Below are 72,089 nucleotides of genomic sequence, written 5' to 3'. Positions count from 1 at the left end.
ATACATATCCTGAAATTTACTGATTGTTTTGGCACACACTATTTCATTCAGTAGTGCATTCCACTGATCATTTGCCCAATTTGGAAAATTGAATTTCCTTTCGTTTTTATCACCTCTCTTTTTATGTATTTTTTTGCGGTGTCCTCTCGCTGATGGTTCCCCTTAGGTATACTCATGTCTATTTTCTGTATCCCTGAGATTTATTTATATAGCATACTCATATCTCCTTTTTTCCTTCTCTCCTGTAGTGTTGTTAGATTAAGTTTTTCCAGTCTTTCTTCGTAACTTAGATCCCCTAAGGTTGGTATCCATCTTGTGGCGGCCCTTTGTGCTTTTTCAATCTTAACTATGTGTTTTTTGAGATGTGGATTCCAGACTGCTGATGCATACTCCAGGATTGGTCTGATGAATGATGTTATTATTTTTCTCAGCATGTCTTCGTTTATATATGTGAATGCATTCTCATGTTAACAAGCATTGTATACATGTTCCGTACCTTCTCAATGGTGTGGTCAGCCGGAGATGGTCTGTTATTGATCGTCACTCTTAGGTCCTTCTCATTTTCTAATATGTCTAGGGTTGAACTTCCTAACGTATAATCCCAGTCTGTTTTTTTTTTCCTTCACTTTTACCATACTTAATTGCATAACACTTGTCCACAGTGAATTCCATTTGCCATTTATTGCTCCACTCATGAAGTTACTTTTTTCTTCTTGTAGCTTTCTGCAAGAATCTGTTAGTAATTATCCTTTGTATTTTTGCATTATCAGCAAACATATTTAGATAGCTTCCATTTCCAATGTTACTGCCCATGTCATATATATATACTAAAAACAGTTGGTGCCAGCACTGAGCCCTGTGGAACTCCACTCGTCACTTCCCTCCATGATGAGTAATTTCCCCTTACTACTGTTCTCATTTCCCTTTTTCTGAGAAAATCCTGCATCCAACAGTACAGGTTGTCTTGGATTGCTCCTAGATGGCAGTTTCCATAAAAGTCTTTGGTGTGGTACTCTGTCAAATGCTTTCTTGAAATCTAGATAGATACTGCCCACCCATCCTTCTATGTTCTGCAAACTTTTTTCAGTTCTATCATAGTGGCTGAATAGATTAATAAAACATGTTTTTTCTCTTCTAGAATCGAACTGCCTTTCTGTTACTTACAATACTGGTCAGTGATTCTTCTAGATGGTTTACCCAAACTTTTCTGATCAGATTTTGTAGTATATTACTTACAACACTGGTCAGTGATACTGGTCGGCAGCTGAGTGGATTCTGTCTATTCCGTTTCTTGAATAGGGGAACAATGTTTGCTTTCTTCCGAATATCAGGTAGTTTACCTTGAACTAAGGATTCCTTGAATATTAAATATTTTGGTCTGCTTAGCTCTTTTGTACATTCATGTAGCACCCAACCTGAAATTTTGTCAGGACCATTTGCTTTTCCTTTGTCTAATTTACTTAACTCTTCCTGTATTTCTTTTTCTGATATTTGCATATCTGATAATATGTGTGGGTATGCATGTTCCATATCATCTCTCTCAAAATTATTTTCTTTTGTAAAAAATAATTGGAAATATTTTTTAGTACTTTACAAATATCTTTTTCTTGTGTATAGATGATCCCCTCGTTCGTAATGGTCTGTATTTTATCTTTAACTTTGGTTTTGCTCTGGATGTAGCTGTAAAGTAGCTTCGGTTGATCACTACTTTTATTTATAATGCTTTTCTCAAATTGTCTTTGAGCTTCTCTCCTTATCCTTGTATAATCGTTTAATGCTTGTTTATAGTTGTTATATGCAACCTCACCATTGTGTCTTCTGTATCTATTCCAGAGGAAGCCTTTTTTCATTTGATTTTATACATTCTGTATTTTTTACATTCTGTACTGGTATGTTGGGGAGCCCATCATCCACCCACGTAGTGGTGCTCTGTTTTTTAGGGTAGCTCTACACTGAGTGGCAAGCCAAATGATTTCCTGTAAACCAGGAAAGCATTTACAATGCTGGGTGGTAACCTTATAACCAACCAACACGTGTTCCCTATGTGACAACAAGGGGGTTGGCGAAGGGTTAGTGCCCCTCCCCGGAGAACAACTAACTAATAATACGAACAAGAAACCTCGGACCAGGACTGAGCAAAAGGTGACGACTAAGGACTGAACAAAGGACGTGGTACGGATAGCTACGTGGAATGTAATGGGTGCAAATCATGAGGTGAAAGAGAAAGAGATTGTCCAGATGCTTGAGAGTGCAAAAGTGGATGTATGTGGATTAACTGAAACTAAATGGCGTGGTGTGAGTGTAAGAGAATGGGAGTATGGATGGGGTATATGAGGAAGAGTAGTTGAGAATAAGAGGGAAAAAGGAATATGTATTGTTGTGAGTAATGGATGGAAGGAGAATATAAAAGAGTATGGTTCAGTTGGCTCAAAGATTGTGTGGGTAAGAGTGAAAGTCGGACTACAAATGTGGGCAATTGTGTGCGTGTATGCGCCAACACAAGACCGTGCAAGCAGAGTGAGAGAAGAGTTCGGAACAATTGTGGAAGCATGCAAGGAAAAGTTTGAAAGAAATGAGAGAGTGTTTTTGACTGGAGATATGAATGGAAAAGTAGGGAATGTGATGGTGGATGGAGTACTTGGCAAGTGGGATGTGCCTGCAGAGATGGATGAGAATGGGAGTGCTTTAATGGACATTTATGCCAGGAGGGGATTAGTGATAGCTGATACCTTCTTCAGGCATAAAAAGATCCATAGATGTACGTGGCAAGTGATGAGAAAGATGGATGGTGAACTGAATGAACGGAAGGCAATGGTTGATTATGTGTGTGTGGATGAAAGGATGAGAAGGTGTGTAATGGATGCAAGAGTATATAGAGGTTGGAGGAGTGGACTCTCTGACCACCACTTGGTGGTGGTCAGAATCAAAGTCCAGATGAAATAGAGAAATAGAAGAAGGGAGGGACAGGAGGAAGTAGTTCATTCAAGAAGGGTGGAAAAGTTGCAAGAGGATGGAAAAAAGGCAGAATACAAGAGGGAAGTGGAGAAACGATTGGGTAAATGTGGATTGGAACAGATGGGGGACGTGGAAGGTGTGTGCAAGATAGAAATCTGTGCAGCATGTGAGGTGGTGTGTGGGGTGAAGAGAAGACGAAAGGGGGTGCAGGGCAGACCATGGTGGAATGAAGAGGTGATAGAGGTTGTGGCACACAAGAAGAAACAGGCAGGTGGAAGAAGTCGAGAGACAGAAGAGAGAGTTATACGTAGAGTGGAAGAGAGAGGTGAAAAGATTAGTAAGAGAGAGTAGGAAGAGAGGATGAGGAATTTGGAAGGAACCTGAGTGTAAAGTGCTTGAAAGGGTAGAGCAGGGAAGAATGGTTGTTGGTTCCTTGAAAGCATTGATAAGAAACAGGGAAGCGAGCATAGAAGTGAAAAAGCTACTACATGATACTATTGTGATACCAACTCTAATGTATGGAAGTGAAGCTTGAACCTTGCTGGAGGGACAGAATTCAAGAGTGAGAGCAATGAAAATGAGTTATTTGAGAGGAGCATGTGGAGTCACATGGAGAGACAGACTGACGAATGAGGAAGTGAAGGAGCGTTGTGGTGTGGATGTGGACGTGATAGGCAGCGTTAGGAGAAACACACTGAGGTTGTTTGGCCATGTGGAGAGGATGGAGAGTGAGAGACTGACGAGGAGAGTGTATGTCAGTGAGGTGGTGAGGGGGAAAGGGAGGGGGAGGCCAAGGATGAGATGGAGGGATAGAGTGGAGAGGTATATGAGAGAGAGGGTGTGAGCTGGGAACAGGGCAATGAAATAGTGGGGGACAAGACGACATGAAGGCGATTTGTTTGTGGCCACTCCTTATGGGATTGAGGCGTCTGACAACAAATGGATAGATAGATTTAATTTCATTCCTGTTTCTTTGTGCTGAGGGATGTAATTTTGGACACCTATTCAATAAAATTTACAGAATTTTCCATACATAACATTTAAATCTAGATTGTTGATGTAGAGGAGAGAGAAAATGAGGAGATGGAAGGAGCACTTTGAGGATTTGTTGAATGTAGCGAGTGAGAGTAGTGCGAGTATAAGTGGTTGGGGAATGGCTGGGAGAAGGAGATGAGAGGAGGGAGGAAGAGATCAGTGGGGGAGAAGTAGTTGAAGCAATGAAGAAGCTCAAGATGGGAAAGGCGCCAGGAACTGATTGAGTGGGTGGTGAAATACTGAAGTATGGGAGTGAGATTGTTGTGGAGTGGATATGGGAGTTGTGTAGATTGGCTTGGGAAGAGGGAAGGGTTCCAGAGCACTGAAAATCAGGTATAATTGTTCCTTTATACAAAGCAAACGGGGAGAGAGAAGTATGTGGTAACCATAAGGGTATTTGTCTTCTTAGTGTGATTAGAAAAATATATGGTAGAATACTTATTGATAGGGTTTGGCATATAACAGAGGAGCTAGCTGAAGAAGAACAAAGGGGATTTAGGAAGGGAAAAGGGTGTGTAGATCAGATATTTGTTCTAAGATGTTTAGTGGAGAAGTATCTAGAAAAGGAAAAGAAAGTGTATGCTGCCTTCATGGACTTGGAGAAAGCATATGACAGAGTACGTAGACAAGGTTTGTGGAAGTGTTTAAGAATATATGGAATGGATGCGAAATTGTTGAGTGCTGTGAGGGGTATGTACGAGGGAGTTAAGGCTACGGAGCAGGTGGATGGTGACCTGAGTGAGTTATTTGATCTAAATGTGGGACTGAAACAGGGATGTGTGATGTCTCCATGGCTGTTTAACATATTCATGGATGGGGTTGTAAAGGAGGTGCACGGTAGGGCAGTGGATGTGGGGGTGGCTCTAATGAATGAGGGTGAGGTGTGGAAGATTCCTGTGTTGCTGTTTGCTGATGATACAGTATTGTTGAGTGAAGATGAATGGGAGTTGCAAGGTTTGGTGAATGAATTTGGGACAGTGTGTAAGAAGAAGAATCTGAAAGTTAATGTAAACAAGAGTAGAGTTATGGTGTTTGAGAGGAATGAAGTCACAGAATGCACAGTGAGGTTGGATGGTGAGGATATGGAGACTGTGAGTGCCTTCAGGTACTTGGATAGTGTGACGAATAAGGACAGAAGTTTTGGGGATGATGTACTTGAAAGGGTACAACAGGGAAGGAAGGTTGTTGGTTCACTGAAAGCTGTGATGAGAAACAGGGAGGTGAGTATGGAAATTAAGAAGTCACTCTGCATGATGGTAGTGAGATCCCTACCCTGACATATGGAAGCGAGGCGTGGACCATGCGAGAGGGGAACAAGTCAAGAGTGAGAGCAGTTGAAATGAGTTACCTGAAAGGAGCATGTAGAGTGACATGGAGGAACAGATTGACGAATGAAGAAGTGAAAGAACGTTGTGGGGTGGATGTGAATGTGATTGATAGAATTAGGAGATATACACTGAGGTGGTTTGGACACGTGGAGAGAATGGAGAATGAAAGACCAAGAGGGTGTATGTAAGTGAAGTGGAGGGAGGAAGAGGGAAGGGGAGACCGAGGATGAGATGGAAGGATGGAGTTGAAAGGTATATGAGGGAGGGGGGAGTGAGTTGGGGGAAGGGCAGTCAAATGGTGGGTGACAGAGCGACTTGTAGGCGTTTTGTCTGTGGCCACTCTTTGCGGGATTAGGGCGTCGGGTTATAAATAGATAGATAGAAATCTTTCCCTGTAAGCTCCTTTTCCCTATCCATTTCTAAGATCCACTTCTTTAGCTAGTGGTAGTTAACCTTTTTGTAGTTTAGGCTCTTTTTATAACTCTCATTACACTTAACTATGTCATATGCAATCCTGAAGTTGTATTTTAATACTGCATGGTTGCTTTTGTCAAATGGAGGGTAATACATTATACTGTCAATATCATTTTCTTGCTTATTAAACATAAGATGTAGTACTAATGGATCATTAGGTCCTCTTTTTCTAGTGTTTTCCTTTACATGTTGTGTTAGGAAATCCTCTTGCACAAGATCCAGGAGCTTTTGATTCTAGCAGCTTTCATGGCTTCTTACATCTAGAATATTCCAATTTATATTTGTTTTGAATTCTCATTCAGAAATCTGTTAAAAAAAAATGCACTTAAAGTCTGAACTGTACTCTCTGCTGGGTCCTCATATTCGCCTCTTTCCCAGGTGTTTGTTTTGGGTGGCATGTATAAATTTGCCACAATTACTTTCCCATAAGATGTGTTAATCTCTACTGCAATCAGTTCTACTTGTGAGGATATATCTAGTTCTATTTCTTTGACCTGTAGATTTTTCTTTGTTGACATCATAATTCCTCCCCTTTTTTTTTTTTTTTTTTTTTTTTTTTTTTTAATTCCTATATTTTCTCCATGTACAGGGTACTGTATTCCTCTAAATTTAGGGTATAGTTTGATATCTTTGGGGTTAATTTTGTTTCAGCTAGGCAAATAATATGTGGCTTCTTTTTTCTTGTATAGTATTTCATCTTTAATAATTTAGATACCATTCCATCTACATTTGAGTACATCAGCTTAATCATCCTATTTACATACTTGCCATAGCATTGAGTCTAATATCTTCCGTCTTTTTATTCCCTGCTCGTCATGTACCACTTTCTTACCTGCAGTCCAATTACTTTGTAAAAAAAAAAAAAATACTCTTCCTCTGGTTATTCCTCGTTTTTTTTTTTTTTCTTACTACCTCCCTTTTCTCCTTTAGTATTCCCAATTCTTCTTGAGTTAGGCATCTTTCTATCCATACTTTTTTATTTTTATTCCTCTTTTGCATGAGTTTGTTGGCATTTTTTAATATTTCCTCTAGCACTCTGGAAGGTTGCTTTCAAGGGCCTTCTAGCCATTTATGTTCTATATCTTTATCACAGATATCCTCTGAGATTTGTTTCAATGTGTTCATTATATTTTCCATCTCCTTTTTGTCCCTTCAGATTTTTTTTTTTTTAATTTCTTCTTCACCTATGTCACGGATTACTATATATTTGTTAATCTCTACAGCTTCCCTGACTGTTTGTTGGATTGTTTTTTTATGATTTGTTTCACATCCTTTCTTATGCTTTTTTCTTCTACCTTTGTATCTAAATCATTCTTTGCTTTACCATAGTTTGTAAAGTCAAGAAAAAGTATCGATACCCCAGGAATGTTCGATGCGAAACAAGCGTTAGCTGGGCTATGTGGGCGGGTCCTTGCTGTTCGCCCCTCCCCTACCTAATGTTGCCATATCACAATCCCATGACAAGAGTTGGAATAATGAGCAAGAATGAGTCATATGGTGGGGAAATATATAGGATGTGTTTGAGTTACCCTGAGCGCCCCGTCGGGGATTAATAATCAAACTCGGCAGGTTTATTATTTTCCAACTACTCAGCACTTATTATCTATGGAATACAACAAATAAATTATCTTGGAGGGTATTAAGTCTATAGGCATCGATTGTATTTTTTTTTTAATCATAATCTAGCAGAGGTGCACGAGTTCATTTGTTTGCTTTGCATGGATGGTTAAATGCTTCAGACGTCTAGAGGCTGCTTTGGAAGCAGGGGGTGGGTATACAGTTATGCAGGGTGTTTTTAGTTAGACCTCTCGTCCTAAAAACGCCCACGACTGAGCAGGGTCCTCTTTCCGGACTGGAAGTAAAGTACCCACAGAGAAACAGGGCATAAAAACTCGGCAGTACACCTTAACACATCTATTGTCTTAACACACCTTACAATATAAGAACAAAGAGACACTGGATATGGAATGGATAGGGTGACAGAGTTGGCTTTCCAATAAAAGATGTACACAAACACACAAGGATGTCAAGGGCAGAGTATAATGATATTCATATACACAGATATTGATAGTCACTAGAGCGCGACATAGGTATTATAGTTAGGGCATAACTGTCATTTAATTTTCTGAACTGGATGCACTATGTCTTGATGGAATAAAGGGTCAGGTTGGTTAATATTACTATACACTTGTTATGGCACGAGTCGCAACACACGAAATTGTCACATAGCCGCGGTGACACTATTTCACTGGTTTTGTTTCCTTTTGAGGCGTCACTGGTATAGACACAATGTTTCCTTACATCCGGTCGCCTTATTGTCCGTGCTCACTGACCCTTACTTTCTGCCCTGGTGTTCATGTATACTGTTTTTCACTTTATTTTATGCCCCCACTGTTTCACTGTCACTTTCACTTCTGTCTCTGTGGTTTAGACTTAGGCACGATGTAGGAAATGCTTTAAAGTCGCCACTATGCCCTTGGTTCTTGGGCTAACCGAGGTGGTGCGCGGGCGTGGGAGGGGGCCCTACTGGACAGCCCTTCTGCAGGAGGCAATGGACCACCCGCAGGGGCGGCGTCGCCCGAGCCTGCTTTGGCAGGGGGGTGCAGGGAGGCCCTCCCATCAGGGGGCCTCGACCTGATAGGTGGCCTTCGTGCTGGGGCCTTATTGGTGGGGTGCAGAGAGGCCCTCCTGTCTGGGGGCCTTGACCTGGTAGGTGGCCCTCGGGGCTGGGGCCAAACAACTTCAGGAGACAGGCCTGCTGCCTCTTACTCCGGGCAGAGGGCCGTGGGAGAGTGGGGCCCAGGCGGCCCTGCTCTGGGGCCAGTTGACTGGCCCTGGGGGTGTGGGTGCTGCGATTGCCTACAGAGCGGGGCGCCGTCAGGAGTGAACTGCGGCACCTTTTCTGCCGGGCATCCGTCAGGGGCCGGTGTTGTCCGGGGGTCGGTTGCAGGACAGGGACAGGACCTCACCACCACTCTTGGAATGGCAGCACCTCCAGGGAGGGAGAGAGAGAAGGGAGTCCCATGCAGCCGAGAGGTGGTGAGCCGGCCGTGCAAGGGACCTTCTCCTCTGGGAGAACCCTAGGAACTATGGATGAAGGGCGTACTGTGGCCGCTCCTTCCCCCACACGTACGGTGGGCGTTGTGGCGATTCCGCAGTTCCTAAGGGTAGCAGCTGAAGGGCGTACTGTGGCCGCTCCTTCCCCCACACGTACGATGGCCGTTGTGGCGGTGCTGCTCCTGAAGGAGGAAGAGGCAGATGAGGAGCGTACTGTGGCCGCTCCCTCCCCGGTACGTACGATGGCCATTACCGTGGCTCTGCCTGCCCAATGGGAAGTAACTGAAGGGCATATGGTGACCGCTCCTTCCCCGGTACGTACGGTGGCCGTTACCGCGGTGTTACTCCCGTAGGAGGAGGAGGAAGTGGATGAGGGGAGTACAGTGGCTGCTCCTTCCCTGACACATACAGTGGCCATTGTCGTGGCTCCATTTCTCCTTCCTTTGCCAGTCGGTGCGCGCTCAATAGCTGACGCTCCGATGCTGTCTCCAGATGTGGCTGTAGCTGAAGGGCGTACTGTGGCCGCTCCTTCCTCCACACATACAGTGGCCGTTGTGATGGAGCTACAGGGGGAAACAACTGAGGGGCGTACTGTGGCTGCTCCCTCCCTGGCACGTATGGTAGCCGTTACCGCAGTGTTGTTTGGGACTGTACCTGGAACAGTCCCACCCCGAACCTGGTGAAGGCTGCTCCACTCACAGGGTCATCTCTTCTTCCTGCGTGGTTGTTGTTGGGTCAGTTTAGCGGAAGAGGGACTCAAGGTAGGGGCGCCCTGGCGGCCTTCTCGCTCTGGGTCAGTCTCACTCTGACTTTGCCTGCCGTGGTGTCCTCCTGGGGCAGTGGTGGGGCTGCAGCTCGGCAGTGGGGTGGGGGGTTGCGGGGTTGTCATTCTGGCAGCAGCGGAAGTGTGTATTTTACCACCTTCCACGGTCAAGAAGTCACGGCCCCGTGACTGGAGGTCTTTTGTGCTGGTGGTGGACGTCTGGTGGGCCGGTTTGATGTGCTGGAGGAGGGTGGTCCAGTGGTAGGTTGTGGTATTTGGTTCCTGGTGGGGGCTGAGTGTGAGCTGGAACGACGAAGGTTGTGTGGTGTGGCATAGGATATGGAGGAGCTGGTGGGTTCCCCGTAGTCTGACGGCCTGGCAGTCATGGGGGCGCCATAGTATTCAGTCGATACTCATCTCTGGTGGTGATGCTTGGTGCAGAGGTAGAGGCTGTATGCTGGCGAGGGATGAGGTCCTGGGCTTTTTATGAGGGAGGATTTGGTGGGAGGAGCATTGTTCTTTGGGGAATTGGGAATTGGGAACTTTCCACCTTGCTTGATGGAGGGGGAGCGTGATGGGGTGGTGTTGGGGGTACGGGTGATATATATTGGGGAATGTGGGGCAGTAGGGGGGATAGGGGTTGGTGTAGGGGTGTATCTAGATGGTGGGCGGGAGATTTGCCCTGATCTGGGGGTAGTGGTGGTGAGGGTGGGTGTTGGTGGTGAAGGTGGGGAGGCACGTGGTGATGTGGGCGTTCTACCGTGGTTGAGGGCAGTTGTGGGTGGTGGTGCAGGGTGTCATGTGTAGTGAGAATGGTCGGTGGGTAAGGGGTGACCAGGAGTGGATGCATGGGTGGTGCAGGTAGCAGGTGGAGTGGGTGCACATGGTGGGTCAGTGGGTGGTGTGGTGAGTGGGGTGGTGTGTGGAGGAGTGTGGGGGTGCTTGTGGTGGTGTGGCAGTGTTGGGTGTGGTTTCCGTCAGGTGATGGGGTTTGGGGTAGTTGGTGGGCGCCGCGGGTGGTGATTGAGAGTGGTGTGGTGGAGACGATGGGGTGGGGATAGGAGAGTCATGGAGGGTTGGAGGTGTGAGGGGTCAGGATTGGAGAGAGTCGGTGGTGGGTCAAGTGTGGGCATAGGGGGCGGGGGTGTGATGGTGGGTGAGGTAGAGGGGGGGTGAGAAGGAGTAGGCGTATGAATCGGGAGGGTGATTCTCGGAAGACGCTGAGGTGGGTAGTGCATGGCGGGAGGTGTGCGGCGCACGGTTGAGTGTGGGGTCATTGTTGGTGGATTGGAAGAGATGCACATGTCTGTTGCAGTATGCGCGTGTCTGTCCCTGGTGATCGATAATGACCTGGTAGGGGTTAGGGACTTTGATGATACTGAAGGGACCATCGAATCTAGGGGAAGTTTTGCTGGGGGTTGGCAGATGTGCCACGACGGCGGAATCTCCTGGTTTGTAGGGGTTGGAGGGGACTGTGTCGGGTTGTAGGTCTTGTTGTGATTGGAGGTGGTGGAGATGCCTTTTGAGGTGGTGTAGGGGGTTGGTGGAGGAGGATTGGGTGGGGGGTTAGAGGTGTTGACGGAGGGGCAGGAGGAGCAGGGCTTCCCCGAAGACTCACTCTTGGGGGGTTATGCCGTCATCTCTGTGGCATGTGTTTAGGCCCCACTGCACAATTTTGACATGGGCCGGCCAAGCATCGTTGCCCGTTTGTACAATTCGGGTTCTTACCTGGTTTAGGAGTGATCAATTACTCCTTTCTCAGACACTATTTTCCTGTGGCCAGTATGGAGAGGAGTGGGAAATATGGTAACCAAAGATTGTTGTGAGTTCCTCCCAGAACTTGCCCGTGAATTCTGGGGTGATATCTGAATGTAGGGCTTGGGGAATCCCAAAGTAGGGAAAGACGTGGCGGACTAAGGCATCGGCAACTGTGACGGCTTTGCGGTCTTTAGTGGGGCAGGAGATGATGAATTTTGAATAAACATCAGCGAAGGTGATGATGTATCTGTATCCCACTTTAGGTGTGAGAGAGTCTACAACATCAACCAAGAGTAGCTGCCATGGTTTTTGTGCAGACAGTTTCTCCGATGGTCCAGGTGTGCGTGTGATATTCTTGCCTAAGGAACAGGCTCGGCACGCTTGAATGATGTTTTTGGTGATGGTGGAGGGGTTTGGTGTCCAATATATGTCACTGAAGACTTGTAGAAGCTTCTTTGTGCCGAGGTGGATGCCATTGTCGACGTGAAGGTGTAGCATGGAAACGTGTGCAGTGCCAGGGTTGAGGATGATGTGGCCGTCTGGGTTGAATAGATGATCACCATGCTGGTGTAATTTGGCGAAGGTGTGTGGTGGAATCCAGGTGGGGCATTGCTTATTCCACCACATTTGAATTAGGTCAGGCTCAGGGCGAATAGCACTGATGGGGAGGCAGGAAAGGGCATCGACATTGGTGTGTAATTTTCCAGGCTGGTAGGATATTTCGAAATTGAGTTCTCCCAAAGCCTCTCACCATCGAATGAGTTGGTTGTTGGTGGTGTTGGATTGACGTAGCCATTGGAGTGATTGGTGATCTGTAATGATGGCCAATTGGGTGCCAGTGATGTACGAACAGAAATAGTCCAACGCCCAGATGATTTCAAGGCACTCGCACTTGGTGGCAGTGTAATTTCTTTCAGCTTGATTGAGGATGCGGCTGGCACAGGTGATGATGTGTTCGCCCCCATCCTGCACCTGAGCAAGTACAGCCCCTATGGCAATGAGGGAGATGTCGGTGTAAAGACGGAAGGGGAGGTTGTAGTCTGGGAAGGCTACAATGGGGGCTGAAATGAGCTTCGATTTGAGGGTGTCGAATGCTGCTTTTCTTGCATCTGTCCACATGAAAGATTCACCCTTCTTTGTTAGGTCGTGTAGTGGTTTAGCTATGTCGGCGAAGCCTTTGACGAAACGCCAGTAGTATGAGGTTAGGCCCAGGAAGGCTCGCATTTCGTGGACATCCTTAGGTAGAGGGAGGTCGGCTATGGTGCAGAGTTTGTCGGGATCGGGGGAGATGCTCTCAGTTCTGATCACGTGTCCTAGGAAGGAGACGGATCTCTCAGCTAGGACGCATTTGGAGGGTTTCAGTTTAAGTCCGGCTTGGCGTATATGTATGAAGACTTGTTTGAGGCGGTGGAGGTGGTCGGCCCAGGTACGGCTGAATACTATGACATCATCGAGATATGCCAGGCAGATCTCCCAGGTGAGGCCGCTCAGGACCGACTCCATGAGATAGGAGAATGTAGCTGCGGCATTGCAGAGTCTGAAGGGGAGGACGTTGAACTCATAGTGCTTGCCATTGGAGGTTGAAAAGGCAGTTTTTTATTTGTCTTTTGGGTGGACGGGGACTTGCCAGTACCCCAAGTGTAGGTCGAGGGTAGAAAACCATGCTGAGCCGTGTAGTGAGTCGAGGGAATCGCCGATTCTGGGTAGGGGCGTGGCGTCCTTGATGGTAACATCATTGAGTTTGCGGTAATCCACACAGAATCGCATGGTGCCATCCTTTTTTCTAACCAGCATGACGGGGGAGGACCACAGGCTGGTGGAGTTAGAAATAATGCCTGCATTGAGCATGTCCTGGACCTGGCGGTCTTCCTCTGTGCGCCGTTTAGGGTTTTTGCGGTGTGAGGGTTGATGGATGGGTGGGCCATTGGTGTGGATTTCGTGGTTGAGGTAGGTAGTGTGGGCAATGTCTGCTGGGCCTGATGAGAAAAGGTCTTGGAAGTCCAGGAGTAACTGTTGGAGGCTGTTAGTTTTGGAGGTGGAGAGGTGGGAAGGTAGAGCAGGTAGAGTGGGATGGCTGGAGGGAGGTGTTCCACAGGGCTCGGCCTCCTCCATGTTGCCTACGATCAACCCTCGTGGCAGGGTAAGTGGTGAGGCGGTGAGGTTTGTGATTCGGACCGCAAGGAAGTGGGGAGGGAGGAAGGTTGGGGAAACTGAACATGACAAAAGGGGCCCGATTGGTAGGGCTGGGGAGAAGAGGACAGAGGCTCTGTTTTGCTGTAACTAAGCCTCGCGGTGGGGTGGAATGGTGATAGCGGAAGCGATGGTGGCGGGAAAAGTTGGAAGGGAAGGTGGTATAGGTGAGGGAAAGTGTGAGGGGTATGGGTGAGGAGATGAGGTGTTGGGTGATGGGATTGGTGGGCTGCATGTGCAGAGTGGTTGGGGGAGATGACTGGTGGGTGGTGATGGTGTGTATGTGTTGCATGAAGGGTTATGTTTTTTCTGGGGGGGGTGTTGGGGGCTGGACAGAAGTGGAGGCAGCATTGGTAACAGTTGATGGTGGTGTGCAGCTTTTGCAGGAGGTCCAGCCCCAGATACCCGTCATATGCACGGCAGGTGGAGTCAAACACTATGAAGGGATGTCTCGTGGAAGCTTGCTGGTGGGTTTCAGTCCGCAGGGCCCGTGTTCTCCATGGATAGGCAGGGGACCATCCCCTGCATCTATGAGGTTGGCTGAGGTGGAGAGAAGGGGGCGAAAGGCGGAACTGTGGCGGGAGTAAAAATGTGAGTACAGACATGACCTGGCAGCTCCCGTGTCCACCAGAAGCCTTGCCTTGACCCCGTTCAGGCGCATTTGGTCGTAGACTGGGGGTCTGTACTTATGTGAAGTGGCCCTCGCCACCGTGGGGAGGTGGGGGGGGGCGGGCCTAAAAATCCATCTGCTGAGCGTGGTCTTCCTCGTCGGGCTCCTCGTCGCCTGGCACTGGGTATATTATGGGTGAGGCGTCACCTTGTGGGGCATCGTCTTCCAGGGAGGAAATCTTTCGGCACCCTTGTGTGAAGGTCCTGCGTCGATTAGCTTTGAGCTGCTCCCAGATGTCGTTCAGGGGGCAGGTGCGACTACAGGCCGTAAATTCCCAGGGGTTGATGGAAATGAGGTTGAGGTTTTCCCTGGGGTTAGGGCGTATCTTCTGGGGGTGGGCCCTGGGGACGGTGGTTGATGGCTCCATAGTAGGTTGGGTGGGCTGAGGCCCCGGCTTGGGCGACAGGGCCTTGGTTGTTGGGAATTTGCTCACAGCGTGGATAGGCTGGGGTGTGGGGCAGGCAGCAAGGAGGCGTCGTACAAGTTGCAAATCATGGTCCATATCACCAGAGGGATCATAGATAGTGAAATGCTCCCTGACATTGTGCTTGGGAAAATTCTCAGCAGGGTGTTAAAGGTATGTTGATCCCGAGTGGCTGTGGTTGCCTCGGGATAGGCGACAGTGACGAGTCGCCGTGCCTGGACAAAAGTGTCGTCTAGGCTGCCGTCGTAGGTGAGGGCGTCGAGTTGTGAAAGGGTGACAACTCTGCCCAGTGAAGGAGTGACAACCTGTTTCACAATGTGTGAGAATTGGTCCCATGTTAATTCAGGGACGATTTTTGTGGCTGCAGTAGTGATTATTTTGCCCAGGTTGGGTAGTGTGATTGCTATTTTCTCTCTGTTGGTGTCAAACCCAATATCTAAGAGAGGTTTAACCATATCCAAGTAGATGTCAATGTCATATTGTTCAGGGTTGAACGTTGGCAATTGGATGTGAGGTTTGGCTGCCATTGTATAACTTTCCCTTATTGTGTTCCTTCGTGCTTTAATCGGATCCAGAACCACCACTTGCCACCAATGTTATGTGGGGTGTTTTTAGTTCAACCTCTCGTCCTAAAAACGCCCGCAACTGAGCGGTGTCCTCTTTCCAGACTGGAAGTAAAGCACACACAAAGGAACAGGGCATAAAAACTCGGCAGTACACCTTAACACATCTATTGTCTTAACACACCTTACAATATAAGAACAGAGACACTGGATGTGGAATGGACAGGGTGACAGAGTTGGCTTTCTAATACAAGATGTACACAGACACACAAGGATGTTAAGGGCAGAGTATAGTGATATTCATATACACAGATACTGATAGTCACTAGAGCACAACATATGTATTATAGTTAGGGCATAACTGTCATTTAATGTTCTGGACTGGATGCACTATGTCTTGATGGAATAAAGGGTCAGGTTGGTTAATATTACTAGACACTTGTTATAGCACAAGTCGCAACACACGGAATTGTCGCATAGCCACGGCGACACTATTTCACTGGTTTTGTTTCCTTTTGAGGCGCCACTGGTATAGACACAATGTTTCCTTACATCCGGTCGCCTTATTGTCCGTGATCACTGACCCTTACTTTCTGCCCAGGTGTTCACGTACTCTGTTTGTCACTTTATACTATGCCCTCACTGTTTCACTGTCACTTTCACTTCTGTCTCTGTGGTTTAGACTTAGGCGCGATGTAGGAGATGCGTTAAAGTTGCCACTATGCCCTTGGTTCTTGGGCTAACAGAGGTGGCGCCTGGGCGTGGGAAGGGGCCCTACTGGAGAGCCCTCCTGCAGGAGGCAATGGACCACCCGCAGGGGCGTCGTCGCCCGAGCCTGCTTCGTCAGGGGGGTGCAGGGAGGCCCTCCCGTCTGGGGGCCTCGACCTGATAGGTGGCCCTCGTGCTGGGGCCTCATCGGTGGGGTGCAGGGAGGCCCTCCTGTCTGGGGGCCTCGACCTGGTAGGTGGCCCTCGGGGCTGGGGCCAAACAACTTCAGGAGACAGGCCTGCTGCCTCTTACTCCGGGCGGAGGGCCGTGGGAGAGTGGGGCCCAGGTGGACCTGCTCTGGGGCCTGTTGACTGGCCCTGGGGGTGCGGGTGCTGCGGTCGCCTACAGAGCGGGGCCCCGTCAAGAGTGAACTGCGGCACCTCTTCTGCCGGGCGTCCGTCAGGGTCTGGTGTCGTCCAGGGGTCGGCTGCAGGACCGGGACAGGACCTCGCCACCACTGTTGGAATGGCAGCACCTCCGGGGAACCACACCTGAAGGGAGAGAGAGAAAAGCGTCCCACGCAGCCAAGAGGTGGTGAGCCGGCCGTGCAAGGGACCTTCTCCTCCAGGAGAACCCTAGGAACTACAGATGAAGGGCGTACTGTGGCCGCTCCTTCCCCCACACGTACGATGGCCGTTGTGGTGGTGCTGCTCTCGAAGGAGGAATAGGCAGATGAGGGGCGTACTGTGGCCACTCCCTCCCCGGTACATACAATGGCCATTACCGCGGCTCTGCCTGCCCAACGGGAAGTAACTGAAGGGCGTACGGTTGCCGCTCCTTCCCCGGTACATACGGTGGCCGTTACCGCAGTGTTACTCCCGTAGGAGGAGGAGGAGGTGGATGAGGGGTGTACGGTGGCCGCTCCCTCCCCGACACGTATGGTGGCCATTATCACGGCTCCACTTCTCCTTCCTTTGCCAGTCGGTGCACGCTCAATAGCTGATGCTCCGAGGCTGTCTCCAGATGTGGCTGTAGCTGAAGGGTGTACTGTGGCCGCTCCTTCCCCCACACGTACGGTGGCCGTTGTGGCGGAGCTACAGGGGGAAACAACTGAGGGGCGTACTGTGGCCGCTCCCTCCCCGGCACGTATGGTAGCCGTTACAGCAGTGTTGTTTGGAACTGTACCTGGAACAGTCTCACCTCGAACCTGTTGAAGGCTGCTCCGCTCGCAGGCTGGTCTCTTCCTGCATGGTTGTTGTTGGGTCGGTTGAGCGGAAGAAGGACTCAAGGTAGGGGCGTCCCGGCGCCCTTCTCGCTCTGGGTTCGTCTCACTCTGACCTGGCTTGCCGTGGTGTCCTCCTGGGGTGGTGGTGGGGCTGCGGCTCAGCAGTGGGGTAGGGGGTGGTGGGGTGGTCGGTCCGGCGGTGGCGGAGGTGTGTATTTTATATACTAAATATTAAAACAATGAGACTGAATATGTATTATTATTTTCCTTCTATTCAACATTAATTTTATGTAGAAAGCAATACATATCATTATTACACTGAAATATACTAACTTGGCTTGTATCGGCTGAAGTACCATCATACGTCTGGCATGGGTGCACATACTCATTGCCCGTCTGCATGTGTGCTGCCGACTTCAGACCATTCGGTTATATTTTTATTTAATGAATTCGGTGCCGGATAAGAAAGTGTATTGTCTCTATGCACAGAGGTCAAACGATCTAATTAGTTTTTATTGCCTCTAGCACAAATTCTAATAACTGTGTCTCACATAACCGACACTGACGGGTTTGAGGCAGGGTTGCCAGGTCGTGCCATAAATGGCAATTTTTTGCCAGAAATCTCGTATTTCCCGAAAAACTGCCATTTTTTTGTGGCACAAAATAATTTATGCCATAAATATGCCATAATTTGTAGCCGGTTTGCCATTTTGTGCCACAAATTGCCAGAGATATCCAAATTTATCTTGGGAGAATTAAAAATTAAAATTAAAACTTAAAAACTCTCCACTGCCATTATTTACGTTTTTTTGATAATGTTGGTAAGTACTTGCCACTGAGACAGAGCGGCGACTATTGGTGGAGCGTGTGACACGTCTGGCTGTACTGTAGATGCGAGGCTCAGCATATGTTATCGTGTCCAGCTGCATGCTCGCTCACTCAGTGACGGTGCCTCAGCCTCTCTCTGAGCGGTCAAACACAAGAATTCGTCAGACTCAGTCACCGTCTCTCGTTTACTTGAGAGTCTGAGCTGCAGTAAAACATGTGAAATGTATGGTTCAGCTCTATTTTAATTTTTGTAAATATCAAAAACTGCCATTTTATTTTATTTTCTTGAATAATGTATATCAAATATGTGGTTCATTTTCAGTTTTTTATTATAATTTTGTAATTGTCATAAAGATTGCCATTTTTCAAAACTAGTTTGCCAGAAAATTCCATAAATCACACTCATAGATGCCACATGAGTACTGGAACACCTGGCAACCCTGGTTTGAGGTACAAACTTTCCTGTCCCGTCATTCCACAACACGTCGTCGTTGTGTCATAGTGCATAGCTATGAAGGGTAACGATAGTTATTCTTATGACTGTACCCAGTGCCGGTCCTAGCTTTTCTGAGGCCCTACGCTGGATCTCATTTGGAGGCCCCCCCCCACCAATTTTTATTTACATTTCTCCCCCTACCTTATATATTCACCCCTCAAGTTATACCCCTATCCTGAGCAATGTAGAGTAAAGGCGACATCGCACTAGGACAAAAGTGGCTAACATGCGAGCCAGTTTTGCAAGCTGCTAGCCAAACTGACTCACGGTGAGCGATATTTCTTCTTGTGAGGCGAAATGGATATTGGTGGGATTAGAACTCATGTGAGCCTGTGTTAATTTTGTAATTGGTGAGAAAATATTCAGTTACTCACAGAAGGAAACTTTAACTAAGATTGTCAAGTAAATACAGTTTAATTCTTGTGTTATTTATTCATTTTTATTTTTTTTCTTGTAACATGAAATAAATATTTGGACACTCGGGTGACCAGCCTCGGAGGCCGTCTGTCTCCAAACAACAAGTAGAAATCAGATTTGGATATGGACCCTGCTGCAAGGAAAACTCTGGTAAACTACTTTGTGGCTCTGGAGTTGCTAAAGTACGTGAGGCACTTACGGAAACTGAGGAAAAGAGAATGGGTACTCCGTTGTGGTTTATTTACGAATGACCACGAGATACCAAGGCAGACGACACTGTTAGCTGTTTCGGTTCGCAAAAAAACACGAGTATGACGGACACTCGTCTCTGCCAGCCGTTTTGCCCCACAAAAGCCGTTCGCATGTTAGCCACTTTTGGTCTAGTGTGATGCCGCCTTAAAAAACTTACACTGCTTAATCTTTTATTCTTTGAATAATAATAAAATAATGATACCTTGTGTGAAACTATAATTTACAAATAATTATTAATCAGATATATAAAAACAGAAATGGTCATTGCCATATAACTCCATAGTGACAAAAAGACTACAACATTATATATTTTGTAAGATTGTGAATTACTACTATTTAGAAAAGGAAAAATTTAGAGCTAAAATGCCTAATAGTGGCATATAGGTTGCAATAAAAATACTGAAACAAAAACATGTAACATCAGTAAAAATACCATTATAATCGGTAATAATTCTGAAATCTACACCAAAACGCTGTAGGCGCTCATATATAAGTAATCATAATCCACAGAAAGATTGAAGATTCTAATGTTATACTATAAGTAGCGATAATGAATATTATTATTATTACACAAGGAAGTTTAGCAATTAATTTAGACTTTCACCCTCCTGCATCTTTTTGAGGCGAAGTCGTCTCTTACATCATCATAGCTGAGATGCTTCTCAAGCTCTCTGTTGATACTAATGACAGCAAGTAAAATGAAAAAGTTACCATTCAGCTAAATGTTACTCCCTATGGCTGTCACCCGGGGCGGGCCGCCCCCCTGCCCCCCCTTAGTACGCTACTGTATCTGATTATTAAGGGGTTTAGTCTTTGCGGTAGTATGTAGGACCAATTAACCAAAATCAAGGAGACTTGATTTTGTTGGAATAGACCAGTGTTTACACTTGACACCACCACTGACACTTGCATCTTTCTTAGAAGCCATAACCAGGGTTAAGTAGAAGTGGAATGAGGTAAGAAGAAGACAAAATACTCGGAACACACCAAGACATGCAGTGTAAGTAATCCAAGTCATCACGCCGTCACTCAACATTATCTGTGGCCTTCCGGTAACCTATTCTCATTTTCACCGTGTCTGGCACCATCAGTGATGTCGTCAACGCCTGTACTGTTGATGTAAATCCTCTGCATTAGGTGAGCCTCTTTTATATTACCTTGAGAACCTATATAAAGGCAATACAAAAAGGTATATCCAGTGCTGAGGACCTTTATGAATGCTATAGGTGTTGCGGACATCACTAACGGTGCCAGACTCGGTGAAATGGAGTATAGCAGCAGAATGCAGTCCATAGACCTTAAATAGATAATTCATAGAAATATTCTTACTCTTGCATATAATAACTCGGTAAGACCATTAAAGAAAAATATTTTCAGTGATCACCATTACATTAGCCTTTAAGATCCTCATCTGTCAAACTGTACCAACTGTGCATGATTAGCTCTCCGTGCAAGCATATCTTTAGAGTAAGTAAATTTGACACATGACCCTCGTGAATTTTTTAGGCTTTCTGATGAAAGAAGACCTCAATTTACAATTTTGGTTTTTAGCCTATTTCTTAGCTTGGTTTTGAGAAGATTAACTTTGCTGAATACTTTTTCACATTCAGCATTAGAATGTGTGGCCACAAAATTTACTGCCATGCTAGCTTTCAACCCAAAATTATCGTACAAACCGTACGATAATAGAAAATGGTATCGTACATCGTTCCAGAGGCAATGTTACGTACACATACGATAATTATCGTACGTGTGGCAACACTGTCAGCAACTCGGCTGATCTCCTGTAGTGGAGCACTCAGTATAGCCATCAGAATTTAATGTTAAATCCCACTAAGCAAATTTCTAAATACCAATGCTTTTTGTTACTCTAAAAGACCAATATAATTTTTGCTTGCAATGATTCAGTTATTATTGCTTATACAACGTTCATGCACGTGGAACCAGTTAATCAATATAAGCACCATTTTCGATGTACTTCATTTTTTTAATTTTTATTTATTGGTCGGAGGCCCTACGCACTGAGCGTAGTGAGCGTATAGGAAGGACCGGCCCTGACTGTACCTCATCATTGCAATTTCTCATCATTTCATTTACATGTGTTATTTTCTCTTCAGTACTACTACTTTGGTCTGTCACACTGCTTGCTTGCCTGATTTTCTCCGTGTCATTTCTGAAGTCATTCATAGTTCTCTCGAGGTTGACAACTGTACATTCCATTTCACTAACCATCGTTCTCAATGAATTTACCTCAGCTGATAGTTCATCTATTGTTGTAGCTTTTCTGTTTATTTCCTTAATCAATTCTTCATTTTTCCCTTCTGTTTGCGTAACTCATTCTTAATTTCATCGATTTCCATTTGCAAATTCTCTCGTCTATTTACTTTTACAACTAACTAGCCGTAAGTTTCCGTTTCAACCAGTTCTGAGTAGAAGTCTTCATCCTGTTTTTTTACCTTTATCTCTTCTCTTAGCATCTTCTAAAGGCATCTTTCTCATATATGAAGCCATCTTAGAGAAAAGATAATCTCTGCTTACAGTTGTTGCATCACTACCGTCCGCTCGTTTTGGTGTTGTCGAGCTGACATAAGGAAACTGAGCACATTCCTGGACACAGATTTATAGATGTTTACTTACTTGAGGCTACATTTTTTTGCTGTTATTTGTCTCACTGTTGGACCATCAACATTAAATTAGCCTAAAAGAGATTGACCCATAAATAGATACGACTAAGGTATGATGAATGTGTATATTTAAATAAAAACTACGAAAATTTGGTATCAATATTTGTGTCAGATGAATCTACATCCAGCAGGCCACAGGGCATGTATGAGACGGGGCTTAATGACGCCAGAGTGTCTTACCTATAGAAGTTGGTAGACGACTCGGTAATAGCAGTCATGAAGAAATTAAGTTTAAATTTATTAGGGATGTATGTTCTGCCAAAAACCACCCTACTGTTCCTAATTTTTGTTTAGATTTTGGTGGATTAAGTGCATATTTCAGAACCATTATCCATGGGCAGCCTGTTTACTTTAGGGATAGTCAGTTCACCGGGGAAGCTCGTCGTAGGTGAGGGACAGGAAATAGGCGGTAATGTACGTCAGACCACTGGGGAAGCACAGGTCATAGGTGAGGGACAGGATATAGGTGAGACTGTAGTTTCTGTGGCGGAGATTAACTCACGTTCGGTGTCATGCAGCCGTTCGGTCAGTGAGAAACATGATGAGATAATAAATGACTAACACTATTAGCAAATCTGCTGATGACACCACAAATATAGGGAGTATCATTGACTCAGCTGACCACAGCGTTAACCTGAAAAAGGATCTTGATATATTGTACAAATTATAATAGGGTTGCCATACCTGAACTGTCAAAATACCGGACACCTCCGCTGAAACCCATGTTCCCCCCGCCCCCCAACACACACTTTGGGCCTTTGACGTTATGAAACCTTTATATATATATATATATATATATATATATATATATATATATATATATATATATATATATATACACACACACACACACACACACACACCAGTATTGCTGTACTGTATCACAATCTTTAATCATTCTACAATATAACGAAAAACATGCAAAGTACAGAATTGGCTAGATTATGACTGAAAAATGCTAAAGCGCCTTAGATGCAGGATAGGATCATAAGAATAACAAATGCTACAGTGTAAAAATGAAAACTAAGCCAATAATTGTGTGCACTTATCATGTATTTTAAGGCTATAACAGCACTATGGAAGGAACAAAAAAAAAAGCTCGTGCCTGAACAACACGAAAAGGCAGGACATTTTATCTAGCTGCGAGCACTAAAGCAGCCAAGTTGGCAACACTTAACAGCTAACGAAAACAGTGAAGCCCCCCCCCCCTCTCTCTCGTCATTAGAGTGTAATAGTATATTAATTTTTTTCGAGAAAAAGTGGTGGAAGCTGAAATTCCGGACTTTTGAAGAATTTTGTAAATTCTTCCCGGACGAAGATTTTGACACCTAAATGCAGGACATGTCCGGGAAAATCTGGACTTATGGCAACCCTATACAAATATTGTACAAATGGTCTACTACCTCCGCCAAGGATGTTATGTTTTTGCCGGCGTTGGTTTGTTTGTTTGTTCGTTTGTCTGTTGGCAAGATTACTTAAATAGTTTTTAACGGATTTTGCTGAAAAATTTTGGACGGGAAGGGTATGGCAGAGGGAACAATCCATTAGATTTTGGTGGTGATCCGGATCATCATCCGGATTGAGGAATTTTTAAAGGCTTCTTTACCATTGTGGAATAGTGGATATTTCAACGTTTTTGCTTCTAACTCGATAAATAATACCTACAATGCTTGCACTTCAGCCTCGGCGGAGGTTAACAATCTCGGATTGCTCTTGTTGGGAAATGGAATTCAACGTGGAAAAATGTAAAGTACGGTACTTGACATGAGCAAGACCATCGGTTCACATCGTTGTAGTTAGGCCTGGGCATCGGAGGCTATAGACCCAAATGTTTTACGAATAGTCCCGAACTCAAATAGCTTAAAAAAAAAAAAAAAAAGCCCCGGCCGGGTCCAACACAAAACTTTAATTCTTGTTGTTGGTACTAGGACTGATAGATCTCGTAGGGAAAACATTCGGTTTGATCCCGTCCGGTTCACGTTCGTTCCTATCACGTATTCACGGCCACTCGCCCATCAGTCACGCAGTGGTGCCAGCCCACGCACGCTTGTGAGAGAGAGAGAGAGAGAGAGAGAGAGAGAGAGAGCACATTTTACAGGGCTTGTTGACATCTGGTGGTTGCTAGCAGGACCTGAGACTATGGATGTAAGAAGCTTTTTCAAAAAGAAAGGAGACCAAGGCAATGAGGTGCAGAGAGCAAGGCTAGAGGAGGAAGAGTTACTTCCCGCTGTTGCTGTACAGCATATGAGTAAGGACGGGTGATTGCCGCTGCCTTTACATTGTCTACAACCTCAGGTTGGTGAAGCAGGGAGCTCGTTAGCCAGCTAGCAGGTAGCCAGTCTAGCTCAGTGTTCTCAAACGTTTTTGTCACACAAGGCACACCAAGTATTTAAGGTATACTTTTGATTATAGCTATGTAAATCAATCATCAAATAAGAATAGATACAAGGCACGCCTGTTTCAGAACCACTAGCCTAGCTAGCCTGTACTCACTATGATTTTGTAATCCTCGTATTAATAATATTTACAAAGTAAATTGCTCCATCTCCCTACTGGAAAAAACAAAGTCTACTCAGTCTGTGCCACCTTTAATTACTTAGAAGAAAAAAAAATCGACCCATTATTTGAGCGTGTTTTGTATGATTTCCCCATACACATTACTGTGCCAACAGTGCCATCCAAAGATGACTAATTAGTTAGTTAATGTGTGTGTGTGTGTGTGTGTGTGTGTGTGTGTGTGTGTGTGTGTGTGTGTTTAGCTAGCCTGCACTCACTGTGATATTGTAATATTAATATTATTTTAGAAATTAAATTGCTCCATCTTCTTAAAGGAGAAAAAGTCTACTCAGTCAGTGCCACTTTCAGTTATTTAGAAGAAAAAATCAACTCATTATTTGTATGCTTTGTATGATTTCCCCATACACATTAGTGTGCCATTCAAAGATGACTAGTTAGTTAATGTGTGTGTGTGTGTGTGTGTGTGTGTGTGTGTGTGTGTGTGTGTGTGTGTGTGTGTGTGTTCTACCAAAAGGCTCGAGTCAGGTGCTTAGGCTACCTTTCGCAACATGAAATAAAAATGAGTACAATCTGAATAGTGACAAAACTGTTAACTCTGTCTCTTGTCAATCTGATACTCTCCTCTTCACCTCTCCATAAGGTCTTTTGGCGTCTCATCTGTCTGTCGCACTCCTTATCTCTTCTGCTTTCTCCTCCTGTTATCTCCTCCTCTCTCCTGTCCTGCTCATAAAAAGGATCCAATCAGCATATGCCAAGCAACATCTAACCAAATCTCTCATTTTTTGATGTGATGATTAGATCATAAACACATGTTGTCAGTTCATTTTATACAAAGACTTAACATATTTATTCTGGGGAGGAAGGCTCATGGTGTGGCGTCTTGATTTTAGTTGGGCGAATGTGTCAATCACGTTGTCATAATCAAGGCTTCCTACCAACTCTCTCTTGACTGACAGCTCTGCCAGATCATTGAGCCTCTCCTGGCCCATGGTACGCCTAAGCCAAGTATGTAGTCGACGAAGAGCACTAAATGATCGCTCACAACTGCAGCTACTGACCGGGATGGTAAGGGCCATCAGTAAGATCGTCTTCAGTGATGGGAACACGATGGGATCAAGGAGCTTGAACACACTCAGAATGTCTAGGATGGCTTCTTGCCTCTTCCTGCTCAAAAAGCTTTTCGCCACCATGACCACTTCTGGGACTCGTTGAATGTCGTAATGCGAAGTTAGTTTCTCTAGGGACTGCATGCACAGGAAGGTTTCGGAGGCTGGGTGACATGCTTGGATGCCAATCATGACTTCTCTCTCAGCACTAGAAAAACGATTCTTTAGCTCACTGGTCATTCGAATGATGCAAGGGTAGGAAAGTCTCTGCTTGAGATGTTCTAAATCATTAAGGTCTGATCTGGAACCACAGGACACCTCCACAACAAAGTCATCCATATTCTTCTGTTTCCTTCTCGGACCGAGAGATGACTCCTGGATGTTCTTCTCACATGCTGCCTTTGTCATGGGATAGATCTCTTCAGCCACCTGTGCAGTTCGCTGGCTAACTAGGGTGTCGTGGACTTCACTTTTGTAGTGCTCTGCCAGTGCCAAGCCGACGGTTTCTTTCTGAAGAACCTTGTGAAACCCTTCAGTGATGCCAAGCAACTTTCTGAACACAATCAACAGGTAGACCACAGGCAGTTTGGATAATTTTGAATGCAGACCTAGTGCTGTTGGTGTTCTGATCATCTGGAAAGATTTCATGACAGCAGGAAAATACCTCAGGAGTGCATTAACAGAGGACAACTGACATGGCCATTGGGTGTTTGACATTTGTACAAGCCCTCTGCTCAATGTGGAGCTCTTTCTGAACGGCAGCAAACTGGTCATGGGTTATGTAGACACAATGAAAAATGAGTGGAGGTTTTCAAGCAGATAAAAAAAATCACTGGCTTCAGGACTGGCCTTACAGATGTGACAAGGGACCAGGTTTAGGTCATGCGCATAGCAGTGCACATAGACAGCCTCCGGATGTTTCTCCCGGAAACGAGCTTGCACCTCTCTAACAGATCCACTCATCACTGCTGCACCGTCATATGTTTGGGCGACCACTTTCAGGTCAGCCATGATGTTGGACACAAGAACCTGCTCGACTGCATTTGTGATCGTATTTGTACCATAGCCATCCAGTTTCTTCAAGTATGGGAAACTTTCCTTGATGTTACCCTCTGGTGGAACATAACGCACACATACAGTGAGGTGTGGCGTTTGACCATCCTTGGCTTCGTCGGCCATTACTGCCAACATCTTTGATTCCTTTACTTCTTGAATAATCTGTGCCGTGACCTCTGTGGAGCAACATCCGATTAATTAATCTTGAGAATAAGACGAGAGGTTTGTACAGTACAACTGGCAGGAGCTTTTTAACTCTGCAGAAAAGGGTCGAACTTTTGCAGCAGCTGCATACATTCAAGGAAGTTCCCTTGGTTGGGGCTGTCATCCGATTCACTGTGGCCATGAAAAGAAATGCCCTGTGTGGCTAGAAAGACAATAACCGAAATAATTCGGCATAAATACTCCCTTCTTTCACTGATCTCAGCTACATTAGCAGTTTGTAGCTGCTCAGCCACATCACCATGAACTTTGCTTGCTTCATAGCTCATTCATGCCACCATGGAGGACTTGTGTAATGAAGTATTCTCATGGTCTCTAAACGAATCCAGAGCCCTCTTCCATTTGCTGCAGCCAGTAGAGGCTAGACCATCTTTCTTTTGCCTACATTGCTGCTTGCTGAATACTCCGCAGCAGAAGCAGAAAAGGCAGAATTTTGGCTGATTGAGTACCCTAGCCAATTATAAGAGTCGTACCAGCTCCTCTGAAAGGACCTCTTCTGAAGTCCAAATTGTTTGGAAGGAAACTGGATATATTTTACATGCTTTGGACCTGTGTCTGGGCTTCCTAAATCTGTCCCATTAGAGCCCTCTTCTTTTTTCCCTTCGTCTCTCCTCCCTGGCTTATCTGTGAAGCCGCAGTAAACGACAGGTTTTAGGCCTTTACTTTTATCTACCAACAATAGAACTCACAACTCTATCAACTGTTTCATTTGCTCTATGATTTACCTAGCTAAAATTTTTCCCTTTTACATATTTTAAAAATAACTCTCCTTTACACTGCATTTTTGTTTTATTGTCCTATTGTCTACATTTGATTTATTTCACACCTGTTATGCCATGTGTCTAATTTCAACATCACCTTGTCTCTTATGCCTTTCATTTACATCTCTTTAATTCTCCTACATGAAATGTTTTGAGCTACATTTCAGTTATTAAATGTGATGCGCTATACAAATAAATGCATTGTTATTAATTGCTTACTGCGCGCGCGCGCGCACACACACACACACACACACACACACACACACACACACACACATTAACTAACTAATCATCTTTGAATGGCACACTAATGTGTATGGGGAAATCATACAAAGCATATAAATAATGGGTAGACTTTTTCTTTCAAATAACTGAAAGTGGCACTGACTGAGTAGACTTTTTCTCCATTAAGAAGATGGAGCAATTTAATTTCTAAAATAATATTAATATTACAATATCACAGTGAGTGCAGGCTAGCTAAACACACACACACACACACACACACACACACACACACACACACACACACACACACACACACACACATTAACTAACTAATTAGTCATCTTTGGATGGCACTGTTGGCACAGTAATGTGTATGGGGAAATCATACAAAACACGCTTAAAAAATGGGTCGATTTTTTTTTTCTCATTAATAATTAAATGGTGGCACTGACTGAGTGGACTTTTTTTCCCAATAGGGAGATGGAGCAATTTACATTGTAAACAGTAATAATATTACAATATCACAGTGAGTACAGGCTTTAGGCCAATGATTCTGAAACAGGTGTGCCTTGGAATTATTTTTATTTGACGATTGATTTACATAGCTATAATCAAAAGTATACCTTAAATACTTGGTGTGCCTTGTGTGACAAAAACGTTTGAGAACACTGAGCTAGACTGGCTACCTGCTAGCTGGCTAACGAGCCCCCTGCTTCACCAACCTGAGGTTGTAGACACTGTAAAGGCAGCGGCAATCACCCGTCCTTACTCATATGCTGTACAGCAACAGCGGGAAGTAACTCTTCCTCTTCCTCCTCTAGCCTTGCTCTCTGCACCTCATTGCCTTGGTCTCCTTTCTTTTTGAAAAAGCTTCTTATATCCATAGTCTCAGGTCTTGCTAGCAACCACCAGATGTCAACAAGCCCTGTAAAATGTGCTCTCTCTCTCTCTCTCTCTCTCTCTCTCTCTCTCTCTCTCTCTCTCTCTCTCTCTCTCACATGCATGCGGGGGCTGGCACCACTGCGTGACTGTTGGGCAAGTGGCCGTGAATACGTGATAGGAACGAACGTGAACCGGATCAAACTGAACGTTTTCCGTACGAGATTAATCAGTTGTAGTACCAACAACAAGAATTAAAATTTTGTGTTGGCCCCGGCCAGGGCTATTCTTATTTTTGTTAACAAAATAAACAAAAGGTATTTGAGATTCGGGGCTATTCATAAAACATTTGGGACTATAGCCCCCAGTGCACAGGCCTACCTACGCCACTTATTCAAACGTTTCTTGGCTCCAGCCATCAGAGCTGAGTGAACAGGGTATACTTGTCACACTTGAGTTATCCCTTTACTTCTTGTTTTGTCTCTATGGAAGACCTTGTGACGTCAGCATCCTGCACGTGGGATGTTAGACTGTGATCTATTCCGCGTTGTGTTCCTTCTGTGTTATTCCTGCCGGTTTTTGTTGGAGGGTTTGCTGCGAGAGGGAGAGACTTCGTCTTTGCTATCCTTGTCTTATTCTTGTAGTTTAATCACTATTGGAGAAGCTGTCTGGCATGGGCCAACTGGTCTACTGTAGTTGTCCTATCTCCTTATGTTCTTTTATGTACAGGATGCCATGCTTATTTGAGCTGGTTAAATTATTGTCCCGATTTCTTTCTTACGAACCTGCTTCCAGCCCATGATGCCGAATAATAATACATTTGGTAAATATGCTAGGGGGATAAAATTATTATTCGAAATGCTAAGTAACTCTGATATATACATGTGTGCAGAAGTGTGTAACTAAACTGAACACTGGTAAGACTACTTTCCATTGACATTAAACTGATTTCATTGTTAAACGCCTGGAAATTACTACCTGTAGAGTGTTACCTTACGGTGGTGAGCGGGCTTGAGTACCTAGTAGAGGCAGACGAGATGGGTGGAACCATACTAGAAGGGCCTATTAACAGCAACCAGACTAAAAGAATTTTTTCCCTCCCCGCCTGAATCATAAGTCGACCAGGTTGTATTTATTGGATGTTCTCCCACTTCCACCCGACGTCTTCCAATACCTTCTTGAATTCAGAGTTCCAGCAAGAGAAGGTGGTGGCCCTTCAAGGGTTGGGATGAGGAAGACCCAGAGGAGGAGGATAAGGCCACTTCATCTTCGCCCTCCCCCCCCCCTCCTTCTCCCGAGATCCTTTTAAGCCACAGTCCCAGCTAGAAAATGGGTGGGGGTCTCTTTGGGGATGTAGACGAGCCTGCTCGTGGAATGCTACCTAACGGTGGTGAGCAGACTTAAGTACTGCTTCGACAGAGTGAGGACAAACTAGCAGAGCCTGTTAGCAGCAGGCAGACTAAATGCAGCCCCCTCCCAACCACTCGAGGAGTCAAGACAGCCCAACTCGGTGCTGGTCCCAAGACCAGATAAATGGTAAGGGTTAGCGTCAGGTATGGCATCCGGCTGTAACACGCAAAAATCAAAATGGGAAATTAAACCAGGACAGCCTCGGAAACTGCTGGGGCGTAGTTCGAAAGCAACATGCTAACTGCATGGCGAAAATTGGTCAGACACATCCACTCCATTTAGAAGTGGGAAAAGATAGAAAATAAAGCTGAAGTTAAACACGCTGAGACTCTAAGATACAAAATCAGACTAAACCAGAGTCCCAATTATTTTGATGTCTCCCTTTTTGTGCTGCCATATGGTGAAACGCATCCCTCAAAGATTGATTGAAGTGAAAGTAAGAAGGAGACATTTTTGTCACTAGTCGTAAGATATTGTGATCTGTTTATTAGCTTCTTGAAGTCTCATACTCTCATGATTCACTCAGCTTAACAACACTGTCTGCTGTTACCTAGAATACAATACTAGAGTTGTCTCGACCATGAGAGGGTTCATGCTACCGGTATTTATACTGGCTCCAATGACTAGCTCTCAACTGAATAAAATTGTCAGTCCTTGGCTAAAATAGAATGCTCGAGTTGTCCCGGCAGTCAGAACTACCCCTTTAAGTTGATGACGTATTTTTAAAATTAATATTGATATCTCTAGGAGAGTTTATCTATCTTTCGAAGGACCTTAATTAGCAAAGTGAGTTTAACAAGGGTAGATCTAAGCCCTTTAGTTCGACAAGTCTCCCCCACGCCAAACATAACCGTCTGGAAATAGCATGAGAGTCTGGAAAATACGACATTCGATCTGCAGTTTGTGTGAGACAGTAAAGAAAAAGGGAAGAAAAAAAGAAACGTTCCTGCATGGCTCCTACATAGTCTTAAGAAAATTACTGTTTTTGTAAACAGTAATATATATATATATATATATATATATATATATATATATATATATATATATATATATATATATATATATATATATATATATATATATATATATATTTACGTGACTTCCCTTAGTGGGTAGAAATCTGGAAACTGCCGGCCTAGGGTCATAATTTGCAGTTTCAGTGCGGTTCCAACTATAATTAGTCTTCTATTTACGGAAGGCTTCGACAGTGACGATCACAGGTCTGATTTCAAGAGAGTGTGATGCTCCAAAGCTCGTCCTGTAATCATGCTCTGAGGACATGAGGCAAGAAAACACTGCACGAGTGTGTAGAGCACTGATCCCCTCCTAGACTTCCGGAGCAGCTAGAACAGATTGGCAGTGACGGAATCACTTGCTCGACGTTGTCGCGCTCCACGTTGCAGAAAAAGAACACCATGTCTTCTGCGTATTCTTGTACGCGTCCTTCCCCTAAAATTTCAGCCACCAAGTTTCGACCTAAAATTGGAATGATGCATGTAGGCTACATTTAATTACACGCGTACGTGTAGCAACAGAATTTTTGTACCTGCATTTATAGTTACAGATAGATATTTAATATGGTTATTATTTATGGGTAGGTTTTTGTGGATAATAGTGATACAGTGAATACATGCTGTGGATATTTATGTATAAACATGGAATGAAGCCCGTACAATCAGTTACACGTTAGGATGGGATATAAGTACCTGTAATTATAAACTCTTTTGTGTTGGTTGCATTAGCGACATTGAGCATGTCCTGTACATTCTTACCTTGTCCATCATAAAGACGCTTTTCTATGAAACTATCAGCATGGAGAATGACTTCACTGCAAATCACCCTAAATTCCCGGACAGATATTGTAACCAAACTGTGTTGCGTTTTCCTGGTGGTGTTGATGTCATCTACAGGCTGATCTAATTCTGAGCACACATAAGAAGCTTCTTTACCGCCAGGAAACGGTTTCTTCTTCATCATATTCAGCAAGCCATTGCTTGTTTCCGTTTGACCAACAACCCAGGCAGAGTGATCAAACTACGCTGGGCTTCCTTGTATGTAGCCTCAAACTGCCGAAGAATGTCTACTGAAAGAGCCGTCATTATCTGGTTCAGAGTTTTTTTTTTTTTATTATCATTACAATAACAGAACAGAGAAAGGAAAAACAAAAGAATAAAAAAAAAATCATCCATACACCTGACTACAGGTGTCCTCCATTCATGTAACAGTTGGAATAGAACAGCCGTAGGTTAAAGTTTGGGGGGAAACTACTCTCCGGAAGCGAGTTCCAAAGAGATGCATTTCGGGGATTAAAAGAATTCTGATCGGCCGAAACTCTGCAATATGGCAGTGTGACAGTCCTGCTATGAGTACAAGCAGATGCCCATGTAGCTCGAGGGAAGGAGTGGAGAGGTGGCACAGTGGATGCAACTTCGTCTGAGCATTTATCATAAAAGTATCTGTAAAATAATGCAAGATAGGCAACATTCCTTCTTACCTGTGGGGAAGGTAGTTCATTTGTAATTGGAGAGTTTATTAATAATGCTAATACTTTTGTTCTGAATTCTGTCCAGTTGTTTTAATGCAACCTCACAAAATCTATTCCACAAGGGTGAGCAATATTCCAACTAAGAGCGCACATGACTTGTAAATTATAGCTAACTGCTCGTCAGTGAAGATGTTACGAACTTTGTATAATAATCCAAGTATCTCTGAGACGGTTTTAGCAATTAATCTAACATGAGAGGTTCAGCTGAGAGCATTGTTCAGTGAACCACCGAGAATTTCAATACTTTTGGAGATAGGAATATTAGTAGCAATGATGGTAATATAGGAATCAGGCAATATCTGTCTCTTAGTAAACTGCATATATTTGGTTTTCCTAGCATGACATGATACAACGTTATTATGTCCCCATTCCGTGTTGTTAGATAAGTCTTGATTTATGGAGCTTGCTGTACTGAGTTGTGAGTTAGAGATAGTACCTTGGTGAATGGGTGTTTAAGCGTGAATGAACTGTGAAGTGTTGAGTCATCTCTATATGAGTGAATGGGATTATGGGTGACACAAGAGATCATTAATATGAATTGGGAATAGGGTTGGAGCCAAGACTGATCCTTGTGGCACACCGGCATTAATCGAGTGAAAATTGGAATATACATCATCTACTTGTACCCTTATTTTTCTGTCGCTAAGTTATGAGGAAATCAGAGGAACAAAAGGTGATAGGCCATAGCAAGGGAGTTTGGATGGCAGGGAACGGTGCCATACTTTGTCAAAAGCTTTAGAAATACCAGGGGCTACTGTATAAGTGTCTCCATTTTGATCAATTAACTGATGGATAATATGAGTCAGGAGACTGAGTATATCAACAGTGGATCTTTCGTGGCGAAAACCTTACTGTCTATCCCTAATTACCTCCGACAACGAGGCTGGAGGAGGTTATGTATTCACCGATGTTTGTCTATCTATCTGTCCATCTGTCTAGACAGTATCTCGAAAAGTACTCAATGAATTTCATTAATTTTTTGTGGAAGGGTGGGCCATGAGCCAAAGAAGAGGTGCTTAAATTTGGGGGCGGATCCGGATCCGGATCCGGATCCTACCACAAAATATCTCCAAAAGTTCCCAGTCAATTTCAATGAATTTTTGTGGAAGGGTGGGCCATGAGCCAAGAAGATAACTGAACAAATCTTAAGGAAGATCTGGATCCAGATCCATTTTAATGGCAATGGCATTGGCAAAGGTATGCGCTCTGTGAGTGCTTTCTAGTTAAGTTGTTGGATTCAAGATGTTTAACTAACGTGCTTATTAATTAAAATCTCAAATACTTTACCAAGAGAAAATGAGATAGCTATTGGTCTGTAATCAGAGGGATCAGAGGAACTTCTTTTCTTTGGAACTGAGTGGCTATTGTCTTCTTTCCAAGAATTAGGAAATGAAGAAGTACGCATGCATAGTCTGAATACTTTAGCTAGAACAGCAACGAGTTCTGGTGAAAACTTTATCAAAACAATTGGAGGAATTCCACCTGGACCTGAAGCTTTGTTGGTTGGTAAATTATCTAGAATGGATTTTACGTATCTATTCTCCGTCTTTAGTGATGCAATTTCTGGAGAGTCAAGTTCTAGTACAGGGACGTTCTTGCTGACTTCCTCTAAGGTAGAGTTTCTGGTAAATGTACTGGCAAGAGTGTTCGCTTTACCACGCAGGTCATTTACAGTGTTATCATTAGAGGATTTTAGTGGGGGAATGGGTGTGGACTTGGTAGAATTATTATTGAAGAAAGTGAGAGTTGACCTGAATATTCTATTGTCATTAGGGTTGTTTAATACTTTGGGTGCTTGGTTACGAAGACAGTTTGATTTAGCGATATTAATTACTGCTTTTGCACGGTTTCTAGCAGTTTTAAATTGGCTGAGTGATTCAGATGATTTTGATTTCAAGTAAATGTTATATGCGAAAGTGTTTTGGGTCGTCGTTTTGGCACAATTGCTGTCAAACCATTTTGGGAAGTCCGATCTTTTAGTGAATTGTTGACTGGGTATGAACAGTTCGATACCAGCTTGTATTAGTAAATCATTAATGTTCATCCCCGTGCCTTAAGAAAACCCCGAGCCTGTTTTTTTTCGATTCCTTCGATGCCAGGTTTGTCAATAACATCTTGCCAGTGCTGATGCATGAAGGGATGATTGCTCAGAAAAACTTTCACCTGGTTCAGAAGGTGCTCTGCAAAGCGGATTTCGTGGTGACTTGGCAGCCTGTTCGCAGTCTGGTCGGTTAACTTAGTGGCCTGATCGAGACTCTCTTCTTGGTAATGAGAGGAACGACAGTATCGTGCCAGTCCTGTAATATCAGCCTTCCAATGCCTGAACTCAGCAACATTTTCCATTTCTTCAAAGGTCAGTCACTTTGCTGTGCTACATACATGCCAAAGTGTAAGAAAGCCTCGTGCCAGGTGATTTCTCAGCTTCTTACATAACCCAGCTTTGAAACCAGTGTTTGCTGTCTCACCGTCAGTGGTCAGACCAATGAGTTTTTCTTGGAGCACTTGCAACAAATCATGTGATTTGATGATGTCTGCCATAGCTTGTAACATACATTCAGAGCCACGGAGGTCACTGTAAGCTTCTCGAAGAAATGCGACTTTCATTCCGCACTTGCTGTCAAAGTAAAGAGCAGTAATGAACAAGCTTTCTACGTTGTACTTCTCCACAGTCTTGTCCACTTGTAGAGGAGAGCAATTGGCTTGCGTCAGAAACAGTACGAGTTATTACAATTCAAGAGATGATGCGACTTCTTTCATCTTGGAATATACCACAGGATTTTTGTAGCACAGACCTTCTTCGGTTGGTGTAGTTGGTACAAATGAGCAGTTAAGGCCATGATCGGCGTACTGTGACACCTGGTCCTGTGCGTATTTTTGAGATAGCAAGCTACTTGGCCGTGACCATGCTGGTAGAGTTTTAATCATACAGTCATTAAACACGCCAACTGCCTTTCTGATGAAAGTAGAAACAAAGTGAGTGTCATGTTTCTTCATCGCTGACACCCAAGGAGCTGTACAGTCAGACAAGGAGCTGTACAGTTTCTCGGCCTCGTCGACGATAACCACTGCAGAGTGCACGCGGCCTAGCAAGTGATCGAGAACACGTTCCACGTCCCTGACCTTGTCATACCTGACACCATCCGCAACCGGAAGTTGTCCATTTCTGGTTGTTTTTCGTGCTCCAGAGATGTTGCTTAAGCAGATAACACATATCTAACTTTTCCTTTTGCCAAATCTGATGGATTCAAGAGCTGGATAGCACTCTTTGAGCCACGTGACATCAGATTTGCATCCCCCGTACAGTACCATGATGGGCCTGGCTGGTGACTTCTAGAAGGATCGGTGGTGACTACTGCTGGGTCTGATTGCTGACAAGTGGTAGAAAAGGTGGTGACTGATACTAGGCCTGGTTGCTGACTAATGGTAGAAAGAGTGGTGACTGCGGCTGGGCCTGGTTGCTGACTAATGGTAGAAAGAGTGGTACTTGCAGCTGGGCCTGGTTGCTGACTATTGATAGAAAAGGTGGTGACTGCGGCTGGGCCTGGTTACTGACTAATGGTAGAAAACATGGTGACTGCTGCTTGGCTTTAATGTTGATTAATGGAAGAAAAGGTGGTGACTGCTGTTGGGCCTGGCTGGTGACTAATGGTAGAAAACATGGTGACTGATGCTGGGCCTGGCAGTTGATGACTGGTAGAAAAGGTGGTGACTGCTACTGAGCCTGGCTGGTGACAACTAGTGGCCATTCGTCGTTTCGTAAAATAGATACCTATGGTCGTTTGTTGAGACCGTTTTTGAATGTTCTGAAATTTTGAAGAGCAGTAGAAGTGTTGATCACAGTAGGTGATTGCCATGAGACACATACGTTTATCTTCATGTTTATACTCTGCATTGGATTTTGTTTTTAATATGACTTCTTAGCATAAATTTTCATCTACACAGCCCATATACGTCCTGAAACCAAAGTTATCCTTGTCAAAGACCATCTAGATATGAGATTTATACATAATGCTCTTATACATGACGCTTTCTTCCTATCTTTCCATGTTATACCCAGCATTTTTCTCCCCATTCCTTTCTGAGCACACTTGAGCTTCCCCTCTAGACTTTTGGTTAGACTCCCCAAGTTTCTGATCCATACGTTAGAACTGGTAAAATACACCGATTTTTACCTTTATCCCTGAGGAGAATGGAAAATAGCTTATCATTATACAAATATGATTATGAAAATCACTTCATCTCACACCTGTCCTAATGAATTTTCTTATAAAATAGTTTGTTTTGTTAACCTTAAATAGGTATAGGGTACTCCTGCACGGTATTCTCTAGTTTTCTTATCAATATTGATTTGTTGTCCAAGTTTTTGATTATTCATTATGATCTTCGTTTTCTTCATATTCATTTCAAGACCTGCTTTCACTCTATGCAGTTCTTCAATCATTATTTTGTACGTCATATGCCTAAATCGCTTAGTAAGTCTTGTCATAAGCAAATCCTAGACGTCATCTATCCTGATTCCCAAGTTAGGACACTCCAATTTCTTACATACTTATAGACAAGCTGTAAATAATTTCATAGTTTGTGTCACCTTGCCTTGCATCCTTCTTAATTAGCGCAAATATAGCTTCTCTCTCTCTCTCTCTCTCTCTCTCTCTCTCTCTCTCTCTCTCTCTCTCTCTCTCTCTCTCTCTCTCTCTCTCTCTCTCTCTATATATATATATATAAATATATATATATATATATATATATATATATATATATAGTATAATTATCATCTTCATCATCAGCCTTAACAAGTCCCTTGCCTCCCCAACCTTTTCCACGAATTCCTTGCAGGCCCATAATTTTCAACAGAATTTTGGAGGGGCTAGACCAAATGTATATATATCTGTACTATAAACTTAAAATTAAATCGAAGCGCTTAAGTTTGCAGATCATCTGATATTTTTCAGTTTGATTCTACCTAAAAGTTAATGTTTAAAAAGACATGTATGTTTAGTGTTGGATTTCGGTGTTTAAATGAATGGTTTCACTTTCTGTCAGTCTGAGCTTTCAGCTGAAGCTGTGACAAAGTTTAATAATTTGGACATTTAACATAATTGTTGTCTATGCTGCACCCTTACAAAGATTGTTCTTACACGCCTGCAGTAGGATTCAGGTTGAAATATACCGCTCTGCCTTTATTCTTTTGGAAATGACAAAATAATCAAAATCTAAATACAGCACTGTATTATTATGATTTAGTTCGATCAGCCTGGATCACATTTAGAAATATTCGATCAAACACACGTAGAATTGTTTGAATTTTCAACGAAACTACTCCAAGTTTTTCTTCTTTTTTATTTTCAAGGCCAACCTTATAAGCCCTCAATCTTTGTTTAAGTTTTGACAATGTAATATACAAAAAACATTGAGGGGGCTATAGCCCCCCCTAGCCCCTCCAGAAATTACGGCCCTGCCTTGACTGAGTCAATTTCTACTACGTTTTCTCTGCAAATTTATATATCTCATTTCTCCACCTCTTGTTTGGCCTTTTTCTACAACGTTGACAATCTCTTGATGTCTTGTCAGTCAGCCTCTTGCTCCCTCAGTTGTCGCTTATCCTTGCTACGTGACTCGCCCATCTCCATTTCTGTTGTTTTACAATTTCTATAATGTCTTTGACTTCAGTCTGCTTTGTCACCCAAGTTGATCTTTTCCTGCCTCTTAATGATATTTCCAACACCGACCTTTCCATTGCTCTCTGAGAACGGATTAGTTTATTTTTCATCGATTTCCATAGTTTCCAGGTCTCAAAACCGTACTTCATAGCTGGGATTATATATTCGTTATACTCTTTTCTTTTCATACATATAGGCAAGCTAATTTTCATAATGTCTCTAAATCAGCCAAAAGGTTTTCATCCAATTGTAATAGGTCTCTTTATTTTGCTATCATGGTCTTTCGTTAATTTTAGTTTTTTCCCCAAGTAATTTTACTCTTTCTTTCAAGAATTTCTTCGCTTATTCTGATGACGCTCTTTGGTGTATGTGGTTTAATCATTTTTTCAATTTTGCGCTTGTTCATCTTCAGCCCTGCTTTGAGACTTTCTCTGCTCCGGCCGTTTAACATTTTTTGCAATGTCACTACTGTTCTGAGTTTAGGACAATGTCATATGCAAATCTTAAATTGTTTAGCTTTTCTTCATCTATGTGTACATCTTTCTTCTCCCAGTCCAGCTTTCTGAAAATACTTTCTAGGTATTTTGTAAATAGTTTTGGTGACATTGTATCTCCCTGACGCACACCCATCTCAATATTAATTTTTCTGAGTCTTAATGTAGCATAACTGTTGCAGTTCCCTCTGTTTCGAGCAGTTTTACAATGTTGTCATTTACTTCTTTTTCTCGCAATGAATTCCTAATTGCTATGTGCTCCACGAGTCAAAAGCCTTTTCGTAATCAACAGAACCAAAGCCCAGTGATTTATTATATTCTGTAGTTTTCTCACGTAGCTGATTCAGGGTGTGTAGATGATCAGTAGTCGAGTACTCGCTTCGGAATCCTGCCTGTTCACGAGTTTTTTTTTTTTTTTTTTTTTTTCCAGGTTTGTTATTATTCTGTTCGTAAGTACTTTAGTGATGAGTTTGTTAATGATTGATAATAAGCTAATGGGTCGATCGTTACTAAGATCATTCGAGTCGCCTTTTCTGTAAAGTGAAATGACTATCGCATTACACCATGTTTTGGGAATTTTTTCTTTTTTATACATTGAGTTAATAAGTGGGCGAACTTTTGTACTTCTATTCCCTCATTCAAAAGTAAATTTGCTGCTATTCCATCTTCTCCCGGAGCCTTCCCTCTTTTCATATTTATAAGAAATGTTTACTTCGTCTGGTGTTACCGCGTGTATTTCACTTGTGTCAACTGAAAACTTAGCTATTGGTGCTGCTGTCTTTGATGCATACAGTTCTTTGTAAAATTCTTCAAATCTCTTCAGCATCTTATCTCTGCATTTAATGACTTCACTGTGTTTGTCTTTCAGTGATAAACTTTGTTTTCCTAGTGACATTTTACTTTGGACCTTTTTCAGACTTTTTCCTTTTTTTTATGGTTTCTTTGATCTGATCCATGTTTCTCTTTCTATTTTCTTCTTTTGTCATTTCTTGATAAGCTTATGTAATTCCGCTCGTTCTAGTTCATCTTTCTTTTGTTTTTACTTTCATTTCCTCTTTTCATGAGCCCGAATATCTTTTCCGAATACTTCCGGGCTTTGGTTGTATTTGGTTTCCCTGTTACCTCCGCTGATTCTCTTAGCACTTTTGTTAGTCGTTCGTTCAACTGATCAGAGTCACATTCAGCGTTACTTAGAGCTTGAAATCTGTTCGTTATTTCCAAAAAAAAGAAAAAAAAAAAAAGGCTGCTTTGTCTTCGCTTACTTTTTTTTTTTTTTTTTTTAACATATCTTTATATCTTAATTTTAACCATCTTCTTTCTGTCACTTCTGAAATTGGATCTGGCTGTGTATCCCACCATTCTGTGGTCACTTCCTATATTTACTTTTTTGATAACTGACATTTGTGATCGTGTAATTCTTTTCTGCTATAATGAAGTCGATTTCATTCCTTGTTTCTCCATTTGAACTTCTCCAGGTCCTTTTTCTCCCCGTTCCTTTGTTAAAGAATGTGCTCATTATTCTCATGTTAATCATTTCAGCAAAATTTTCCACCATTTCTCCTCTTTCATTCCTTTCTCCAACTCCTAATTTTCCCATACACGCTTCTCCATCACTTGATCTGCCAATTTTTGCATTGAAGTCTCCCATGAGTATAGTACATGTGGTCTTTTCTTCTTCCATTACCTCGTCGTCATAGAATGTTTCTGTTTCTTCATCTGAGCTTTGAAAAGTCGATGCATATACTGGTATTACTTTCCAGGTGGATTTTTTGCCCAGTCTAATTACAATTCGTGCAGTTCTGTCAGATACACATCAATGCGAAAAATAGCGCGACCAAGAGAACACCATCGACTGCAGGTATGTAAATCCATTCCACATTACAACCCTGCACTCATCACCTGCTGACTGTCAGTCGAGGCACAAAATAATATGGGGGACATCAATATATGAAAGAGTACCAGAGGAATCAGGCACTATTCCATATACGTCACCTGTCGATCCTGGTTAGGATAACTTATACAAGATGATGGAAAGCATTTACATATGTACAAAGTGTGAAGTATTCCAACCAACAGACCACCATCGATTGAAAATGTCCAGTACCTTTCTATATTGCACACTTGCACTCATCAGCTCGTATCTGTAAGGCGAGGGACGTGGTTTTATGTAAGGGACATCAATATTAGAAACAGATCTGTCGGAAGCAGGAACTATTTCAAATACGTCAATTCTCAGCCCTAATTAATAATACTATATATATATATATATATATATATATATATATATATATATATATATATATATATATATATATATATATATATATATATATATATATATATTTACAGTCGATAAAAACCATAACCATACAGTAAAAAAGTCACATCACCCTGACCAAGCCAGTCTCTTTCAAGAAAGCCATCAATTTATCAGTCACAACAGTATCCCTATCGATGACCGAGGATGCTGGAAAGGGTGAAGGGGACATCTGATGCGCCGCAGTAATATATAAGTGAAACACGTTCACGAATAAATCGTCGACAGTGAGGATGATATGACTGATTGATAACATCACATCACAGATGTAACATTATTGTGGAAATCGTCATTCAATATATGGTTTCATATGAGTTATTATGGCAGAATTGAGCCGCAGACACCCAACACTTTTTCTTTCAGGCGATTGGCAGTTATCACACTCTCCAAGGTACGGCTTGTATGTTGGAATATTTAGTCTGGTCCACTAACCGTGCCACAGAAGATTTATTGACTTCTTTCCGAGTGAAAGACTCGACCGTAGATCGCGAAGAACATCTCAAGTCTCCTTGAGCTCTACAGCCGACTTTGCAAGTACGTCAGCCTACTCATTTTAAAGCCAAAGGTGGCTGTTGTGTATATGTATGCAACGACTTACTTTGCTCTTGTGTTCCTGAACTTGATTCTTCCGAATTCTCTACTCTCTGGCTTCGGCTCTCCTGCCATTCTCTGGCTAAATATATCTGCGATGTTTACCTAACCCCTAATTCTACTGACTATCAAAAATTCTTTGACTATCTTACTTCTACGATGGAACACATTCTATCCATTTCTCCTTTCTCTGAAATCTCCATGCTAGGAGATTGCAATGTTCACCGCCACGTTTGGCTCTCCTCTCCTTTCACTGATCCACCTGGTGAACAAGCCTACATCTTTTCTATCCTTAATGACCTAGAGCAGCTTGTACAGCACCCTACCCGTATCGCTGACCGTCTTGGAGAGAGCTCCAACATACTTGACCTCTTCCTTACAACTAATCCTTCTGCTAATGCTGTTAATCTTTCCTCTCCGTTGGGCTCCTCTGATCACAACCTTATTACATTAACCTGTCCTATCGCTCTGGTACGGCCTGTGGACCCTCCAAAGAAACATCGACTGTGGCACTTTGGAGCTGCGGATTGGGAGGCCCTCAAGCAGTACTTCTTTGATTTTCCCTGGCATGGGCGGGATCCATCTGAGTGTGGCTTGCGCATTACGGAGGTTATTCTCTCACCCATGGAAGCAGTCATTCCTTTCTCACATCCTTTGACTAATGCAAGAAAGCCTTGGTTTAATCACGCTTCTTCTAATGCTATCCACAACAAGGAGAGGGCCTGTAAAAGGTACAGTACCAGAGCCAACCCACCCCTGGATCACATCTTTTTTATGTTTCTGCCTGGAATCATGTTAAGTCTGGTCTTCGCGCTGCTAAAAATAATTTCATCCGTACTAAATGCTCTCAACTCTCCAATTCGAATTCTTCCTGCTCCTTCTGGCTCCTTGCCAGAAACCTTTCTAACAACTTTATCTCATCATCCTTCCCTCCTCTTTTCTATTCCGATGGCTCTGTAGCTATTTCTTCTACTGATAGATCAGATCTCTTCGCTCAGACTTTCTTCTCCAATTCCACCTTAGACGATTCCGGTGTTGTTCCTCCATCACTTCCTCCCTCTGACTTCCTCATGGCTAACATTCAAATTACTTCAGGTGATGTATTTTCTGCCATCACTGGCCTCAATACTAACAAGGCATATGGGCCTGATTGGGTTCCTCCTGTTGTCCTCAAGAACTCTGCTTTTGTGCTTACGCCCTGCCTAGGTAAACTCTTTCGCCTTTGTCTATCACCTTGTACCTTTCCTTCTTGCTGAAAGTTTGCTTTCATTCAGCCAGTCCCAAAGAAGGGTGACCATTCCCTCTGACTATAGTCCAACTGCTTTAACATCCTCTGTCTCAAAAGTTTTTGAATCTATTCTTAACAGAAAAATTTTAAAGCATCTTCCCTATCACAACCTTCTTTCTGATCATTAGTATGGGTTCCGTCAGGGACGTCCCACTGGCGATCTTCTCGCCGACCATTCAGACTCCTGGTCATCCTCCTTTCGGGACTTTGGCGAAAGCTTTGCTATCGCACTTGACATCTCAAAGGCTTTCGATCGAGTCTGGAAAAATCTCTAATTTCCAAGCTGCCCTCTTACGGTTTCTATCCTTCTATCTGTGCCTTCATCTACAGCTTCCTTTCTGGCCGTTCTGTAGCCGCTGTTGTAGACGGCCATCATTCTTCTCCTAGATCTATCAACAGTGGTGTTCCTCAGGGCTTTGTCCTATCACCAACTCTCTTTAAGCTGTACAAAGACAAAAGCCGTGTCGCAGTTTTGTCCGAAGATTAAGTGCAACACTTGAAACATTATGAAAGCTCTACCACAGTTACATGTTCGTGGTTGGCTAGCCTGAGTTCGTCAAGCTTCATATCTGCTGCTGATGGGATGACGGTATGACTGAACCCATGAAATTCCGAAGCCTTAACATCGACTCGCAAAAGTTGCTGAGCCCGAACTTCATATGAGAGACGAAATGCCAACGGTTAGGCTATGATCACCTGACATTTCATCTTACATCTTGCCACAAACCGTCAAGAAGAACTACTATACCATTGTATGGAGAGCTCAAGCAACATGAATCCAACTAACAGAAATATGAAAGGTGGCATGATCTTCCTTTATTTACGGGAAACGAATCCTGAACAGATAGCTCAAACATATGGTATATGCATAACCACAGAAAGGTGGATTAGGATTTCAGGAGGAAGGCACAATGGAGAACCGATATCGTTCAGGTCGTCCTCGTTTTACCACAACGCTATTGGACCAGGAAATAATCACAACGATGGAAGCAGCACCCGCAAGCAGTGCTTACGCCATAAGAAACGAAATACACCTAGAATGAAGCACACGAATAGTTGTATGTAGACTTCGGTCGTCTGGTTTATGTGTTGGAACTCGTCTGTGGGATTCAGTTTGCCAGCCACTCTAAAAGAAAAAAAAAACAAGTATCATAATAGAATAACTCTCTTCTCGTGTGTTGAATACTTAAATAATGTCCCAGGTCATAATTATCAATTGATTAGCTAATTTACAGTTAATAAAGATGGAGAACTGACTTCCGAACACCTATTGAGTTAACTGAATTGTAACGTTGTTAAAGTTGACATAAAAATAAAAGATGAGAAACGCTTCATCAATACTAAACAAAAACAGCAGTCAGAAAGATTTAATAGTTATGTAGATTAGTTTCGGTAAGTCACAAAAAAAGTATATGCTGGCATCCACAGGCTGGTCATCTGGAGCAAATGGCAACTCAAGTCAGTGCTACCAACCGATCGTTCGACACAAAGCAGACTGCCCCAAAACTATAGTCTTTCAGCAGATATTTTCACCAAATTTCACGACACGACTTTTGTCTTTGATTGTACATGTAACCCTATCCACTCGTACGCTGATGATTCCACCCTTCACCCTTCCATTTGATTCCTGCAACTTCCATCCCAGAAGTTACTTCAACAAACAAGGGATGAGGCTATGGCACACCTAATGTCTGACTTGGTTCGTATCTCTGACTGGGGTAAAAATAATCTTACTGTTTTTAATGCATCAGAGACTGAGTTTTTACACCTATCAACCCAGCAAAATCTTCCACAGGAGTGTCCATTAGTGTTTAATAATATCCAGCTCAACCCTGCATCATCCTTGAACATGCTAGGGGTTTCATTCAATAGGGATTTAACATGGAAAGCTCATATTACATCTCTTGTAAAATCTGCTTCCAAGAGATTAGGTGTGCTAAGCGACTCTGTACCATCTTTACCCCTGCACGGTTGTTGACTTTATACACAGGTTTTATTCCCCCCTGTGTAGAGTACAACTCTCATGTGTGGGGAGGCTGCCCACATACAGCTCTTCTCAATAGGGTGGAGTCAAAGGCTTTTCATCTCAACTCTCCTTCTCTTACTGGCTACCTTCAACCTCTGTCTCTTTGCTGCACTGTTGCCTCTTTATCTCTTTTCTATCGCTCCTTCCATGGGCACTGCTCCTCTGAACTGTCTGCTTGTATCCCTCCACCTCTACAATGAATGCATAGCACCCATCTAGCAACAAACTCTCATCCCTTTTCTGTCCAAATTTCTAATGCAAGAGTTAACTGTTGCTCCCAGTCCTTCACTGATGCAACAGGTCAACTCTGGAACTGTCTCCCTCTGTCTGTATTTTCTACTGTACTTCCTATGATCTCCAGTCTTTCAAACGCAGTGTCCAGGCATCTCAGAATGAACAGATCTTGAATTTGGCTCATTTTTGTATTGTTTTTGTTTTTTTCCTTGAAAGGAATTGTTGCAGGCTTCTAGCCTTTGGTTCCTTCTTACTCACATAAAAAGAAAAAAATCACTATAGATACGAAAATGACCAGGCACCCAGATCAGCATGAAGGACTTGTTGCATGCATGCAATTTGTTAACAATGTAGCCCTGGATCTTGTGCGATTCTGTAGTACAAGATGCAATCGCCTGAAAGGCTGATTTTGAATATAAAAATATGACAAACGAGTCGTGCCTAGATTTAGAGCATAGTCTATGGCTTTATCAATAGCAAAAAGTTCGGGGGTAAACACAGATATATGAGTCGGCAACCGATACCTGTGGGAACAAGTCGACCATACACTAGCACCCACGCATTCACTGAACTTGGAGCCATTGGTGTACAAATGGTGGGACCCCAAGTAATCCACAATGATGTTACGAAACTAGTGGTGGACCTCCACCTCCGGCGCCTTGGTCTTTGATTCTGGGAACAATGATACATTAACAGTAAAGCCAGGCGGCTCCCAAGGGGCTATATTTTTAATCACCAACTTGTCACAGTTGCTGAAGTCCAAACCAAGCTTCTGAGTCAGTAAGTGAAGGCCAATGGCAAGTGACAGAATCATCCCCCACGAAGATGGTGTTATTGATGCAGGGGGGGAGGTACAGGCCACATTGCCAATATTACTTTTCCTAAACGTTCTAAATCCATAGGACAAGGCCAGGTGGTTGTGGTGAATTCAGAGGTGAGGCATATTCGCCTCCACTTCCATTCGAGCTACACGGGTACACCGGACGGCTCCAAGACACATTTGCAAACATTTATTTTGCAACACATTCAACCTTTTCAATGTGGCATCAGATGCTGAGCCATACAGCTGTGCGCCGTAGTCTAGGTTGGATCGAATAAGGGACTTATACACCATTTATACACCGTTAATAAAGATTTTCCATTGGCATCCCAAGTAGTACCCGCTAGGTACTTGAGGACATTTAGTGATTTATCATGGCGAGCAAGCAAATTATTAATGTGAAGTTCAAAATTCAATCTGTGATCAAAGTGGAAGGCCAAAAACTTTACAGAATTTGGAGAAGGTACCGCCTGATTATCCAAAGTTAAATGCAAGTTGGGGACGTTGTGATTAGTGAAAACTACCGCAGCACACTCAGGGATCTTAAGTTCCCACAGCAAGGCCTATTGGTGGATGGAGCCAAGAGCTGCTTGAGTCTGCCTAGCCAAAAATTGTGCATTATGGGAATAGTGTCATATTTCACAATCGTCAGCACAGACTGGGTTTGTAACATATCTTGGGATGGGAACTGATGACAGAATGTCATTGATCATAATACTAAATAAAGTTGGACTAAGCACACTTCCCTGTGGCACTCCGTTTTTCTGGATAAATATATCCAGTGTTACATTATGGAGCATTTTGACAGAGGAAGTTCTGTCCTTTAAGAAACTGGAAATAAATATAGGCACATTACCTCTTAAACCATCAGCATAGAGCTTCATTAGTATACCGAGTCACCATGTCATAGGGCTTATCGATGTCAAAGAACACCCCTATCAGAAATTCTTTATTGGCAAATGCCTCTGAAATACAATGCTCCAAATGCATTAAATGATCTCGTAAATTCCTGTATTTACGGAAGCCACATTGTTGATCATTTAACAATTTCTTTGACTCTACAGAAAAAGAAGACTATTGTTAACCATTCGTTCCATGACCTTACATAGACAAGAAGTCAATGCAAAAGGACGAAATGAAGTGGGATTCATAAGACGACCAGCCTCTTTGGGTATCGGTATGACTTGTGCAAAGTGCCATGAGTCTGGGAATGTTCGGGATGTCCAAAGCTCATTGTACAGTGCTAACAGCTTAATCAGTTTGACCTGATTACGATGCTGGATCATACCATAAGTGATGGTGTTTAGTCCAGGACTGGTGTCTTTACAGGATGTAAGGGCAAGAAGTTCATCAAACGTAAACTGTTGGTTGTATGGGGAGTCTATGTCTTCTGTGGCAAAGTCTAACACCTGTAGCTCAGCCATGCATTTATGAAAACGCGGGTCATAACTGGCTGAGCTACTTACCCGAGAATAATTCCTTGCGAGGATGGTGACAACGTCCACGGGATCATCAAAGATGGTGTTGTTGTTCACCTGCAAGGTGGTCACAGGGATGTTAGGGCATTTATTGTTTAATATATTAATGGTGGACCAGACTTTACTGAGCGGAGAAGAACGATTCACCGTAAACACAAAAGACCTCCAGGAGTCACGTTTTGCTCTTCTTATTATTCTCCTTGCCTCAGCCCATGCCTATTTGCATGCAATAAAATTGTCCTTTCTGGGCTATCAAATAATCCTGTATTTCCTATTGCGTTTCCTTAATGCTTGTCGGCAATCCGGCATCCACCAATGAGCTCTATGCTTCGCTGGAACTGTAGAAGTCTTGGGAATAGCAGCATTAGCCATGTGTATTATTGAATTGGTTAAATTTTCAACCTTAACATCTATGGTCTCCCCATATATATATCTAAATCGGCGATTCTTGAGAAAGCTCCCCAGTCTGCTTTCTTATAGTTAAACTTTGGAAGTAGAGGGTCCGAAACAATGTCGTGTGTATAAGAAAAACAGATGGGTAAATGATCACTTCCCAAGGAGTCGTCATAAGTGTCCCATGAGAAATCTTGATTTATACCTGGGTAAGCAAGAGATAAGACACCAGTGCTATCATCTACACGAGTCACTCTACCATCGTTCAGAAGACAGAGGTTGGACTGTAGTATTAGGTCGGCTACTTGCTCCCCACGACCATTCAACCTCAAGCTACCCCATTGATTGTGATGGGCGTTAAAGTCACCCAACATTAACTTACTCCCCGGAAGATGTTCAGATAGTGAATTCAAAGCAACACTATCAATGGGACCATGTGGTGGACAGTAGAAAGAGCAAAATGTTATTAAATTCTACTCTGCATGCGACAGCTTCCAGACTAGAATTTAGAACTACTTACTGTACGTTTGTGGGTGTGATTTGTGTGTGTATATGGCAACTCCGTGACCATCATATCTTCTGTACGAATGGTAGTGTTTGAAATGGGATCAGGATGATCCACCAAGCGTGTCTCCTGTAAACAAATGTCTGGCCTGTGTATAGAAAGCAAGATTGCTATATTATGTAATTTATTCCCAAGAGTCCTACAATTCCATTGTAACACAGGGAATGTGGCGGTTTAAGATTTACGAGGATGTCCAGTGTTCTTATTTTGTTTATGCCACCTGCCAACAGGCGAGCAACTACTGGGGGACCTATCCCGGTGCTTGCTGACAGAAACCTCCATTTTGTCATCAACAGTGAGGCTCCCAGAGTCCCCCAGGGAAGAGTTTACCCTTCTCTCCCTCGCTGAAATAGGAGCAGGAAGAACATGTTAAGATGTGCCAGCTTGCTGAGAGTAGTCAAATTAACTATTTTCAAACTTGTCAGACTTTGGTTCTAGCTGCACTGACTGTGAAGGAGCAGCAGCAGCCTGAAAGTAGGAAGAAGAAAAAGAGATGTCTGTAAGAGAGTTGGAGCGTACAGGAGGGTGAGACTGAGAGGTAGGGTGCATGGCATGAGGAGCAAACGAAAGGTCAGTCTGTGTCTCCATGATGCACATGACGGGACGGGACACAACCGCCGATGCATGGGAGACATCAGGCTTGGGAGCGCATGCAGCTCCTTCATCTTCCTAGCATCGTAATAAGAAATGCCCTCAAATGCCTTCACTGTGCAGATCTCTTTCTCCTCCTTCCACTTGGGACAAACCCTTGAGGAAGTGGAGTGAGCACCCTTGCAGTGAGAGCAACACTCAGTCTCGGCTGTACAGTGATCAGCAGAATGACGTACGACCGCATGCTTGCCAAACACCAAGTTAGAAGCCCCACAAGTCTTTTCATGATGCCCATAAATCTGGCATTTTGAGCAACGAAGGAGGTTGGGGATGTAGGGTCTTACGTTGACAATTTCGTAACCAGTTTTAACGCTGGAAGGTAAAGAAACTTTGCCTAAAGTCAAGGTAACATTTGAGATCATCGTCCTCCTGCGCAACGAGAATTTGGTAATGAATCAAGCATCTATAAAATCTTGCTAAGCTTGTTCCTGAACAATGTCATCTCCCTCCATAACCACTAGATCCTTGCAGGTGATAACACCCATGCAGTAATCATGGATTGCGGGGTCTTGGTCTCAACATCATAACAATGGAACTTGCTCAGTTTAAGGAGATCCTTGACCTGGTATGAATTGACATTCCTTACAAGATGGTCCTCACTAGCAAGATTTTTCAGTTGCACTACCTCACCAGCACAGCCATCAATCACTTTATTGATGATGAAGGGAATGAGGCTGGACAGGGGAGTAGAACAAACCGCATGAATCAGGACAAACGACGCGTTATGAACATTTATATTCAGCATGGAGCGTCAGTGGCTGTTCGGTCTGGGGGCAGTCTGTCCGTGAAACAGTCGGGGGTAGGTCACGACAATCTCCATCGCCCCCCTGAAGGGGGGAGGGGAAGGCAGTAGGGGCATCCGCCATAGGAACCACTTCCCCCTCACGGGGGAACAAGGAAGAAGGAGAAAACCGAACAAGGGACAAAGTACCCGGGGAAGAAACACGTAGCCTAAGGTTACCCTCTCAAACCACTCTCGGAAGGACGTGCCTGTGTAAACTCACACCACAGAACGATCAGTGGGGGTACACTCCAGAGGTGAATAAGCAAAGGCAATCTCAATACACAGATATAGAAATATTATAATAATAGAACTAGCTAACATAACTTTATTCACACTAAGTGCAAGATGAGGCAGCCTTACAAGCTAGAGGAGAACTCAGAACGTACGTCTGCTCTTTACACGACCATGCATAAAAGTGAAATCGTGACATTCTTTTTTCCTATCGACCATTGGGGCCGATGTCCCTGGTCATTAAGGCAATATATATAATGTATATGTATACACACACACACACACACACACACACATATATATATATATATATATATATATATATATATATATATATATATATATATACTGTTTATATATATATATATATATATATATATATATATATATATATATATATATATATATATATATATATATATATATATATATATATATATATATATATATATATATATATATATATATATATATATATATATATATATATATATATATATATATACAGTATATATATATATATATATATATATATATATATATATATATACCTAGGTTGCTTCCCCCATGGAAGGGGAGGTAGCCGAGACAGGACGACACACTCCCCATTTACTCATCCATTCAGTCAATCGCATCTTAGCCCCAAAGAGGAGGAGGGACAGATCCTCACTGCACCACACCACACATGGGTCAACTGCGCAGTGCAATCAGTGACATCCGCAGCAGGGTCCGACAGCAGAGCTGGTTTACCCCTGCCACATCGTAATAGACCTATCCCCTTACTCGCACCTGACCTGACTAGCTAATGAGACCAAATGCGGGAGAATATCCCCTCAGGGCTGTGTCATCATTTATTCATTCACAATTTCTCTCCATTTGTTTCTGTCATGCACAGCCACTCTTCCTTGCTCAACAGACATCCCTCTCACATCCAGCGCTCTCTTCACACTGTCCATCCATCCTATTCGTGGTCTCCCTCTCAGCCTTACACCTCTCACATCAGATCTAGTTATCCTTTTTACCAATCGCTCATTATCCATTCTCTCCATATGCCCAAACCATCGCAACACCCTCTGCTCAACTCTACCAGCCATCTCCCAAACAACTCCAGTTCTCCTTCGCACTTCATCATTTCGCACTCGATCCATACGCGTCACTCCACACATACTCCTCAGACACCTCATCTCCATTACATTCAAACTTTTTCTCTCTGCTACACCCATATTCCATGTTTCAGCACCCATATAACGCAGTCGGTACCACAACACCCTCATACAGCCTTCTCTTTACATCCATTCTAAGCGAACGACATCTAAACACTTCTTTCATTCCTCCCAGCACCTTTCCTACTTCATTTATTCTAAACTTCACTTCTGCATCTATTCTTCCATCCATAGCAACATGCGACCCTAAATATTTAAAACACTCCACCTCCTCAAGCAACTCACCATTCAAAACTATATTCATCCCCCTACCATCTACCAACCTCGTACACTTCATCACTTTACTCTTATTCTCATTTACTTTCAATTTCCTTCTTTCACACACCATTCCAAACTCCACTACCAACTGTCTCAATCTCTCCTCTGAATCAGCCACCAGTGCAGTATCATCTGCAAACAGCAGCTGCTTCAGATTCCACTCTCCACCATCGACATTGACCAGACTCAGACCTCCACTTAAAACACTTGCATTCACCTCTCTTACAACACCATCCATATAAATATTAAACAACCAAGGCAACATCACACATCCCTGTCGCAGCCCCACTCTCATGGGAAACCAATCACTCACAGCATTTCCCACTCTTCCACACGCTCTACTATTTAGATAAAAACTTTTCACCCCTTTTAGTAACCTACCATCAAGTCCATACAATCTTAAAACAGTCCACAAAGCCTCCCTATCAATTCTGTCATATGCTTTCTCTAAATCCATGAATGCCCAAAACACATCCTTGCCTTTCACTAAATACTTTTCACACACTTGTCTCACAGCAAACACCTGATCCACGCATCCCCTCCCTCTCCTAAAGCCACACTGCTCATCACCAATTACTCCCTCTGTACCCTCTCTAACTCTCATAATTAACACTCTACCATACACCTTACCTACAACACTCAACAGACTTATACCCCTAAACATAGTACATTCATACTTTTCACCCTTGCCTTTATACAACGGGACCACACAAGCACTTGCCCAGTCAATTGGCACCATACCTTTCACAAAGCACACATTCAACAATCTTACTAACCAGTCATCAATAGTCACTCTACCACTCTTCAGGCATTCAACAGCACACCCATCCATACCTGCAGCTTTCCCTGTTTTCATCTCCTTTACTGCCTTCTCCACTTCCTCCTTCGTGATCAAAGAATCATTCAACTCTCCCAACACATTTATTCCTTGCACCCTTCCATCTGCCACAATCTCAGCTATCCTTTCCTCCTCTACATTTAACAATCTTTCAAAATACTCTGCCCATCTCTTCCTTACTGCATCAGTCTCAATTAACATCCTTCCATCCTCTGCTTTTATTCGCGCTTCCATCCCCAACTCTCCCTTTTGCACCGTTTTCACCTCCTTCCAAAACATTTTCTTATTCTGTTGAAAATTCTCAGTCAGCCACCTACCCCACCTCTCATCTGCTGCCACTTTAGCATCACGCACAGCTCTTCTCGCCCTATTCCTCCTTTCCTTATACCTCTCATATGACACCTCATCCTTCCTCTGCAGCCACACTTCATATGCACGTCTCTTCTCTGCCACAGCCATACTTACTTCCTCGCACCACCATTCACTTCCTTTTCTTACACCACCACCCACACGTCTCACACCACACACCTTTTCTGCATGCCCCACCACAGCACTCTTAAACAACTGCCATTCCTCCTCCATGTCACGGGGTTTTTAATATAAATGCAAAATTAAAAGATAATGTTCAATAATACTGAACAGCAGGAACAAGAATTGTCTTGCTAAATCAAGCAATGATTACTTTACGCTGGCTTGCTTCGCACGATTCTCTAAGAATGAGAATTTATAAACTTTCTCAACAGTAAACAGCAGAGACTAATTACTCAATTGCTGTTTATTAGTACTGTTAGCCTCTGGAGAAAGTTACTTCACCCCTGACAATAAATAACTAATACTATTAATAATATCAGGTTCTTGCTGATGTGTAACTCCTAGGAGGCACAACGGATTTTAAGCTTAATACAACAAGTCTGGCCTAAGTACCGGTTATGAATGGCAAAACGTTTATGCAAGCTAGGAGCCATAAAGGAAATAAGCTTAATTGTGGAGAAATGAAACACGAGTTTACATTACATTAAGCTCAAGAAAAAGAACTGTTAAATTTATTGATTACAAAGAAATAAATTTAACGTCACATTTCAAATGAATTCAAATAAAGAAATCGTACTCACTCACTCACTCAAAAGCTAAATTCTTACGCCTAGGAAAAGCACCTTAACTAAACTCTTAAGTCTAGGAAAACGAAAAGGAAATACTGGTCAATGAATGTAGTGTATCACCAACGAAGGCTGGGAGCCTGGAGAACTGTAGTCTAGTGGAGTCTGGGTGCTAGTGTCATAAAAAGACTTTGTAGTTACTTGTAGAGAAGTTATCTATTAGACCTGTGGACGAGCGGTTGTTATACTTGAGTTGTTTGTAAGTAGATAATCGTGGTTCCCATTTGTCATGCAATGACAGGAGAGGTAAAGAAGAGTATGGGACTATTTTATTTGTCTTGGAAATATTAACAGTCTCTCACACACGAGTGAGTATAAGTAGAGTCCAGCTAGCTACCTCCCTGTCTCGCTCTCTCTCTCTCTCTCTCTCCCAAGTTGCTAAGCCTTTCTCCCCACTACCTGCCGATTCTATGGCCTCTCTCCTTCTGAGCTCTCTTTCCTAAATTCTGGTGAAACAGGGGTCGTGTCACGTGTGTTCACTGTGGTTGGAAAGTTCTAGAAGCCTGTGTGTGAGTATGTGTGTATGTGTGTGTATGGTCACTAGGCTTTGTTCTCCTGCTGTTTCGCTGACAAACTAACTGCATCATCTCCTGACTTGCTACTTCCTAATCTGTCGTCAGCTTTTCCTCAGTTTAACTTGCAAGATCATTTCCCATTCCCAGGCTCGCATAGAGCTGTCTATCTGTCTATTTATCTATCTATCTATTATGATTTGTAAATATAATATGGACTCATAACATTGCTCGGCCCACGCAGCTGAAGGTCCTCCGACAGCAATTATTATTGACATATGCTAATCTATTAGTACATAATATTGATTATAATATTGTGTACATATAAAATTCATAGTAAATAGTAATTATCCAGTAATATTACATTTTAAACAAGTTGTATACATATTTGAATAATTGTATAAAAAGTAAACTATTTAACTATAATACAGTATGTACTTGGGTTATTGTAGTGAAATGCATACATGCAAGAAAAAAAAATAGTTTAAAATTAAGATTATGGAAAGAGTTATTGATATTTCATTTAAAGATAATGGTACTGGTATGCCATACATGGGTCATTCTTCTTTGTATTATATATATTTATATATATAATTAATACTATATACAAAATATGTACACTTCATTCAGGGGGGTTAACTTGGATGTTAACTCTCCCCCCACTAAATACTGACTCCAAATTAGCAATTCTTGCATGCATTCTGTGCATTGCGAACAGCAGTACTGCAAATACAATGCAGAAGATTATAAAGACAGTAGGTGCTGGGCTATACACATAATATGGGTTGAACATACTCAAACTCAAATCTTCCCAGGGCTTCATTGATTCATTGATCAGCTGCATAGTTTCAAACTTAGGTGAAGTCAACTTAATACTTGTGCTCATGTTTAAGTCCATATCAGGCAGTGGGTGGAAATGTTTGTGTGTATGACTGAGAATGGCGTAGTGATTGATGGTGGATAAAGTAGACATGGCTGGTGTAAATACCGCACAGTAGTCTGGTGCTGTGTATAATCCTGAGGCTGAAGTATGAGATGGTGGTATATCTGGACAGACTATGTAAACTGATGTGTTATGAGTGAAATAAAAAAAACTGTGAGTGTCCAATGCGTTGATGGTGTACAAGTTTATATGGAGCAAAAATGAAGTTGCAATAATTATGAATATTGTCATTTCTGATGATAGCCATTTCACAAGGGACTGTATCAGTAGGCTGAAACGTGAAAATGTACGCAGGACAAAGATGAACAGCATGTAAGGATGTGCGGCACTTTCGTTCAATCGTTGATTCACTTGCGAAAGTGACAGTGTCCCGTCTCTTGGAGACCATGATGAGTTCGGTGTCTGTGTTGATGTTGATGATGACCAAAGTGTTGTTATTTTTATAGGGGAAGGGATGTATTTGGTATACTGTGAACAGGTCTTCAGTTATGAATGGTACATGAACTACCACTGATGTTGGTGTTAGTGTTGCTTCTAAATATGGATAATATTGCATGAATTCCCAACTGCGGAACAACGGCTTCAATTTATGTTTATGTATGCCTTGACTAATTATCTGACGTAGCTCATGAACTGGGAGTAAGTCAATTGTGATCTTGCCATCACCAGCATTCGAAATTCCTTGCATAAGTGCCCTGAAATGATCTCTAGTGTTCTCTAATTGTAGTAGAATCGTGTCAATATGTTCTGTGATGATGGAGAAGTGTTGGAAAATTGTAATGTTTCCTTCCATTTCATTTATTTTATCTACACTCTCGAGAGCTATGTTTTCTGCCTTTTTCAGATTTTTCACAATTGTCTTCATTGCTGAGTTCTGTCCTGTGATGAATTTATCTTGGTGTGTTAGTATCTGAGCTATTTTATTAAATTTGTTGTTTATTTCTTTAAGGTCATCCTCTGTAGCCAATCCAAAGATGTTCCCAAGAACTGTGCCACCCAGGTCGAACAAACCGTGCTTTTGGCGAGTACGTGTGATGTTGTTCCTGTCGCTCAGTACCTCCGTTCCATAAGATGGGAGATCTTGGATCATGATGAGCATAGATGACTTTGCCTGTTCTAGTTTCCATTTCGCTAACTTTATCATTTCATTCACTTCCTTTGCGTTATGTGCTTGTGAAACATAATTTCCTATCATGAAGTCCAGAGTTCGCATCGGCGTCGCAAGGCTGTCTAGATAAGTAGGTAATTCATACAAGTAATCTAGACTTATTTCAGTACTCATGACGTCCTTAACGACTGTAGTCGTGGCCGTTGGAGCTATGAGGCATCCTTGTCGTACTATGTGTTGGGGGTCTAAGTGCGCATATCCTCTTGCTATGTAGAGGAGAATCCATAGCATAAGTTCCTTCATCGTAACCTACCGAAAAAAAAAAATCTATTAATTTCCTAATATGGTCATGCTGTGGTCGATGATAGTGATGATGTGCGTTACGGTTGATTGTTATTTCATTTATAGAAGGAGTTTAAATCGATATTTAATTCTCGTAAATGATGTACTGTAGATTTGATTGGAACAGTTGCACCTATGTTCGATTGTTTGGTATATGACCTTAATTTCTTTTTGTAATCATTGTTGTTTTCTTGCTTGGTTTCTTGAGGTACGTTCGCCTGTTCGGTTGTATCCGAGGCTGAATATTTATTGGATAATTCCCTTGAAACTCGTTTTAAATGGTCAATATGAACTTGTTTCTCTTCGCCACTTGACAGTGACTTAATTAAAACTTTGTTTGCTTTTATGTTAATTACTCTGTATGGGTCCTCAAATTTTGGGGATAATTTATTGTCTCTCATATGAATGATACCGTAAACAATGTCTCCTAAGCTGATAGGTGAATCTCTTGCCATCTTGTTAAATGCCTCCGTCATTTCTTCCTTGGACATCGTTAATTGTTTTTTGACTCTTTTGTGTATGTCCTGGAATTCACGTAAACGGAGTTTAGAGTAATCATCGTAATTGTATATGGGCATACTGTCACCTTCTAGGAGCTCATATGGTAGTTTTTTATCTGTTCCATATATAATGAAATGTGGTGTGTCACCTATGGATTTATTTATAGATCCATTAATTGAGGCTTCTACTCTGGGAATCCAATCATCCCAGCTTGCATAATTTTCACTGAGAATGTGTCATAGTACATCTAATACTTTTTTATTTTGTCTCTCTACCAACTCATTCGATGCTGGGTGATAGGCTAAAACGTTAACCTTTTTGATGTTGTATTGTTTACATATTTCTTGTAAGATCTCAGAATTAAATTCTCCTCCATTATCACTTATTAGTACCTTTGGGGTAGTAAAGCGACATATTACATTATCTGTTATTGCCTTTGCTACTGTCTCTGCTGTCTTATCTTTAATTGGAGCTAAAATGACATAACGGGAAAAATGATCCGTTGCTACGAATACGTATAGGTTATTATTGTATGATAATGGCATCTTGAGTAAATCAACAGCGACAACGCCCCATGGTTGATGTGGTACAGGGTAATTACCCATCGGTGCAGGTGTGATTTGGTATCCTTTGTGTTTCGCACATGATTCGCATCTGTCTATATAATTGTTTATATCTTTTCGTAATTCATTCATTCATTCATTGCCAGACGCCATGTATCCCAAACGGGGTGGTCAAGGGCTTAGAGTTAATTGTTTTACAGGGAAGGGTACTAATCCTCCACCAACCCCACTTGACACGTAGGGATGCCAACAGCATCTGGTGTTCCCAGGCGGTCACCCATCCAAGTACTAACCAGACCCAACGTTGCTTAATGAAGGCCAGTAATATAACAGCTGGGCTTGGTTAAATGTCTTATCCTTTCCAGGATGTCCTGCATGTGGGCTATCGTGTATCGTTCGTAATACTTGGGGTATCATGTCATTAGGTACTACCAACTGGTTAATATTTCTTTGGCGTTTTGGTTGTTTAGAGTTAATCTTGTATAATGTATTATTGACCATTGTGAATTGTTTGAGCGGGTCATGCAGTTTGGGTAATTGTATGTCATCTCCATTTTCTAACTTGTATATAACTTTAGACCATATTGGGTCAAGTCTTTGTGCCTTTGCGATATCCTCGTGGTTTGGGATATTTCCTTTGGGATCTAACGCCGCGACCTGAATTGTGTTCGGGTTCCTAGATAATGCGTCAGCTACTATGTTCATTTTACCTTGTATATAATGAATTTGTACATTGTAGTTTTCAACTGTACATTTCCATCTTGCTCTCCTCCCAGAAAGGAGTTTTTCTTTAAACATACCCAGCAGTGGTTTATGGTCGGTGAATAAGTGGATTTCGTAACCATATACCAAATCTCGAAACTTTTGTAATGCAAAAACCACTGCAAGTGCCTCTAAGTCTGTAGTGCAATAATTTTTCTCTGCACCTCTTGTTTGTCTGCTGGCAAATGCAATTGGTTGATTTTTTCCTCTTTTATCTTCCTGCATCAGTACAGCCCCTAATCCTTTAACTGATGCGTCTGTACAAATAAGAAATGATTTTGTGTAATCTGGATATGCTAAACAAGGTGCATTTGTTAGTTTAATTTGTAGATTGTTAAATGCTCTTTTTTGTTCTTCTTCCCATTGGAATACAGCATCTTTTTTGAGTAGTTGGAATAGAGGAAAGGCTATATGAGAGAACTGTGGTACGAATGACCTATAGTACCCAGCCAGACCTAAAAATTGTCTAACTTCGTCAGTCGTAGTGGGTTCAGGAAAATCTCTCACTGCCTGTATTTTGTCATCAGTGGTGTGAATACCATCAGAACTTAATTTGTGGCCTAAGAAATTTATTTCCTTAAAGCAAAATTTGCATTTAGAAAGTTTAATTTTTAAACCAGCATCACTAAGCTTTTGTAAGAGTAAGTCTAATTTCCTGAGATGATCCTTAACATTTTTCGTTGCGATTATAATATCGTCAAGATAGACAAATATTCCTTGTCCTAAAATTCCGGACAATAAGCAATTCATAAGACGCTGGAATGTGTCTGGGGCTGTCCTCAGTCCCATTGGCATTCTTGTATATTGATAATGGCCCCTGTTTGTTGAAAATGCAGTGTATTTACGTGACTCCTCCAATACCGGAATCTGATAATAGCCGTTTAGTAGATCGATGGTCGAGAATATATTATTCTCAGGACCAATATTCTGTAGAACGTCGCTTAGCAATGGCATGGGAAATCTGCCTGGGATTGTGTGATTATTTAGTTTACGGTAATCTACTACCGCACGCATTTCTCCATTTCGTTTGGGCACGAAGAATAATGGGGCATTCCACGGGGAGACTGAAGGCTCAATAATTCCAAGTTTTAACATTTCATCGACATACTGATTTGCAAGCGTACGTTGGGAGTGTGGTATGCGGTAAGCTGGTACGAAAATTGGTGGTGTTTCTGGGTGCACATTAATCATGTGATTAATCAAGTTAGTACACCCTAATTGTTCTCCAGGCAATGCTACGGTGTCCCTGTGTGTTTCCAGCAGGGTTAACAAATCATTTTCTTCATCAAATTCACCTGAGTGAATTAAATTCTCTTTTATTCTTTCTCTATCCGTAGATTTTATCTCACTTGTCACTCCAGCTATAACTATTTCCTTCACAGGGGCAGGACATTTTTCAATATTAACTATGCAAGTCCCTTTTTTCAACTGAACTTCCCCATTCATGTGATTAATTATGAATATCTGAGTTTGCCCTTCGTCGTTCGTATGACATAATGCGTTTTCTACTGACAATCCCTTTACTTTACATAATTCTTCTAAGACAAGAACAGTACTATTCCGTTATTTGCTTTTTATGATAACTTTCATGTAGGAATTAGGTGGTATAACTAAATCATTAGTGAGATGGGCTGGAAAAATTGATAAATCAGTACTGTTATCTGGGTCACTAATTCTGGAGGATGGGGTTGGTGGTGGGAGTGGATCTATACACTCATCTGTTTGTGTATGTTTGTTTAAGCCTTTAATATTACCAATTCTTTTTGGCTCTCTTTTGCCAATCGGTGAGGGCTCTGAAGGTATTTCCTCTATGAATTCATTGTCAAAGTCTATTCCATTCATTTGTGGGAGTATGGTTACGTTCTCAGCTCTCATGGATCTTAAGCCCAGTAATATATGAGCTTTAATTGCTAAGTTTTCAACGATATAGAAAAATGCAGAGAATGGTCTTGTAGTCTTTGTGAAACTGATGTTTAATCTTATCATACCTTTCACTGTAATTTGTTGTCCATCTACCGTGTATAAATCTAAATCAGCTTCATCCAGAAAAGTTACTTTCTTTTTATTTTTAAGAATTCTATTTAGTTCATGTGTTATTAAGTTCACTGGAGAGCCTGTATCTAAAAATAAGGAAACGTTTTGATCCTCACATACAGCTGGTATCAAGATACACTCATTTCCCAACATGCCTCCTATGTGAATTTTAGACTTGTTTTTCTTTACGTTTGTTCGTTTTTTGTCATGACTTGGTCTTCCCCCGATTTGAACATAGACACAATTTTTTCTACTGTTTTGCAATCACTGGTCCAGTGCCCTTGGTATCTATGATGCCTACAGTAAGGACCAAATCCTGGTGTCTTTTGTTTGTCCTCTTTTGCTTTGATAAAGCATTCATACCTTGTGTGTCCTGGTTTTGCACAATAATGACATAGAATGGATCTATCCCTTGACTGTGACCTACGATGTGATTTCCCATAAGTAGTATTGTTTATGGCGCGAGACCTGCTCGGGCTGCGCGAAAACTTATGAAACTGCCTGTAGCACGGCGTCTGTGATCGAGGCCTTGTCATGTTTGGTTGTTTGGTCTGCCTGCTTTCGGGTCGCGATCGATTTTGTTCTCTGTTTGGGGTCGGTGTAGATGTTTTCACAGCTGATACTGTCTCAGGTACCCTCATTCTACTAGAATGTGCATGTGTGTCGACCATACCTGCTTTACTGCACTGCATCTCTACCTAGTTCATTAAGTCTAGCAGGCACATGCCTGGGGTGTACGCGATCGTCTTGGCGATCTTAAGGGTCCTATCAGGTAATTTACACAAGGCAGCTACATAACCAATGATGTCCACGACGAGGTCTGGGGACATCTTTCCATCATCTGTTATCCAATTTGAGTTTTCCAAAGTAACTAACAATGTTCTTTTGATTGTGGAGACATCAGCAGTTATTTCACTGAACACATGGTTTGTAGTGTGCTCCCTTACAAGATCTACAATTTTATGTAATTCTGGAATTATACCTGGCAAGAAGTTCATACCTCCAGAAAATTTCTTCAAAAATTCAGTTTTAAATTCATCGTATGTCCTAGCCTTATGGAGCTTATCTGAGCGCAATAAATTGCTTGCTGGACATCTTTCCTGGCTTATGCAAGATGAAAAAATAGCAATTTTCTCTTGTTCATCTAGTATGTGGCGCTTGATGAACATTTGTTCGCACTGACTGACTAATGAAATGACATCAATGTGATCTTTGTCTGTGCCAGAGAATTTTGCGACAGTTTTATCCTCGTGATACACAAACACTTGGGGTGTGGTTGTTAGATCAGCGGTATTTGTTTCTTGATTCATTTTCACTGTTTGCTTTGTTAATTCAACTTGGACTTGTTTATCGTTGTGTGAGGGAATGGTGGAATATGTACGACCGGACCGGTGAACCCTGTTAAGTATATTGGCATACGTGTGCAAGGCAGCGACAAAGTCCTCACTTGCTACGTCAGAGGAGGTTTCCCACTCATCATCTGAAACTGCCGTATTTGTTTCTTGGTCTTTAGTTTGTGGTGAGGTTTGTACAAGGGGTGGGTTGCCTTGGTGCTCTCTTAATTGTGAGTCTGTTAGTGTGGCTAATTGTGTGTCATCTGGTATTAACGTGGGTGGTGGCGAAAATATTCCTGTCATTAAGATATGGTGTTATGAAATACGCCTTTTGTTTATTTATGTCCTAACAAAATAGATGAGTAAATAAGTTGAAATAAATGATAGATAGTGAGTGTATAAGCGTATATATGGAAATAAGTAAAAAAAAGTTGAATATAGCTCATTTTAGCACTGAGAAGAAATAAGTAAGTATAATTTTACCCACTTGATACAGATCGTAGAGGTGTGTCGATACAAAAGTCGATCTCGGAAGAAAAATGCAGGGTTGATTGAAGATCTCTTGATAATTCTAGTGCTGTATTGATGGACGATATTACTCAGGAAACTTCATGGCCTGGTGCTTGTGGTGGTTAACAGCTGTCCCAGGCAAACCTCAGCATAGAACATCGAATTTCCAACTCAATACTGTGGAAATAAATGAGTATGAGTAGGAGCTATGTGAATAATGAGTAATGAGTTGTGGGTGAGAAGTGCCTGGTGTCAGTCACACGTTGCTTGGCGTGGCAAGCTTGCGTTGTGATGTCATCTCAGCACATGGTGACGTCGGCTTCCCACACTGGTAGCTGTGGTGAATACTGAGTAGCGATGCTTAAGCTGGGTGAAGAAAGGTAAGTCGTGTTATAAATGTGGCTCTGGTGTTTTGCTGCGTGTCTTGACCTCTTCACTCATGCGTCAGCGGTGGAGGTTGGGTGGGTGTAGCAGAGAGAGGAGGGTGAGGTCTGGTTGTTGTGAGTTGTGAGTCGTATCTCACTCTTCGTTTGTTTGTTTTGTTTTGTTTTTCTTTTTTGATGTATTCTCGGTCCTTTTTTCTTGTGATTTACTCGTTGTAGGATGAAGACTGCCGCTACTTGTAGGTGCATGTAGAAGATTATACAGACGACTCGTAGTTGTTACTTGTAGTTGATTGTAGATGGTTGTAGTTCGTTGGTTCGTCGTAGAAATTTCAAGATTGTTTGTATCAGTACTTTGTTAACCTGTCACGTCCCGAGGTTTTCCGCACCTCCAACATCCCCCAGTCCCGGGGTATTTTCGAAAAATTTTTTTTTGGCTAAAACCTTCGCCTTTGGTGAGAAACATCAAAATTCATAGAGAAATTGCTCACCTGAGGTTTAAAATACCCAATCCAGGTAGGAGTTCCTCCTTACCTGACTGGGTTTTCTAACATGCTGGCACCAAAGAAAACGAGTTCTATGGGAGGGTAACTATTTTATCCACTCATAAACGGTATTTATTTATTTACTTGGTACGAATGTATATGTAGCATGAGAGTATATTGGTTTTCAAGCAGTAATAAAGGCATTATAAGCATTGTTTCACTCACTAACTAATCACCATACCTGACCTTTTTTTGCCACATTACCTGATCAATATTTCTGGCTGTTTCTTCTTCTAATGCTATGTAAACATTGTCCTCCACATTGTCATCGATTGGGGAATCACTCTGGCCCTGAATATCTTTACTAGCCAGGTCACTGGTAACAGGTCCTTTGCCAAGACAATGGCATGAGGGGGGGAGGGGGGAGGTTATGTGGTGTAAGGCATTGTCCCTACTTGGCATCTTGTAGAGGAATAGAGGAAGGTGTCCCGTGTATACATACGAAAAATCACGGGCGAAAATTGAAAATTGTGCAAATTAGGGACCTTGCAATTGCACGACGTACTGGTACGTCGCCGGGACTGGCAAATGCAAATCGTTGCAACGTACCCATACGTCAACGGGACGGGGCGGATTAAACTACTTGCAAGGCGTCCTGTGACCTCTTCACCTCTACATCAGCGTGATGATCGGGGAGACGGAGGGGGGGTTGGAGAGAACTGTCAGGAGCTGGTTGTGAGTTGTTGGTTGTGAGAGGTATTTTTTTGTTTTCGATCTTGATATTTTGTAGGAATTCACTGTTGATTCGTAGACGAGGTTCGTATACGTTTGCTGCCACCAAATGTCATAAAAAGACTTTGTAGTTACTTGTAGAGAAGTTATCTATTAGACTTGTGGACGAGCAGTTGTTATACTTGAGTTGTTTGTAAGTAGATAATCTTGGTTCCCATTTGTCATGCAATGACAGGAGAGGTAAAGAAGAGTATGGGACTATTTTTATTTGTCTTGGAAATATTAACAAAGTCCCTCACACATGAGTGAGTATAAGTAGAGTCCAGCTAGCTACCTCCCTGTCTCGCTCTCTCTCTCTCTCTCCCAAGTTGCTAAGCCTTTCTCCCCACTACCTGCCGATTCTATGGCCTCTCTCCTTCTGAGCTCTCTTTCCTAAATTCTGGTGAAACAAGGGTCGTGTCACGTGTGTTCACTGTGGTTGGAAAGTTCTAGAAGCCTGTGTGTGAGTATGTGTGTATGTGTGTGTATGGTCACTAGGCTTTGTTCTCCTGCTGTTTCGCTGACAAACTAACTGCATCATCTCCTGACTTGCTACTTCCTAATCTGTCGTCAGCTTTTCCTCAGTTTAACTTGCAAGATCATTTCCCATTCCCAGGCTCGCATAGAGCTGTCTATCTGTCTATTTATCTACCTATCTATTATGATTTGTAAATATAATATGGACTCATAACACTAGCTGACCTCTCACTCTCTCACTGCTGGAGCACAGAACCTCACTCCGTCACGACAGACCCTTGACTGACTAACTCGTGGGACAGAAAGGAGCGCTATGGCCACATTTTTTTAACGGCTAGAGTGAGCGAAACACGCCCAAAACAAATCGCTCAGCGGAAGCACTAATGTCTCACACAAAGACGATCACTTATGAAAATGAAAAATTGATTTGAAAAGACTCCCGACCGAATGACCGGTTAACTGAACGATAAACTGGGATTCCACAAGCGTTTGCGGTTTCCCACAAAAGCCAATGTCACTAGCCGACTTGTGACATTACGCTCCATGAAAATCAAATCTTTCTTTCTTCAGAAAAAAAATTTCAATATACATACATATAATTCCTAACTCAGTCACACAAGATTCACACTGTGGTGTGTGTGCTATCCTGCTACAGGAGAAAATCACTATCGCTAATGAGCGTAAAAACCTCGTATTTACGTTAATAGAGGCAAGCTTGAGGGAAAAAACTCCGTGACGATGGTGAAAATCCTGTACTCAGGTCAAACTGAGCGAAAGTTCGCTACATTTACACTGATAACTAATTGTTGTGTAGCGTGGTGTATGTGATACACGGTGTAGGTGTGACAGTTGTGGTGTAACTGTACCTACGTGTAGAATGACACAGTAAATATTAATAATATGGCGATGACGAAGGCAGAGGAGAAGAGGTGGCAGTGTGCGGCAGACGATCAGCTGGCCCGCACAGCAAAACTGCTACACCCATTGCTGTACCTGCAAAATCAATTAAGGTGGAGCATCAAAAGTGTCAATGAGACAAAAATTCTTATTACATTACAATTACTCCCTGTGCCTAGCAATCAGTACATGCTACGAAAGGTACGCTCTAGCTGAAAAATACGAGTGACAGCCTAAGCTTCGTACATTCGAGGTCGCCATTAATTTATTAGGTAGATTATTAACCAGGAAACGTAGTCTCTGGACGCCGTTGTCGCAAGGACTCGTATAGTTTACTGGTTAAACTTAACTCTACACTTACGATTAGTGTCGGCAAGTTGAGAATCCTTATGCAACTCGGGCTCGTGTGTCCGCTGACACAGCCTCGAACTGCACACGGGTCCTCAACCTGTGCTTTAACCTAGTGCCTATATTAATATCGGGGAGCTGAGAATCCTTGTGCAAACTCGGGCTCGTGTGTCCACAGACACAGCCTCGAGTCGCCTCTGCGGGGTTCTCTCTCGAACTTCCCCCTTAACCTACAGTACTTATATTAATATCGGGGAGCTGAGAATCCTTGTGCAAACTCAGGCTCGTGTGTCCGCAGACACAGCCTCGAGTCGCCTCTGCGGAGTTCTCAAACCCACCCCCCCTTAAACTACGGAACACGTGTATGTACAGGCCCTGGACATACTGTGTCCTGTGGGGTGAACAAGTGAGACGTCAGGTCTGCACTTTTAACTGGGAACCAGGCTGGTCCTTGGATTACTCAAATCTCTGAGGACGCCTATCACGGAACCCAGCATGCAACAATTGCCCTTGTTAGTCAGCAGTTAGCAGGCGAGACATCAGGTCTGCACCTACGTTATCACTTCCCTTGATATATCCCACAACAAGGTTAAACTGCTGTAAATACAGTGTCCAGCGTGTCAATCTTGCATTAGCCGTCTTGGTCGTGCTAAGACTAGTGAGTGGCATATGATCAGTTTCCAGAGTGAATGGTGCCCCAAATAAATAATAATAATATTTTTTAACGCCATCAATCACAGCCAAGAGTTCCTTCTCAACAGTGCTGTAAAACCTCTCGGCAGGTTTTAGCCTATGGCTGTGGTATGCCACTGGGAAGATTCCACCTTCCGACTCCTGCATCAATATGGCACCTACTCCATCTTGTGAAGCATCAGTGTGCAGTATGAAAGGTTTGCTGGAATCAGGCAACTGCAAGATAGGCTCCTTGCACAACATGTTCTTAAGAGCGATAAAAGATCTCTCTTGCGCTTCTCCCCATTCAATGGTGTTTGGAGCATATTTCCGTAGCACCTCGTACAACGGTTGGGCAATGAGAGCAACGTTGGGGATAAAACTCCTATAATATCCCACTAGGCCAAGGAATGCCCTAACCTGTTTCTTGGTCACGGGTCTCGGGGCTTCTCTAACCTTCCTAATCTTATCACCCTGACACCTGCAGTGATCGTCGCCAACAATATGTCCGAGGAACTCCACCTCACTGTGCACAATTTTACACTTGGTAGGCTTCACAGTCATGTTGAAACTCTGGAGTCTACTGAAAACGACTTCCAAGAGTCTGAGGTGCTCCTCCAACGTGGCAGAATGAATGAGAACATCGTCAACGAACATTTCTACTCCTACGATACCATGGAGCACTTGTCTCATGGCATGATTAAATACTGCTGGGGAATTGGTAAGTCCAAATGGTAGGACTTTATACTGGTACAACCCCCTAGGAGCAGCAAAGGCAGTGAACTGACGACTCTCAGGATGAAGGGGAATCTGGAAGAATCCCTTCACTAGATCGAGCTTCATGAAATATCGTGACCCTGCCAGCTTAGAGAAGATGGCAATATGGTCACCCATTGGCTCAGCATCCACTTTGGTGATTGCATTTAGTCTCCTATAGTCGCCACAAATCCTGACTCCACCATCTTTCTTCCGAACTACTACCATTGGACTGCAGTAAGGAGATGAGGACTTTTCAATAATGCCTGCAGTCTCCATGTCGGCAATTTCCTTGTCTACTGCGTCCTGTAGTCGCATGGGAATCGGATATGGCTTAACCTTTATGAAAGCATTGCTGGTCAACTCAATTTTATGACACGCAACCTTTGCAAGTCTAGGTTGGTCTGAGAAGACATCAGCATACTGACAGAGCAGTGACCTTAAGGCATTTTGGTCTCCTACTGCTAAATCAGGGTTAAGTAAAACATCTCCGACAGTCTCCTTCTGATGGGACTGAGCGGTTAAGGACTCGTCGTCATGGTCGTCAGCTGGGATCACCGTGGCTGCCCCAGTTTCTTCCAGTGGCTGGTCACTATCATCAGGTACTCATAGGCCAGTCTCCTCGGGGTCTGACTCATGATAAGCCTTCAACATGTTAATGTGGAACCTTTTGCGAAGATTCCCCATCTGAATTATGTAGTTGAGGTCTGAAATGCGCTCTACTACATCAAATGGACCCTTCCACTGCGCCAACAACTTGTTCTGGGCAGTGGGGAGTAACACCAGGCACTTATCGCCTGGGCTAAACTTCTGAAGTTTTGCCTTCTTATCATAATAGGCTTTCTGAACTTCGCGCGCCTTGGTCAATTCTTCCTTAGCTAACTCGCATGTCGACTGGAGGCTGTCAGCTAGATCAAGGACGTAGGTGTAGGTGGTCTTGACTTCAGGGTCAGGTTCTTCATCGTCCCACAACTTGCGAAGGACTTGAAGTGGTCCACGGACCGACCTTCCATACACCAGTTCAAAGGGTGAGAATTTCAATGAATGCTGTGGGGCTTCTCGATAAGCAAATAGAAGAGGAGCAATGAACCACGGCCATTCCTTTGGCTGTTTGGCGGTCATGCGCTTCAACATCTTCTTGAGAGTCCCATTGAACCTCTCACACAACCCGTTACACATAGGATGATACGGCGTAGTCCGTAAGCCTCGGATGGACAGCAACCTGAACACTTCATTCATCATTGCTGAAGTGAACTGCAAACCCCGGTCGCTTAAGACCTCCTTAGGGATACCTACACGACAGAACACTTCAATTAATGCCTCAGCAACAGTGACGGCCTCTATATTCTTAAGGGCCATGGCTTCAGGCCACCGTGTGCTGAAATCAACAATAGTGAGGATATTTGATCCATCACTAGCCCTAGGGGAGATTGGCCCAACTATATCAACTGCTACTCTCTCGAATGGTTCAGAGATTACAAGCATTGGTTTCAATGGCGCAGGACGGACACGTCCCCGGTCAGTGGTATGCTGACACACATCACAGGAACGTACGAGCCTCATTATTTCCCGTCCCATTCCTGGCCAGAAAAAGTAAGCATGGATGCGGTCAGAGGTCTTCTTTTGACCCATGTGACCTCCCATCGCTGAACAATGACCTAATTCAAATACTGCTCAGCGATACTTTGCAGGAATGACAAACTGCAGTCGAACCCCACCCTGGGGTGTCTGTGACTCACGGTACAGCTGTCCTCGCTTACGAAGGAACCTGGCTTGTCCTCCCCGTGAATACTTAATCACTTTACCCTCCAGCTTCTTACGCACTGAGGCAAGTGTTGAGTCAGTCTGTTGCTCTTGGACAACATCTTGACTAGAAATCAGATCTTGCGGCATTGCGATGGTCAACGGAGTGACGCGATTTGGAGCCTTGGCCATGGCTCGTGTTACCGCAGCAGCCGAAGTCTGAGTAGCAACATCTACAGCGCAACTATTTTTGATGCCAGGTATGTTGCCTATAATGAGGTCAAATAAAGGTTCTGGCATGACAACTGCAGCTGTCAGGCCAGTGAAAAATGGAGACGCCACCTGGATACTTGCCTCAGGGAACAATCTCACTGATCCATCAATAAGTCTAACTTGGATCTGTCGACGTGTATACTCATCAGGCCGAACTAAACTCTGTTTAACAGAGCAACCTGAGGAACCATTATCCCTCAGAACATTTACAGAAACACCTCCCACAAACCCTGGCTGAACAAGAAAGGCAGTGTTGCTGGTGGAGGGGTCTGAGGAGGTAGCAGCCAGTCATTCATGAGACTGCAGAACAACCGATGCAGCAAACGTAGCGCCCTGAGAACTAGGTATCTGAGGAGTTGTACTCACCATCTGAGGAGGTGGAGCATTGACTACCTGTGGAGGAGAGTTCATGGTCAGAGGGGGACTCGTGAACTGTTGGAAAGTACCTGTACTGGTAGAGATGGCACCACCGTGTGCTTGTCGTGGAATGAAGGCTGCGTTTGCCTCCTGCCTCCGATACACTGATTGACCTGACTGAGGGTTACGTGGCTTGTCCTTGTATTGCTGCTGCTGCTTGGGGAACTGCTGCTGGTTGGGGTGCTTGTTATACCGCTTCCAAGCAGGCTGCTGTGTAATTTGCCCCTGGTCCTTCTGCGGTTTGCTTGGACCTTGGCCATTACTCTGAGAACGGCCTTGGTGTTGGGATTCAGTCTGAGACGGCTTCCCAGACTTGGCAGTATCTTTTCTGCTGTTCCAGGTGTTTTGCTTACGAGTTTGATACCCGTATGCAGTGAAGTATGCGTCAGCCTTTTCTACCATTTGGCTGGCATCTTTCACCTGGCAGATCTTAAGCTGTGCTATGAGCTCAGCAGGCCACGACCTCTCTAGCTGTGTACGCAGCATAAGGTCAATTATCCCCTCACGCGTGGAAGGAGTTTCATCTTTCTCCATCCACTCACTTAAGTAAGCAGTGAGACAGTCGAGGAACTGAACAGCTGTTTCCTTGTCTTGGAGACGAGCTCGCATGAACTGAACTTTGGCATCGTCTACTGTGAGACCATACGCATTAATGAGTGCAGCTTTCATCATCTCATACGTGAGATTGTCTCCACGAATTCTGTGGAGAATATCGAGGGCAGGGCCCTCAAATAAACTAAGAAATTGGAGCCGCTTAGCTGCCTCATCCAGTTGATATATATATATTGTTCCGGAACAGCGAAAGATAATATACACTTTAAGTGAGAATACTAAAAATCACTACTGTCCCGTAAAGTTCCAGGTTCAAAACAAAAGAGTTAGGTAAAATTACAAGTTAAAGTTTAATGCACAAACTAACAACAAAACATTCAGGACTCATAAGGATAATGTAATGGCAAAAAACAGGTGAAGTATATGGTTAACTGCAATAGCCTCTATTAACACGAAATTAGCAAGAGTAAATTTATCTAAGTCAGCCCTGATAAAATGAAAATACACTGGGTAATGCGCAGTTAATGCAAGATAAATTATTACAGATACAAACTATTATTAAAAATGACTGACAAAAAGAACCTTTACATAAATCACAAAAAAAACTCACTAGGCCTAAGAATTAACCCCATGCTACACAGCACAAGAAAAAATGCAACAACAGTTATACTCAAATTACACAGCTGCTAGATGGTTGGAGACTTCCTGAGCACTCACAACAATAACTGTACAGGGGAGGACAGAGATGTGAACAAAATGAGGAGTAGATCTAAGTGGCAATGATGCAGAGACTGAGCTCATTATATAGGGGCCGGCAGAGCTTGATACAACTTGTAAGAAGGACGCGCAAATGAAGCCATGGGGACAAAGAGTTGACAATCCTGCTCTGAACAACAGAAAGGACGACTTACTCTACTATAACGGTAGAAGGGGGGGACTGAGGCAGAACACGCTCGTGATCAAACATGCAGCACACTGTGCATTAGAAATTACACAAAGGATGATGAAATCATAGGCTATGTAACACCTCCCCACAAAGAAAAAGAAATTTGCAAAGGAAATTTCTTATTACTCTAAAACAATCTGTCTAAACTCTAGATAAGCAATCTGCAATAACATTTTCTTTCCCCTTGACATGTTGTATGTCTAATGAATACTCCTGAAGAAGTAGACTCCATCTTGTCAATCTCTGATTTTTATCTTTAAACTTACTAAGGAATTTCAGTGGGTTATGATCGGTATAAATGACTATGGGGTTAAAACCAGAACACAAATAAAATGAAAAATGCTGTAAACCCAAAATCAAGGCCAAAAGCTCTTTCTCAATAGTTGAGTAGTTCTTTTGAGGTGGAGTGAACTTCTTACTGTAATAAGATACAGGATGTTATTTACCCTGATCAACCTCTTGCAGCAAAACAGCCCCAGCTCCTGTTTCACTTGCATCAACAGCCATCTTAAAAGGCTTAGCAAAATTTGGAGTAGCGAGCACTGGCTGACTTAATAGGATAGCTTTAAGTTTGTTGAAAGAGGATTCACAGTTATCGGTCCAGACAAATTTAACTCCCTTTTTCAGTAGGTCTGTAAGTGGTGATACAAGAATTGAAAAGTTAAGAACAAATCTCCGGTAATAACCTACCATTCCCAAAAATCTTTGTAGCTCTTTCCTACTTTTAGGTCTGGGAAGATCACTTATAACCTGAACCTTAGCTGCTGGTGGTGCAACATGTCCATCACCAATTACGTACCCAAGGTACTGAACTTTAGCTTGACCAAACTCACACTTTGATAAATTAGCTACAAGATTAGCCTGAACTAAACGGTCAAGAAATTTACTGACATGGCAAGATCTTTCCAGTTGTCACTGAAGATTAATACATCATCAATATAAACAACACACCCTGCCAAACCCTCTGTTACATTATTCATGAGCTTCTGAAATGTGGCTGGTGCATTCTTCATACCATACGGCATTACAGAACATGCAAAAGTGTTTCCTAGTGTTACAAAACATGAGATCTCCCTAGCACGTTCAGTCATAGGTACTTGCCAGTATCCCTTTAACAAATCAAACTTACTTATGTACCTAGCCTTTCCGATCTTGTCTATGCAATCTTCCACACGAGGGAGAGGGTAAGTGTCTGTTTTAATTA

The 72,089-nt window shown here is 42.9% G+C and overlaps 1 protein-coding gene across 1 annotated transcript; it reads right to left on the bottom strand.

Annotated features, from left to right (window-relative positions):
* Positions 1-25,159: 25,159 nt before the first annotated feature.
* On the bottom strand, positions 25,160-31,977 carry LOC145410129 (zinc finger MYM-type protein 1-like). Its single transcript, XM_080280327.1, has 5 exons — positions 31,776-31,977; positions 31,376-31,479; positions 30,075-30,159; positions 26,300-26,682; positions 25,160-26,083 (listed from the first exon to the last, which is right to left on the bottom strand). Exons 1-5 carry the CDS (start codon positions 31,975-31,977, stop codon positions 25,160-25,162), a joined length of 1,698 nt encoding a protein of 565 aa, XP_080136453.1.
* Between the last annotated feature and the right edge of the window lie 40,112 nt (positions 31,978-72,089).

The sequence above is a fragment of the Coenobita brevimanus genome, chromosome 84, assembly GCF_032717465.1.
Source record: "Coenobita brevimanus isolate Jiangsu-jjx chromosome 84, ASM3271746v2, whole genome shotgun sequence".
Lineage (NCBI taxonomy): Eukaryota > Metazoa > Arthropoda > Malacostraca > Decapoda > Coenobitidae > Coenobita > Coenobita brevimanus.
This window is presented reverse-complemented; position numbering and strand designations above follow the sequence as displayed.

What these genes read in the sequence shown, in the direction of transcription:
- LOC145410129 (XM_080280327.1), bottom strand. Translation starts at nt 31,977, where the DNA reads ATGAAGAAGAAACCGTTTCCTGGCGGTAAAGAAGCTTCTTATGTGTGC. An exon ending in CTGTCTTGACTCCTCGAGTG is followed by an intron (nt 26,683 to 30,074) that starts GTTGGGAGGGGG and finishes GTTGCTCCACAG; the next exon opens with AGGTCACGGCACAGATTATT. An exon ending in TCCCTTGTCACATCTGTAAG is followed by an intron (nt 26,084 to 26,299) that starts GCCAGTCCTGAA and finishes AAATCTTTCCAG; the next exon opens with ATGATCAGAACACCAACAGC.